This window comes from Aulonocara stuartgranti (genome assembly GCF_965226115.1).
Source record: "Aulonocara stuartgranti genome assembly, chromosome: 23".
Lineage (NCBI taxonomy): Eukaryota > Metazoa > Chordata > Actinopteri > Cichliformes > Cichlidae > Aulonocara > Aulonocara stuartgranti.
In genome coordinates this window covers 29,204,064-29,272,500 of record NC_138958.1, presented here as the reverse complement: position 1 = coordinate 29,272,500, position 68,437 = coordinate 29,204,064, and the positions used below count along the sequence as shown (strand labels likewise).

The 68,437-nt window shown below is 40.3% G+C and overlaps 5 protein-coding genes across 9 annotated transcripts in view; 2 read left to right on the top strand and 3 right to left on the bottom strand.

Annotated features, from left to right (window-relative positions):
* LOC309700908 (glycerol kinase-like) overlaps positions 1 to 6,620 on the top strand; it is a 33,405-nt gene extending 26,785 nt beyond the window's left edge. The window contains exons 20-22 of the transcript XR_014274805.1: positions 5,729 to 5,986; positions 6,419 to 6,515; positions 6,601 to 6,620. The gene's annotated coding sequence lies outside the window, so the exon portion shown is untranslated. The remainder of the gene's footprint in view (positions 1 to 5,728; positions 5,987 to 6,418; positions 6,516 to 6,600) is intronic.
* A 1,144-nt stretch (positions 6,621 to 7,764) lies between these two features.
* nfkbiz (nuclear factor of kappa light polypeptide gene enhancer in B-cells inhibitor, zeta) lies at positions 7,765 to 11,611 on the top strand. The gene is made up of 6 exons (XM_082524822.1): positions 7,765 to 8,741; positions 8,822 to 8,968; positions 10,618 to 10,681; positions 10,772 to 10,941; positions 11,095 to 11,205; positions 11,362 to 11,611. Exons 1-6 carry the CDS (start codon positions 8,697 to 8,699, stop codon positions 11,584 to 11,586), a joined length of 762 nt encoding a protein of 253 aa, XP_082380948.1. The 5' UTR covers positions 7,765 to 8,696; the 3' UTR covers positions 11,587 to 11,611.
* A 911-nt stretch (positions 11,612 to 12,522) lies between these two features.
* On the bottom strand, positions 12,523 to 15,324 carry LOC309700913 (protein jagunal homolog 1-B). Of its 2 annotated transcripts, none has more exons than XM_082524823.1 (4): positions 15,192 to 15,324; positions 14,551 to 14,648; positions 13,318 to 13,390; positions 12,523 to 13,274 (listed from the first exon to the last, which is right to left on the bottom strand). In XM_082524823.1, exons 2-4 carry the CDS (start codon positions 14,637 to 14,639, stop codon positions 12,858 to 12,860), a joined length of 579 nt encoding a protein of 192 aa, XP_082380949.1. In that variant the 5' UTR covers positions 14,640 to 14,648; positions 15,192 to 15,324; the 3' UTR covers positions 12,523 to 12,857. The 2 variants fall into 2 exon arrangements, with proteins under 2 accessions (XP_082380949.1, XP_082380950.1); XM_082524824.1 differs by having other exon boundaries at positions 12,523 to 13,247; positions 15,192 to 15,321.
* A 1,549-nt stretch (positions 15,325 to 16,873) lies between these two features.
* Positions 16,874 to 38,902, bottom strand: LOC309700064 (uncharacterized protein). The gene is made up of 3 exons (XM_082523433.1): positions 38,828 to 38,902; positions 22,156 to 22,414; positions 16,874 to 19,951 (listed from the first exon to the last, which is right to left on the bottom strand). Exons 2-3 carry the CDS (start codon positions 22,409 to 22,411, stop codon positions 18,000 to 18,002), a joined length of 2,208 nt encoding a protein of 735 aa, XP_082379559.1. The 5' UTR covers positions 22,412 to 22,414; positions 38,828 to 38,902; the 3' UTR covers positions 16,874 to 17,999.
* A 28,417-nt stretch (positions 38,903 to 67,319) lies between these two features.
* The window catches only part of LOC309699834 (uncharacterized protein), a 4,959-nt gene continuing 3,841 nt past the window's right edge, over positions 67,320 to 68,437 (bottom strand). For 3 of the 4 annotated variants that reach the window (XM_082523022.1, XM_082523021.1, XM_082523020.1), the window contains 2 exons: positions 68,125 to 68,187; positions 67,321 to 68,002 (listed from right to left, as the gene is read on the bottom strand). In XM_082523022.1, the coding sequence (XP_082379148.1) occupies positions 67,481 to 68,002; positions 68,125 to 68,187 (585 nt within the window). In that variant the 3' untranslated portion in view covers positions 67,321 to 67,480. Of the gene's footprint in view, positions 68,003 to 68,124; positions 68,188 to 68,437 lie in introns of all 4 variants that reach the window. The other variant, XM_082523023.1, reaches the window with a different exon arrangement.

Below are 68,437 nucleotides of genomic sequence, written 5' to 3'. Positions count from 1 at the left end.
GTTGTTAACTGAACACCACTCAGTCAGTCTGTTGACCTCATCTCTGTAGTCCGACTCATCCCCCCTTGAGATGAGTCCAACCACTGTGGTGTCATCCGCGAACTTTATGATGGTGTTTGAGAGATGGGTAGGGGAGCAGTCGGATGTGTAGAGCGTAAACAGGAGGGGACTCAAAACACATCCTTGTGGAGACCCGGTGCTGAGTGTGATGGTGCTGGACCGGTGGGGGCCGAGTCTGACAGACTGTGGTCTATTTGTCAGGAAGTCCTTGATCCAGAGGCAGATGGGGGTGGAGAGTCCCAGGTGAGACAGTTTCTGGACCAGGATCTCCGGGATGATATGATTGAATGCTGAGCTGAAGTCCAGAAAGAGCATTCTCACATAGCTTCCTCGGTGCTCCAGGTGACTCAGCGCAGTGTGGAGCGCTATGGTGATAGCGTCCTCGGTGGAACGATTTGTCCTGTAGGCAAATTGGTGGGGGTCCAGAGTGGGAGGCAGACCGGCCCTGATGTGCTGACAGACCAGTCTCTCAAAGCACTTCATCACTACAGGCGTAAGTGCAACAGGCCTGTAGTCATTTGGGCTGGCCACAGCTGTCTTCTTGGCGATGGGGATGATGGTGGAGGTTTTGAGGCAGGGCGGGACGGTGTTTGATGACAAGGAAAGGTTGAAGATTTTAGTGAAGACTCCGGTCAGTTCGTCAGCACATGCTCTGAGAACCTTTCCATGTATTCCATCAGGACCTGCCGCCTTCCTGGGATTCACTGACCTTAGAACACACCTCACTTGGTGCTCCCTAAGTGTTAGTGTGCCAGTGCTGGGGGCGGGTGGAAGTGGTGTGGCAGCTGAGGGCTTGGTCGTCTCAAAGCGGGCGAAGAAACGGTTTAGATCCTCAGCCAGTGAGGCATCAGTCCTAGATGTTGCCTGGTTATTGCTTCTGTAGTTGGTAATGTGATTGATCCCCTGCCACATTTTTCTGGGGTCGTTGTCAGCAAAGTGATCTTCAATCCTCCTCCTATAGGCAGCCTTAGCTTTCCTGATGCCTCTACTCAGGTCTGCCCTGGCCGCCCTATACGCAGCCCTGTCCCCTGACTTGAAGGCAGTGTTGCGGCTTTTTAGGAGGGATTGCACTTCGCTATTCATCCAGGGTTTTTGATTTGGAAACACCCTGATCCTTTTGTTGACGGTGACATTGTCAACACAGTTCCTGATGTACGAGAGTACAGTGTCCGTGTACTCCTGGAGGTTGTGGCTGGAGAATAAATCCCATACAGTTGTTGAGAAGCAGTCCTGCAGTTGAGAAAGGGCTCCTTCAGGCCAGGTTTTTATTGTCTTTGTCTGGGGCTTTGTTTTTCTCAGCAGGGGGGTGTAGGTGGGGGTGAGGGACATGCAGAGGTGGTCAGATCCAGCCAGGTGGGGGAGGGGTGTCGCTCTGAAAGCATGCCTGATGTTTGAATAGACATGGTCCAAAGTGTGTTCTCCTCTCGTAGCAAAGTCCACAAACTGGACAAATTTAGGAAGCACAGTCTTTAGGCACGCTTTGTTAAAGTCGCCGGCGACAATAAAAACCCCATCGGGGTGGGCAAGCTATTGTTTGTTTATGGTGTTGAGCAAGAGGCTGAGAGCCGTGCTAACGTTAGCATCCGGCGGTATATAAACAGCTATCACAATAACTACTGTAAACTCCCTCGGGATGTAAAAAGGTCTGCACGAGACTGCCAGAACCTCCAAATCAGGAGAACAGTGTGTGTGAATGATCCTGCTGTTACAACACCACTCGTTATGCACGTAGACACATAGCCCCCCTCCTCTGCTTTTACCTGAGTTGCTGTTTCTGTCATGCCGGTGTAGCGTGCGGCCTGCTAACTCGACTGCAGCGTCGGGAATCAGCGGGTGAAGCCACGTCTCCGTAATAAGAATAATGCTGCAGTTACGTGCAAAGCTTGTGTTGGCTATCTGTAGCTCCAATTCGTCTGGCACTGCGGGATTTGATTCCCTGCCGTTGTAGTGTGTTACTGATGGTGACCTTTGTTACTTTGGTCCCAGCTCTCTGCAGGTCATTCACCAGGTCCCCCCGTGTGGTTCTGGGATCTTTGCTCACCTTCTCATGATCATTTTGACCCCATGGGATGAGATCTTGCGTGGAGCCCCAGATCGAGGGAGATTATCAGTGGTCTTGTATGTCTTCCATTTTCTGATGATTGCTCCCACAGTTGAGTTTTTCACACCAAGCTGCTTGCCTATTGTAGATTCACTCTTCCCAGTCTGGTGCAGGTCTACAATACTTTTCCTGGTGTCCTTCGAAAGCTCTTTGGTCTTGGCCATGACGGAGTTTGGAGTCTGACTGTTTGAGGCTGTGGACAGGTGTCTTTTATACAGATGATGAGTTCAAACAGGTGCCATTCATACAGGTAACGAGTGGAGGACAGAAAAGCTTCTTACAGAAGACGTTACAGGTCTGTGAGAGCCAGAGATTTTCCTTGTTTGAGGTGACCAAATACTTATTTTCCACCCTAATTTACGAATAAATTCTTTACAAATCCTACCATGTGAATTCATGGATTTTTTTTTCACATTCTGTCTCTCACAGTTGAAGTGTACCTCTGGTGCAAATTACTGACCTCTGTCATCATTTTAAGTGGGGGAACTTGCACAATCGGTGGCTGACTAAATACTTTTTTGCCCCACTGTATGTATGTATGTATGTATGTATATATATGTATGTATATATATATGTATATGTATATATATATATATATATGTATATGTATATATGTATATGTGTATATGTATATGTGTATATGTATATATGTGTGTATATATATATATATGTGTGTGTGTATATATATATATATGTGTGTGTGTATATATATATATATATGTGTGTGTATATATATATATATATATATATATATATATATATATATATATATATATATTAGGGGTGCAACGATATTCGTATCGATATTGAACCGTTCGATACAGTGCTTTCGGTTCGGTACGCATATGTATCGAACAATACAACATTTGTAATTTATTTTATCAATTTTCCTTCTGACGATGCTGTCTGTGTTGAGCGCTCAGTGAATCTGTGTTCGACTACTCCGCCTAGGCTGCACTGTCCAGCGCAGATCCACTGAGCGCTCAACACAGACAGCATAGTCAGAAGGAAGAGCGCAGGGCAAGCTAGCGAGACAGAAGTTAAGCTCTGCTTGCAACAAGCAAATTGAACCTCATTCAGATCTGGCGTTTGGAATTATTTTGGTTTTCATGTGACGTATGACCCTGAAGGTAAGCGAGTCATGGACTAAAGTAAAACAGTATGTTGGATGTGCCATGCAATGCTCAATTACATTGGTGTGAACTAGTGTGTTAGCGCAGTTAGCTCGTTAACGTGTTGGCTGTCTAGCCCCATGCACGGAGCGATAGGCGGTAGCTCGTTAACGGAGATTTGCCGTGTTGTGGCGTTAAGGTCATTTCAACGAGATTAACCTGAAAGCACTAGTGGGAACACAACGAATATGACTGCACATTTACGCCGACATCATCCTAGTGCAAAGACAAAAACAACAAGCATGCTACTAACTTTAGCCGAGTCATTTAGACAGCTGTTAGCACATGATTCTCCTTATGCTGCTGAGAATATAGCCCAGAAGAAGCGGATAGTATAGCTTTTATTTTGGAAAGAGACATTTCTCTGTAATAAACTCTCTTTTCCAAAGATGAGTGATTCCTCAATCAGATACAGGGCTTGCAATATCGCTAGCCCGACGTCCCGGAGCTAGCGATTTTTTCAGTCGGGCTACCAAAATCTATCTCTTCCCTGCCCGTCAGGCTATTGTAGGAAGGAAAAATATATGTCAATGCTTTTGCATTCTTTCAGAAATGTAGCTGGGTAATTATGTCATTGGCATCGGTGAGCCACTGTCAATATGTGACATATTGAAATCGCGTTTGAATTTGCGCTTGTTTTTTTGCTTTCACTTTGCAAGCGTGTGTGCAAGAACTGTGTATAGAGAGCGACAGCACTGATCTGTGAGTGATGATAATTTGTGCACCAATTCCTCTGACATCGTCTTATTAATCGTTAGCTTACTATGAAAACATGACAAGTGAAATCTCCCGCAGCTTAAACATGTGAGAGGTTGATCGCGCAGAGAATCGCTGAGCTTATGTGAGTGCGTGTGTAAAAGCATTTCAGTTCTGCTGAGCCAAATAAGACAGGTCAGGGTGAAGAAGTGACAGCCAAAGAAAAGCTTACCACAAAACGGAGAAGTTATGACAAATCAGACTATAAGGCAAAAAGAAAGTGCAGCTTTATGGTTTCATGGACAAAAGAATTTCTGTGGCTGCAATATGACGAGCTAAATAACCAGGGCTGCACATAAGTGGTCCGCAGGTGCGCATTCGCTGTCAAAATAAAAAACACGCACAAGGGTTAGGGTTAAATTTAAAAACTGTACTTTTGAGTTAAAATATATATTTATAATTTTAATAAATGACAAATTAAAAATGCATGAACATTTTTTTGTATCGAAAAAATATCGAACCGTGACACCAAAGTATCGAACCGAACCGAACCGTGAATTTTGTGTATCGTTGCACCCCTAATATATATATACACACACACACACACACACACACATATATATATATATATATATATATATATATATATATATATATGTATATATATATATATATATATATATATATGTGTATATATATATATGTGTATATATATGTATATAAAACTTCAATACAACTATAGAAATACATCACAGCATCTTCTTACTCAGCTTAATAATTGTTCTTGGCACAAATGATCCCTTCCTACACCTTTTTGCTAGCTAGAGGCATGCAATCATGTTGTCCTAAGGGCATTAATTAACGGACAGCAACAACAGACCGGGCTTTTCCTTAAGACAGCCTGATGATACAGCTTCATCATTTTTTTTCCCTCCAGTTCTTACAACCCTGTTCAGTTTGCCCCTGATTACCACATTGAGATATTGGATATAAGGACACTTTCAATCAAGCTAACAAACTCTTTCCAAAAACATTGTGGCTAACGCCAAAGCCTCTTAACACCCTGATCTCTGATTAGCTTTCTTGTAAATGGAATCAATATATGTTTCCAGATTTAAAGCGAATAACAACTTGCACAGACTGACCAGGAAGTGAAACATCTTTTACGGGGCCTGGGTCATTCAAGACATGCTGTTTTGACAACATTAATCAACAAATGAGCCTTACACAATTCTTCCAGCCTGCGTACCTCAGCAACCTAGCCTAGTAAAAACAATAAAACCTACAAGTGCAGACATAGGTCACATTTTTTTGGTACGCTCTCATTTTTTCCACATTCCTTCAAAGGCATGTTTGAGTTGGTTTCGGGATTAAAGGACTCATTTTGGGTAAGTTCAGTACCTGTCGGTGATGGTTAAACGTAGAGGTGAGGTATACTCTCCACACAGAGTGGAGCAGAGCACAGTCACCACATGGGAAACATTCAAAAACTCAAATGCTATATGTATGACAAATATGACAAATGCTCATCTAAACAAGTCATCTCATCCACTTCAAACCTGCCAAATTTGAAGTGGATCAGATCAAGTGTAGTCGAAGCAGGCAAAGAACCAACAAAAAGGCAGATTTTTAAAAATATGTATTAAAAAGCTGAGCAGAAATTTGTAGTAAAAATCTGTCTGTCTGTTCTTTGTTTCAGAATAAGGACGTCCTTCTGCCATCCCATTCTGCCTTATCACGCATTTCATAACGCCCACGCAGGATCTGTTTTTTTAAATTCTAGCACAACCTGTCTCCCTCTCCCAGAGGGGAAATCCCAACAAACGATGGCTGTTACAGGGGAGTGGTTTGCTCCAACAACAAATTAAAGTCATCCAGAGCTTGAGCTTTCAGTTATATGCAGGTGTTCAGTAACAAAACACAGGTCTTCATCCTGCAGATGCGCAGAACTTGACAGGTAAGCCTCTGGAACCTAAGAGGAAGTTTTCTGTTTAATGTAGTAACAGGACATATTTAATAATAATCTGCTTTAATTGAAGAGTACTTAGTTTAAATTTGCACTGCGTTTGGGACTGAGTGGTGTTAAAAGGCAGCATTGTTCATAAGTTTGCTTATGTATTCAAACTGTAAAGTTCATTTGCATATAAACTGATCGCCGCTAATCTTTTATGTTTCTAAATAGGCTTAAATCCAACTGCTTTTAGAGCCTTTTTTCTTACTTTAATACTTTAATGTACTTTATTTGCATATAAATTTGTTTTCAGTGTTTTAATTTCGACTTTCACCTTGAGCTGCAAACATAAACTAGTAGAATTTAGGTGGCTTTAGTTGGAATAAATGTTTTGCAGTTATGCATAAAGTAAAACCTTTATTTTGAAATGCTTAACAGACACACCTCAGTAACCCTGTGTAGGAGGAAACCAGTTGCGGGGCATTTTGTGCTGCAGTTGTTCCTTGTTTCTGATCCTGCGTTAACAAGCAGAAAGGTGAGCCACCTGTACATGTTTCACTATCACACACCTGCTGTTTGTTTTTCATAAAATTTATAGTAATAGGCAGTTTACCCTCCAGGTTGTGTGTGTGGAGGGAGCAGCAGAGAAAACTGACAGAGAACGCTAGCTGAGAATCAGTGAATGACTCCGTAAACATGCTGGATTCTAGAGGGATTGAAATCTCAGGAGGCCAGACCCTGCTGGCCTCTCCTTTCGGCTCGAGTTTCAGAGGTGAGTTTGTGTAATTTCAGTAAACTGATAACACATTCACTGCTCTAAAAAGTCTGAAACTCTAACCTCACACATTGTTTTGCCTCCAAACACCTTATTCCACCTGTTTTATTTTTCGAGATTCATAGAACGAGGAAGTCAGACAGACTTGGGAATGTTAAATTAGTCGCACTGTTGACTTTGTGTGCCAGGCCTAAAGCACACCACATGACTAAATGCTTACCTAATCAACCGAGAGCTTTTATTGATAAATGAACTTTACCCCCTTACTGCATGCACTGTTTCCTATTTTTCACTGAAGAATAAATACCTGATGCTTTATGCGGTGGCACATATTTACAGTGCGTGAAAGACACAGTGTGTCTTTCATGTCCAGGCTAGTAAAACTTCTAATTTCACTACAGGGTGCTCATTCATCGATGTGAAGCCGCCACCGGTGAGAACTGTGAAGCAAATGCTAATGATGAAACGTAAAAATCTACAGGTATGGCCCTGAGTGCAAGTAGACCAGTAAAGTACAGAAAATAGAACATATAGAAGGCTTCATCTGAACTCTTTATAAAGGTGCACATGAGCGTGTAGTCTTGAGTTATGGCAGTGCTTTGAGTTCCTCCAGTATGAGGAAGAATTGGCAAAATTCAGAGCCAAGTACAAGTTGTTGAGAAAAGTCTGCATGTAAAGGCAGCCCAAATGAGTGTGTTTATTATGAATAATAACAACCCATAATAAGCCAGTTATTAATATTCCTAGTAAAAGTTGACATTGATCCTCTTGTATTAACAGAACTGCTCACAGGACAACTACAATTTGGAGCATAAACGCATGTCTCCAAAATACGAAACTTCTCCCACTGGTGTGAATCATCATCAGTTAAGCCCTCCAGTGCCTGTCAGTCAAAATACCACCACCCTGTTTCCAACTGCTGCTCCTGAAAATGCTCCAATGAAACAAGAGTTTCTCGTAAATCAACAAATGCAGCACAGCTTCGAGTATCCACCCCTGCACGAACAAAGGACCCCGTCTCCTGAAGGCAGGATGACCTTGTTTCAATGGCAAATACAGCAGGAGGCACGCAAAGTTGAAGGAATTTCCCTAGAGCAGCTGTCCATGCAGGACTCAGATGGTGACACGTATGTATACATGAACGAAAGCATTACCCTGACCAGTGGTTAGTTGAATAAAGATCAGTGTCATAGAATTAGGTGAGAAGATTAAATAGTAAACTAAAAAGTAGAGATACAATTGTATGGGCAGACAGAGCTAGGTCAAAGTAAAAAGCTACATGGGTGAAACTACTAAAAGTCAAGGCTGATCAGCTGAAACAGGTTAAAGTAACAGAACAGTGGAAGGCTAAATAGCACCCCCCCAGCAAATGTATAGCTAAATGGTTAAAAGCTAAAAGGTTCCAATATCTACAGTTATCCGGTAAAGTGACATAAATATGAAAATAAGCTAATGGATCATTGATTTTTAAACAGTTAGATAAACATATTGGGTGAAGAGTTTACAAAGACAAAAGCAAACAATTGAAACGGATCAAAATATTCAAATGGTTGGGAAAAAGATGATTAAATGGTTATAATATGCAAAGGTAATGGATAACAGGTTGGAGCGGTTGGAAAACAGGTAGAGAAGTCACACGAACACTAGGTGAAAGTTATTGTTTTTAGGGTAAACAATTAAGCAAAAAAAAAAAAAAAACCGCAGACAAAGGTGGAAATCATTGAGGAGCAAATGGAAAATAGCTCTAACAGGCCTACTTGGCTAAAAGTGCAGAATAATTATTAGAAATCACACAAATGTACAGTAAGCCTGACCCAAACACTATGAACAGCATTTCTGTGGATTTCTGCTGCAGCTGACCTTTTTACTCCTTCCACCAGATTCCTTCACATAGCAGTAGCAAAAGGTCTGCGTGCTCTGGCTTACGTGCTCTCTGCAAAAATGGCTGGAACTTGCTTTCTGGACATTAAAGAACACAATGGGCAGGTAAAGACATTCAGTGGCTTGTGATTGATGGTGGTTTTCATACATCAAGACACATTAACCTGTAAGCTGTGTTTCCACAGAGCCCTCTCCAGATCGCGGCTACCACCAATCAGTACTTAATTCTCCAAGACCTCATGGCTCATGGAGCTCAGGTCAACACGAGAGACTGCTGGGGCCGTGCTCCTTTGCATGTGTGTGCTGAGAAAGGCCACTATCTCACTCTGGGGGTAAGAAATCACTATCAGTATTTACCTACCTACCTGCATATGTATATATAGATTAAATGCTGATTAAAAGTTAAAGCATAAACTTAAAGTTGACCTCTTTAGGCTTCAAATATTCACTAATTTAATCTAAATCATTCCATTGCTAAGCAGTGTAAGATTATACTGTCTAGCAACTTTTCAGAGCATTGCTTTGGATCAACACGAAATTTTTAAGTTAGCTTTAAAAATTCTCAAACTTTAATTGGTGCTATCAAATACAAAGTGGCTATACAGTGTAGACATTTACCTAACAAACGAAATTCCCTGCACTAATCCCTTTGGGATTGCATCAGAACGGCATCTGGTGTTCTTGTTGATGCAAAATAAGAAAAATATTTGTGGTTGTTTCTATAGCAACAACAGGCTTAAACACACAAGTTTAAGATGTAAAAAAGGGTGATTGTTCAGAGTATAGTATTCCCATGATACAACAGTAGGACAAAGTAACAGATACTGTCGTATCTCCTAGCGAGATGGGAGTGGCACACCTGTCTCACTATTGCCCCAATCCAGGGCGTGAAGCTCTGCTGGCAAATGACACCTTGTGAGTAAATGAGCCACGCCCATGGAAAACGGCATTAGGTGATACCTGGGGATTGAGAAAGGCTGGCTAAACTCCAAACGCAGGATTCATTTCTTTTGTAAAACATAATTCAGCTTTCATAATAAAGTCTGAAGATTTTCACTGAAACCACAACACCAAGTCGCATAGATGACGACAGTCTTGCCACGTTTAAGCATCACAGGGCCAGAATTGGGACAGCTTTCCTCAATGGAGTGCTTACAAGTAGGGGAAACAGAACTTTCTGATTCTGAGCAGCAAAACCAGAGGGTTTAGTGTCAAAGAACTAATCAAATGTCATAACCTAAACAGGAGACAGATATCGGTGTAGGTCAGTAATCCAGTGGTCATTGTAGGCGCTGAAACTGGCAACTAGACATACTTCAGTTTTCAAAGATGATCGGAGTCCCATATTTTTTAACCCCTAGTATGGTTACTACCGTAGAGTGTGTCCTGAGAATTGCTGACCCATCCCATTCATTGTTAAGAGTTAACAAGAGTTCTGCCATAAAGACAATATTTGACGTCCTCCCCTGTACCCCTATTGACGAGTTCTGACACTTCAGTATATATCATTAAATTCAAGGGTTACTCCTAGTAAGGTTTCTAGAGGGTAAAGAGTTAAGGCTGCATGATAACAAACCCACTAAAGGTTTAACTGAAGAAGGCTCTTGGATGACAGGTCTTCTAAAACAAGAAATTGAGTAAGTCTTTAAGTCTTGTCTTGAAGACTATAAAAAAAGAGGCCTTCATCTCAAGCCCTTAAGACAACAGAGATACACAACTCATCTTGTTAATGTATAACATGCGTATTGCTGAGAGTTAATGTGAAACACGTTGCCTGCTTCCTCAAATGTACCAGAGACCTTTGTCTTATCACATGGCGCCAAAATTAATAATAAACCCGGACTCTGATCCACTTCCCCTGCAACTGTGACAAATGTAGGCCAAATAACGTTTTGTCAGAATAGAATTTAGTGTTGCAGTCATGCTTTTTTTTTCTAGTTGTATTAAGAATATTTTCTTAATCTCACTCATATTTCCGCAGGGCATCTGGAAGGCCTTAAAAGGAAATGGGGAACTGATCGATGTAGAAATGTTCAGTTACGATGGTGAGTGTGTTTTTGTGTGACTGAAAACTTTAGGATGCTTAAATGCCTTTTTTGTGATTAAATTCTGTAATTTGTTTCTGTGTCTGGAAGGTTTGACTGCTCTTCATTTGGCCGTCTTGTCTCACAACAATGTTGTGAAGGATCTGAGGAACCTGGAAAATCCCTGCACATTCATGACCGCGGAGCTGGGGCAGCGAAAGCGCTTGTACTTTGAATGTATCAAGATTCTGCTGAACATGGGCGCCTCCTGTGGGACAAAGGTAAGTATTACCACTTCAGGGGAACATTTAGCTGGCTTGGTCCTGCTCCACACCAAACTGCTCGGGTTTTCCCGTCTCTTGTGGTTTGGTTTAAGATACAGTGATCTAAATTTCCAGTCTGGTTTTCATTTGGTTTATTTTTAATCTCTCCAGGATCTGAAAAGTGGGCGGACTTCTCTCCATATGGCTTCTGAGGAGGCAAATGTGGAGCTGCTGAAGATTTTTCTTGACCAGCCAACAATGCTGTCCATTGTAAATGTTAAGGTATGCCTACTGTTTCATGACAAAGAATATGTTTAGGGTGGATTGCTGCCTTTTACAAGAAACCAGAGAGAAAGTTTCCCAGCTGTCACAGCTCCAAACTGCGCCCATAAAAACTACACAAACAGTAACATGTGGTGTCTTTTCCACTCCTTTCAGACGTTCAGTGGAAACACGGCGCTGCACATCGTCAGCTCTCTGACCAATCACAAAACTCAAGCCGAAGCGGTGAAGCTGCTTATGAGAAAGGGAGCCGATCCTGGGATTAGGAACTTAGAAAATGAGCTGCCGTCTCAGCTGGTACCTGAAGGTCCTGCTGGGGAAAAGGTAAGGGTGTCACTTCACATACATGCTGGAGGAATTGCAGATGGCACTGTTTGCTGACTGAAATCAAAATCAAATTTTTTTCCTGCAGGTGCGGCAGATCCTGAAAGGAAAACATGTTAATGCTTAAATAAAGCTGAAGAACACTGTCAGTCAGACAGTTGAGTATGATAAATATGATTTGCCAAACAAGGCAGATGGTGGTTGTTTCAGTGAAACATGTCGAGTTGTTCATTACGGTGTAATGCTTACAAAAAAAAAAAAAAAATGTACTTATGTAAAATTTTTGTTACTTTTATCAAGTAGGGTCAGTGTGATTATTCTTTACAGGTTTTAAGAGTTTGGAAAGGAATCTTGGGGTTGTTTTTTTAAATTTTTGAATATTTTAGCACCAAGTGAAATCCTTTTGTTAATGCAGTGGAAAATATTTACCCATCTCATCAAGAGATAGTACTTTGAAAGGTATCAAATGATTTCTTTTTTCCCCCGGCATATTGGGCCAAAATGTAACAACTGGTGCATCCCTCATCAAATCTACACTTAATTTTCTAAGCTTAAATCTTTGTAAGAGTTCTAATCCTAAATATCTAGGTAATGTTTTGATAATGATATGCAAAATGTGGGGAAAAAAAAATCACTGAACCAACTTTTTTCTAACTATGCAATTACACTGTGTTGTTTTTGTCTTCATGACTGTGTGTTATTGTAAAGGTAACTATTGTGATGTGTGAATTGTCTTGTTTTACATTTTTAGTTAAGTTTCAACTATATGGTTGTAAATAGGAGGGGTGATACAGAATTCTGGGACTCTGCCCAAATTTAAATCATGCCTGTTTGATTTTTTAATATGTATATGAGGCAATCACCTGTTAATGTCTTATGTGCATCTCCAACACATTGTGGAAAACCTCCAACTCCAATTTTGGAGAAATGGACGAAGTCACCTGGAGGAAAATTTGACTAATATGGTGCCGAATCCCAGAATTTTTACTACAATTTCTAATTTTCTAAACATTTTATTAATGTTACTGCATGTGATTTGCGTTTTCTCAGTACTTAAAAGTAATGAAGTACACAAAACATTTTAGGATTTGTTGCTGTTAATGATGAAATGTCAGAAATCATGTACAGAGGGGAAGGTGGTGGTTACAATCTGTCCAAGGACTGATTTTCTTCAAACAATGATGTAATCACTGTCAAATATAAATATAGAAAAAAAAAAAAACAAGCTGGACAACAATAAAGTCTCTTAGTCTTGGCAATTTGGCTCTAAGATCCTCTTTGTCCTTCAAACTAGTTGACCTTGGAGTTTAAGCATGCTTCGGCTGAATTTATTTCTTCTTCTTCTCCTGTGTGGTGGTGAACCACTGGTCCAGCAGCTTCTTACTATAGTAGATCTGCCAGCCGTGAACCTGCACGGCGATGACGATCACCAGGTACATGACTGACACGGCGCTGAAGCCGAAAATGAAACGGTATGCTTTGCCGTGGCGATAGAGCTGCTGAGCCACGGGGAACATCTCCATGCTGCCGTAGATCAGTGGCGCCACACAAAAGAGCCCGGCGCTGATCATGGAGATGACCAGGTAGCTGATGTTGTTACGGGGCAGTGCCAAGAAGCTGAAGACTGTGGGTATTATGCTCAGTAAGTAGGGGTACTCCCACTGGTATGGAGAGGCCACCACCTTGTGGGACACCAGGTTCAGCTGGCTTACCGTCACCTGAGAAAGAAATGAAAACACATTCAACTTTTACAGAACGTAAAACATGCTTCTGCACAAGAATGCTTACCTGAGCTGCCATCAACACCCAGATCAGCAGATGGACAATGTTGAGCTTACGGATTTCAGACTTCAAGGAAACACTGTGAACATAAAAGAAATAATAAAAGAAAGACCAATCAGATGTTAGATTTTAAACGACTCAAAATTTAGTGGATCAAAGTCTCCTAAATACAGAAACCTTTGCATAGCAACAAATCACTCACTCAGAAGAATCTCTTAGATATAAATTACTATATACTTATTTAAGCAGGCCGATGCTTCTGATGTCTCAGAAACAGTACTTCTCAAAAGGCTGTATTTGCTTTGGCTTGTCCATCCAGAAGGAGTATGAGCTTACGCAACTGCAAGAAGCCTGTGGGTCCATGATTCAAAAGAATCACGACTTCTCCTGCAGCATTACTCAGAATTTATTCAAGCTTACAATGATCACCTTGACCGACATTGTGCTCAAAGTCATATTTGTTGTTTTACAAATAATAACTTGTGAAACGAGATGAGATAATGACCACATCCCGTCCCAGGTCAGACAGGTTGTGCAGCGTAACTTTTCCTTTAAATGTTGATCACTAATACATACAACCACTGCAGAATCATCAGTATCTCTGTACGAGGCATGACCTGGACTTTTCCTGAAAGTTTGACGTGTATGAGCTGAACAGGAATGGAGGCAGCAGAGTCCCCATTGGAGCTTCTGCACATCACCAAATTAGATGAGGCACCACCCTAATTAGATATACTACCTTACAGACTGGCTGCAGTAAGTAGTCCATGAGATGCTGGACATGTTGACATGTTCCTGTAGCATCTCTCTCAGTAGCTCTTGAGAATAGTCTCTCCAGCTGATAGTTGTGACGCCAAATGAGATACTACTGACATTCTGGTTTTAGAACAGCTGTACTGCTCTTTTTAGCTTTTCAAATTAGTAGTTTAATACTTAAGAACAGTGAAGCTTGTTTTATTATTTGATTTGAATGATCAGGACTGTACACTGATGAAAGAAAGCCTTGAATGAACTGAGGTATACATTTTTATACTGTCATCTATATCAGTTTAGTTAACAGGGCCCTAGTTAACACTTAGCAGCTTTTAAACAAATTAAAACTAAAGTGATTCCAGATAAACACTACTAATGTTTAATTACTTGGGCACTTAAGTTAAAATATTAAAAAAATAAAATAAATATAATTCCTTAAGAGTTGAATTTGGGGATTATTGCTCATTTAATGACAAATAAATGAACCTCATCTGGTAGTGAGAGGCGACCCGCTCCCGGTGCTGGTAGTCACTGCCATCTGTGCCCGCTGCTCTTGGACCAGCCCGAGAAGCCATGATGGATATCTGAAGGCAAAACATGTCAGGTTTAACATCATCTAATGTCTAATTACACATCAGTAAGCCAGTCATTTCCAGCAATGAGCTGACTGCTCAGTCAGTCATGCAATACCGTTACTCTTATATTTTACACTTTAAAAGCTTCACGTTTGCGTTTGTAAAAGTGACAAAGCTCTAAAACGAGGGTGGAAGGGGACTTTGCTCTTATTAAATCACGGCATACAGGTGTTTAATTCATTAGTTATCTGCTAATGCTGCTAATGTGGCACGGGGAGCGTTTAAGAGTACGCTCCTGTTTCCCACTCTGCATGTCAGCTTAAATGTTTCAGAAGATACTTCATTTTTACTTCAGCTGCCATGACTTATGTCGATAAGTTGAGTTACAAATTGTTTGGGAATGGCTAGGCTAGCAAGCTAATGCCTGTGAGTGATTCACTGCTACTGTAAGTCAAACAAAAGTAGTGTTAGCGAGAGATAAATACGAGTCAGACCACCGGCAATGGCATTATGTCGTCTGTTGAGACATCTGATATATACAACGGCACTTACCTTTTATTTTCTGCTACAGAATAAAAGCATTTAACCGTTAAAAACCTGGTTAACAACGGCTACAGAGCAGCTAGCTGGCCAGCTTCATACAAGGAAAGAGGGATGACAGACAGAATGTATGACGTGTCAAACCCTGATTGGTCTCTATCTTCTTGCTTTCCTGTGACTGTCATATGTTAACCATTTAATTCCTCTGATAAGCAGATTGCATTTCTCTGGATGATCTGATGACAACACACTGACACTGCTGCAGTCATAGGCTATTTTATTTTAAACATAAACTCACTGGCCACTTTATTAGGTGCTCCTGTTCTATTGCTCTTTACTGAAACATGTAATCAGACAAATAATTAATGTATTTAGGCATGTATACAGTCAAGATGACCTGTTAAAGCTCAATGCGAGTGTCAGAATATTGAATAAAGGTGATTTCAGTGCCAGACAAGCTGAACATTTCAGAAACTGATGATTTACTGGGATTTTTCCACAAATGAAAAATTGTGGAGATCAGAGGAGAATGGTCAAATCAAATCAAATCAAATCACTTTTTTTTATTGTCACATCACATGTGCAGGCACACTGGCACAGCACATGCGAGTGAAATTCTTGTGTGCGAGCCCCACAAGCAACAGAGATGTGCAAACACAACAACACAAACGAGCAAAATACAAGAATGGCCAACCTGAAACTAATAAATATATGTACAATATATAATAGTGTATGCATTTCTGGATGTGTATACTAAATATTTTCCTACGTGTGTGTGTGTGTGTGTGTGTGTGTGTGTGTGTGTATACACATTTTTACAAATTAAATAGTAAAAAAATAAAATAAAATAATAATAATAATAATAATAATAATAAAATATATAAAATATACAGAGTTGAATATGTGCAAAACAAGTGGCATTTATATACAGTGTGGAGTGCATAATGTTGGTCAGACTGCACTGAGCTAATAGGAGGGCAACAGTAACTCAGACAACCACTCTGAATGCACAAGATGCCAAATGTTGGCCTACAGATAAGCTGCGGCAGCAGACGACCTCACCAGGTGCCGCTCTTCTCAGTGAAAATTAGACAATAGAAAATTGCCTGGTCTGATTTCTGCTGTGATATTTGGATTGTTTAAATGTCACAGCTTGCCTGAGTATTATTGTTGACCATGTCCAGTCCATCCCACATGACCCCTTATGACCTATCTTCTGATGGGGGCTTACAGCAGAATAATGTGCAATTTCACAAAGCTCAGATCATCTTTAAACTGGTTTCTTGAGCATGTTAATAAGTTCACAGTAGTCATCAGATCTCAATCCAGTAGAGCATCTTCGAGATGTGGCAGAACATTTTGAGATTAACATTTTGGATGTGCAGTTCACATATCTGCGGCAATTGTGTGATGCTGCCATGTCAATATGGTCCAAAATCTCTGAGGAATGTTTCCAGCACTTTGTTGAATCTATACCACAAAGAATCAAGTCCAGACATGGTCCAGTTCAATTTTGCTGTGTTGATTAAGGTCTTGGCTACATGTTTTTCATTCTTGTTGATTGTTATTGGTGTAGGAATCTATAAAGCACAATGTTTTTGCTTTGCAAAGCACAAACATCATCTTAAAAATTAGGTCAAGACGAAATTTTATTTATTTTTTAATTTTTTTTTATTTTTTATTAAACCATCATATTGCCAAGAAAAAACAACAAAGATCAAAATTCACGTATTTACAGCACAGTTTTTGTCTGAAAATAAAGGAATATTAGGAAAAGTACTTTTAAAGAATGTCATACCAAAATGGCTTATCCTCAGTTTGGAAAAAACAAACAAACAAACAAAAAAAAAAACCACCCAAACAACCAAAGAAAAAAAGTGGCACAGTCATATGAATGGGTACTGCTATTTTATGTGTCCTGCATTTTGGAATGAATTCTCTATTTAGTGTTCAACACACAAGACAAATCCAAGTAATCAGTAGTCAGACAAATAAATTACAGAGAATACTGACAAACTCACACATACCTTTCAGTTTATATTTATTACAAAAAAACAACAAAAAACTAAGGACATCAAAGGGAAAATTCAAACTACTGTGGACAAAACAAACATGTATATTTTTTTGCTGTTCTGTTTTGGACTGTGTGGACTGGTGTGAAATTTAATAAAATAGCCAATGGTTATGTTATTGTTAAGTGAATAAGTGTGGTAAAATGCATATGAATATCTTTTCATATTAAAAAGCTCAACAATACAAAAAACAAAAAAAGTCTAACAATAATTTAATAATTACATGATGAACCCTAATACATAACCCAACTGTAATTTATAACTAAGAAAAATAAAGTGATAGGTTCTTACATGCCCAGTATGCGGTTTATAATTGTAGAACAGAAACTGCTGTCCTGTCAAGTGAATAAAAAGAAGATATACTGTAAATCTGCACTGTATGAGGAGTTATCAGAATCCATGATATACTCTCTGTAGATGAATATAATAATATATGTGTAATTAAGACAATGGAATGGCTAAAAGCCAAGTGATTTATCATAACATTTATATACAAATTTTGGCCATGGTTTTATAACTTCCCTTTCTGATATTTCTTTGTAAGTAAATAGAGTTGTGGTACATACAGTGTTGTTATAATAATAATAATAATAATAATAATAATAACTACAGTAAGAACTAAAGAAGATCTTCCCAATTCTCGATGTAACCCGTTTAACTTGACCTACATTGTACCTTGTGACTTAAGTAGTTTTATTTACATTATGGTCAGATCTGTGCTATTATTCTCACCTTTTTTTATATTTTATTACATAATGTACAGTAGGTATCCAGAAAACGTGGAGTGGACATACTGACCAGCATAAAGTCCTGCTGCCTGCTCCGATGGTAGCTGTATATGCACAGTGTCTCCTTTTCTTAATGGGAGTACAGCACTCCCTGAAGCCTGATCTAGCAATCCCTTTTTATACTCATCATAAGTGTACATAACTGGCTCATTATTCTTCATCAGTGCCACCCACACATTACTTCCTTTGCAGTGTACGTTGTAAGAAAAGTAGTAGATCCCTGGTATGCTACAGGTAAAAACACCATTCTGAGGACTGTAGTCCTGATTGCCATTGTGCAAGAGTTTGTCAAAGATGACAGGGGAACCCACAGGGGGGAATGGATTTGTGAGTTTAGCTGTGAATGCAGGCAGCTCAGGGCCATTTCCACCAATCTCACCTCCATTTGGGTTCTTGTAACCTTGTTTTTGGCCACTGTATGGGCCAGTCATAGGAAGGATCTGTCCAAGGTCAGGAAATGTAGCAGGTTGTCCAGGAGGTCCAGGGGGTCCAGGTTGTCCCGGTTGCCCTGGAAATCCAGGAGGACCACTGGGACCGGGGTTACCTTGTGGACCAACAAGACCTGTGGGTCCTGGGGCTCCCTCACCAGGATAGCCAGGTTTACCTGTTAAGCCTGCATCGCCTTTTCGTCCAGGAAGCCCAGGGGGTCCAATTGGGCCCCCTGGTCCTGCAAGCCCTGGAATACCTTGTGGTCCCTGGGGGCCTTTCTCTCCAGCCTGTCCTCCTTCTCCTCTTGTTCCTGTTAATCCTGCAGCACCAGGGGCACCAGGTAAACCCCTAACACCAGCTTCTCCTTTTGGGCCAGTGGACCCTTGTAAGCCTCTTGGTCCTGGTTGCCCACCCTCTCCTGATCTACCAGGCTGTCCGGGAATCCCTGGAGGACCTGTCTGACCCTTTATTCCTGGATTTCCTCTTGGTCCTATGACACCATCATCTCCTTTTAATCCTGGGAAGCCAAGACTACCAGGAAGGCCTATTGGACCTGGTGGGCCAGGTATTCCACTTGAACCAGTGGGACCAATGACACCTGTGAGACCTGGGTGACCTTTATCACCTTTTGGACCTGGTGCTCCAGGAAGACCAGCATGTCCCTTATGACCCTTAGGTCCTGGAAACCCTGGTTTACCATAACCTGGCAAGCCTGGGTTCCCTGGTAAACCAGGGAGACCTGGTTCCCCCTTCCCTCCAGATACCCCCGGGTGCCCACTGAAACCATCTTTTCCTGGTTTTCCAATTCCTGGTACACCTGGTACGCCTGGTTGGCCTCTTTCACCAGGTGCCCCTGCCAGTCCTGGTTCTCCAGGAGAACCAGGCTTTCCTGGTATTCCTGGATGTCCAGGAAGACCATTCATACCAGGTTTACCAATGCCAGCAATGCCCACCTGTCCAGGTGGACCTGGTGGCCCACCAGGGCCTTTCAAGCCTGGAAAACCAGGTATACCAAGTCCTTTGTCTCCTTTGGGGCCTGGAGGACCAGGAAGCCCAGGCAGACCTTTTTGGCCAGGCTCCCCTAGAGGACCTCGCTGTCCTGGAAGTCCCTGATCTCCTGCTTTTGGAATCCCAGGGAGTCCTGAGGGACCTGGAAGTCCTGGAGGCCCAGGAGGTCCAGTTACGCCTACATCACCATTAGGACCAAGATCACCTTTTGATCCTGGTAATCCAGGTCCTCCAGGTTTTCCTGGCAATCCTGGCATACCAGGTTTTCCAACTCCTGGGTAGCCAGAAGGACCAGGAGGGCCTGGCTTTCCTGGTAAACCTGGCAATCCCTGTCCTGGAAGCCCAGGAGGGCCTTGTGGTCCTGGTGGTCCTGTTGGCCCTGGGGTACCTTGAATTCCTTGCAGTCCCTTTGGGAGACCTTTTACCCCTGGAACAGGAGGGCGTGGACCTTTAGCTCCTCTGGGAAAGGTTTGTCCTGTCAAGGAAAATACTAAAAGAGGTAAGTGTTGACCCACTAAATAATGATCTGACATGATCAGTTATCAGCAGTGTTGGGAAGATTACAGAATACATGCCCCAAAATGTATTTTGTAACATATTCCGTTACGTTACTCAATGAGAGTAACGTATTCTGAATACTTTGGATTACTTAATATATTATCATGCTTTTTTACAACTACATGAATGTCCTATTGCTTTTTGCGACATTACTATTACTATTATGGTTACTCGCCATACCAATAGCAACTAGATTTTTAAATCTTAATATAAAATGAGTAACAGTAGGGTGGACATTTGGTACGGCTGAACTTTTTGCAGTCATCTCGTATAGAAAACTATTCGGTGCGTATATAAAACAGGTCCGTGGCTCTGAACCATAGTAAAGGGACCTGTGGCTAATATGTCGGGTTCCGTGTCGGGCTCGTAGCCGAAAACTAGCTTTACTTTGTTGTCTGGGTCAGCTTTGCTAGCGAGAGACAGAGAGGCGTTGAAAGGCTGCTCCAATGGAACTTATTGTTTCGGAGGAAAACACGAACACAGTGTACAGTGGAGTCTTAATAACGTACTTACAACTGAGCTCGTCAGGCACTCTTTTTGGCTGCAGTTGTTATTATTATATTTACATGCAGTTTCTGCTCACAGAGCAGAAACTGTTTAGATGTTTCTGCTCTGTGACAACTTGTACTTTTCCACTCACCTTTTTCTCCCTCCCTCGCTCACAGACACATAACGGGTATGGCAGCTCATTCTCCCTGCAGCACAGACTACACTGCCCATGAGGCTACATTCTTTAGGGCTATGCCTTTAATACTCTGGCCTATTGCCTTCATATCAAATCATTTTTAAAAATATTTCTTCACGTCATTATGAGACGCGAGATTGAGACACAGGCATTTGAGCCTCTTAATGTGTGTTTTGTTTGGGTTTCCACTGGTGTGGAATTACCAAAAATAGAGAGGGGATAGCCTAACATATGAAACAGGAAAAGAACGCCGTGTAATCCCTTTATTTCAACAAAGTAACTGTATTCTGAATACCACCTTTTTAAACAGTAACTGTAACGTAATACAGTTACTCATATTTTGTATTTTAAATACGTAACGGCGATACATATTCCGTTACTCCCCAACACTGGTTATCAGTAGTTAGTGATCGATGTTAACTAAAAAGATTTTAATACAGTTACTACTCACTGCATCTGAAAATGGATGACCCCTTATTAGGTCATTTGATTATAAATAAATGAACTAATAATGAACTAAAATAATTATTTACAGTGCTGTTGAAATAATGAAAACAGACATAATGAATCTATTGTAAAGTAAGTCGCAAAAGCACAGGAGGAAAGAAAACCAAGAAAAAAAAAGAAAGAAAGAAAATTCAAAACCAGGGAGCGCTCCATGTAAATAATTAATTTATTGTAGCAGTGCACTTAAGTTAATATCTTGTCAGTTTTACGCCATCTCCCCTGTATTTATAATGGAATTTGAAGGCAGTTTTTAGTAAAAAGGTGTTAGTTAGTCAATGCAAAAAAGCTAAGAATTTAGTTCATGTCATATGTTGGAATATACAGATAAATATGTCGATGTCGATCTTACGTGCTGCACAATAATTTTTAATATTTAGTATTTACTGTTATATTCCCATAGATCATCGTAATGATGTTGTTTATTATATTGCTCTCTTTTTTTCTGCTTGTTTTCTCTTTTTTCTTTCTCAACAGGTGATCCAGGTGATTGATATATGTATTTTTTGTCTGCTTATTTTGTTGGTTTTTGTTTTTTTGCCCTTTATCACCATTCCTCTTCCCCTCTGTTTTTCTTTCCCTCTTTCTTTCTCCCCTTTCTTTTCCCCAGTCAAGTCTGTCCTTTATTTAGCAGGTTAAAATAAAATAAACAATAAAAGGCGAATCAAATAGACCAATACGGCAAGGCTGGGTTGGTCGATTTGGTAAAGTAAATCCGTTGGGCATCTTTCTTTGCCTTTAGACAATAATTCTGATGGCAAAAGAGCCAAACGGGACAGGCAAAAAAACCCAAAAGAATATATAGATAAATATGTAAAAAGGACCCATTGACGTATTTGATCTGTTTTACAGCAGGTTGTTAGTTTATTAATTATGGTATTAGAAAAGATGCAGGAGCTAAAAGTAATTTTTCACAAACATATTGAACTCACCTTTGCCATCTGTCAGTGGTCTCTCTTTACCCATGTGCAATGGCGGTTGAGGAAACTCTTGTCCATACTGAGGAAGTATTGGCATCTCATTCTCCAGAAACTGTTGCTGTGGATATGCATCATATTGTGGCAATGGCTGGGGCTGTTGGGGTGGCTGTTTATGTCCATAATACACCCCACCATGAGCAAGGTATAGTAAACATAGCTGTAACACTGTGATGAGAAGATAGAAAGAATGGAGGGATACAGCCACCATTTTCTGCAATTGAGAAACAAAAAGTGGAACTATAAGACAGATATAAAGATTTCAGTGAAATTAAATGAAAGCATCTACACACATGAAAAATCTTCGTATCTATCTTCATATCATATCTATATATCTCGTTAGCGGTATCCTTGAGGGTATCTTGAAGGTATCTTGATTCTTTAGATGAATATCAATTAATTTCCAAAACCACTACACATCTTCCCATAAAATACAGAAAATGCTGTTTTGTAAAAGCAAATAAACTTCACAATTTGTATCACAAGTAAACAGCTTTATTGGTTGACATTGATACATATATTTGTATAATGAATGTATTATTTACTTCTAGGTAATTTACTTAATTAATGTGAATAGAGTTTGGTCATTTAGGGTGTCTTGTGCTACTCATCAATGGGATAAATGCTGTGCAAACAGCATTTAATTATTTAGAGAAGAAAATAATAATAATTAAGCCTATTAATGGTTTATGGCCATGCTCTTAAACCATACTGGTACATAGATGAATTCAAATGCCAGGTTTCAAGAGCTTACAAAATTCACTTGTCAAACCAAAGAAATCACCCAAACCCTCCACTGCACATATGTGACCTAGCTTAGATATCTTTTCAGAAACACTGTGTAAAAGCCTCCCACATCCTTGAAGTGATTCACACATACATATTATAATTAAGAGGCCCCACAGGGGATGTGGCCAGTTTTGAACATAATCTTTAATTCTTTAAACATGTCTGCGCTAAGGAGATCAGCTAAGCACTGCCAAAAGCACTGTGTGAAAATAAACACTGATGGGTGAATGCATGTTTTCCTCAGCTGCAGTGTTTGTGTGTCCTGAAACCGAACCAAAGAGATCAAACATTTTGGAAAGCTGCAATAACTGAAGGCTTGCTTACATTTTTTAGAGCAATTATTCTAAAAAGAAAGCTTAGGCTACGTTCACACTGCAGGTCTTAATGCTCAATTCCGATTTTTTGATCAAATCCGATTTTTTTGTCTGCTCGTTCACACTACAAATAAAATGCGACAGCAAACGCTCTCTAGTGTGAACGCTCAAAGCGGCCCGCATGCGCAAAAGAAGATGTCACACACAACGCGCTCTGTTTAGACCCAGAGCAACAGTATTGTTTGACTGATGGCCCTTAATATAAAGACTTCGGTCTTCACGTTTCCCAATTTTTGCTTTAAGTTATTTTGTTATTTACATAATAATGTAAATAACCTAATAATGATCCTTATTGCCGTTTAAGAGAGGAGCGGTGCTTCAAAGGATAGCTGCAGATTTCTGTCAGAATCTGCAGATTATACAGTACAAATAAAATGTTTACGTTGTCTTCCCAACAGTTTCACTGACATCCGCACTGGATGGCCAGGAAGCGTTCGCGATGTCTTCTCGGGCGCTTCTCTGGCGCTGATAATTGGCTTCAGTCTTGTGTCGGTGACGTAAAAGGCGGATTTAATGCGACTTGACCGTTCAAACAGCAGTCGCTTTCTAAAACATCGGATATGTATCGGATTCAGTACCACATACGAAAGTGACCCAGATCGGATTTGAAAATATCGGATTTGCGCCGTTCACACTGTCATAGCATGATCGGATATGGGTCGCATAGGGTCAAAAAATCGGATTTGATGCGCTTTCGCCTGCAGTGTGAACGTAGCCTAAGTTGTGTTGACTGGATGTTTCCAGGGGATTATTTTTAGAATGGAAATACTTATGTGTCTAGTTTCTCTGCAAAATCAGCATGTTAGAGATGTTAGGGTTGATTTGAATATGTTGCAGTAGCTATTGCACAGGTTGCCATCTACTGCATGGTTAACATTGAGATGTGGACACCCATTCAGATATGCACACTTACAGCCAGTTTGGAATCTTTGTACTGTGGGAGGGAACCCACACAGGAACAGGGGGAACAGGCAAGCTCTACACAGAGAGGCCCCAGCTGACTAGTGGACATAAACCCAGGACCCACTTACAGTGAAGTGACTGCACTTCTCATCTAACTATATACATATTTCAATATCAAATAATTAACTGCTAGAGAAAACTACCAGCAGAAGCTTTCAGAATCTTCTCTCCACCATTTTCTAAAAGCCTCATAATGTTATTGAACAATATCTACATATTTCAAGGTTATAAGTTTGATCCTGAGATAAGCCAAGAGGCAACATAATAGCTTAGCATGTAAAAAGTCTTCAGTAAAGTCTTTAGAGTTCAAGTTCGAGTCTGTGTGAGTGTCGATCTCCAGTAATTGAAAAAACTACTAAAAAGCACTCAAAGACAGAAAGAGTCTTGGATGTGCTTCAGACGATTTTGACATTGTGCATTCAACATTCAAACTACTGTGCTTACAAAATACCAACACACATAACACAGCACCTTTTGCAGTTTGGTGCCTAAAAGTCTAAAAAACCTCAAAAAACCTAATCTTGATTCCTCTGTCCTTGCAAATTTTAGACCTATTTCTAAGGTCTCGTTTCTGTCATTTCAGTGTCCCGATAAAGTCAAGACTTGAATGGCGTAAATGTTCTTAATCTTAACAAGGAAAAAAAAGTGATCATCTTTGGACCAAGCTGTAATTCCAGTACCCCAGATCTTGACCTGCGCAGTTTAGTACCTTTTGCTAAACCGCATGCAAAAAATTTGGGGGTTATACTGGATAATAAGTTTACCTTTAAGAAACAAATGAACTCTGTTGTACAGCGGTCCTTTTTAAAATTGAGGCTCTTATCCAAGGTGAGATCATTCTTATCTTTTATCTTTGATGTCATTTGTTACTGTGTAATTTTTATCTTTGTACAGCACTTTGGTCAACATTTTGTTGTTATTAAATGTGCTATATAAATAAAAAAATAAAGTAAAGTAAAAGGCTAATTAAAAAACTTTAAAAGGGGGAGTTACTGTTTGAGGACTGCTTGTCAGTTTGGACAGTCAAAAGCTTAACTGTCAGTTTGGAGAAATTTGGAGGTTCTAAGTTCAGGCGTTCACTGAGTTTTTGAAGGATAACAGTGAGAGTAAACAGTGAAAAGCTCTATGAATGAACACCTCAAGTGTAGCCTGGAAGTACTAAAGCTAAAGCTTACTGAAGCTGGGTTTGATTCTTATCAGAATTTGGTAATTTATGATGTCTTGGATCTAAATGCTTCAAGAAAACCAGTTTAAATATGTGATTAAACAGCACATATAGACTAGAGATTAATTTTGAAAGGAAAGAGTGAAACTCTAGTCCGGTCAAATAGGTCAGACTGCTTGAAGCTGTGGAGTCTGTTCTTATGAGAGCTGTTATAGTTTGAAGCACAATACCAACAATGAAATGTTCAGAGAAAAACCTAAATGCCATAAAACTCACAGTTAACTGAAAGTTAATTAAAAAAACAACAACATTAAGAATAAAAAAGATCACACTTAAGCACTGCAACACTGATTCACAACCACTCCTGAAGTGAACTTTTGCTTCAGAACTGATATGATCATAACTGAATGACAAATTGTAATGAATTCTGTATCACCTTTTTGTTTTTCAAAGAAGAACATGGCCTTTAATATCACTGACTGTAACTAACTGTCAGAACTAGCAAAACATTTGGGATGAAAATGTCTGTTTAGGTTTGTTTGCCTCCCCTGTTTGTGGAGGATCAGTTCACTCATTATTTCTTTGCCTTTTGTGGATTAAACCTCAGAGGGAAGCAACAACAAACACACCTAATTTATGAAACTTTTTCAGACTTATGGTTTGTGCTTGAACCCCAAATATTTAACAAGGTAAAATACAGCTATATACGCAAACTGCCCCTAATCTAACTATTTCTTTATGTTTAAAGTTCATAGTGGTCACAGGAAGACCAAGGTAATAGGAAAGCCTGTAAGGAAGATTGTTAGAAGACTGGTTGGTGGTTCTATATATTTGGTGCAATTTTTAGATTCAACACCTGAAGTAAAAAATTGAAGAACAACTGAAAGTGCCATGTGTGTATAGCTGTTGGAAAGCATTACTATGAAGCAGTTGCTGCTGCTACTACCCTAATGTAACCCATCAACACTGACCGATATCAGTTATCAGTTATTTATGCCATATGGGTAATAACCCATCCATCCATTCGCTTCTGCTTATCCTTTTTCAGGGTCGCGGGGGGCGCTGGAGCCTATCCCAGCTGTCATAGGGCGAGAGGCGGGGTACACCCTGGACAGGTCGCCAGTCTGTCGCAGGGCCAACATACAGGGACAGACAACCATTCGCACTCACTTTCATTCACACATTCACACCTAGTGACAATTTGGGTTATCCAATTAACCTATCCCCACTAAGTGCATGTCTTTGGACGGTGGGAGGAAGCCGGAGTACCCGGAGGGAACCCACGCAAACACGGGGAGAACATGCAAACTCCACACAGAAAGACCCCGGCCTGATGTTGGAATTGAACTCAGGACCTTCTTGCTGTGCGGCAACAGTGCTAACCACCGTGCCACCGTGCTGCCATATGGGTAATAACCCATATGGCATAAATAACTGATAACTGATATCGTTAATATTTAAGTAAACTTCCTCAGCATTCAAACTTTGTGTTTCTTTCATGTCAGTGCACTCACATATATTTGTTACCCAAATGCTCTGTTGTTTGGCTAAAGCTAACTTGGGCAAAGATATACGTAAATACATGGAAATCTATGGGTAAGGTCTATGACAAGTTACAGAGATATCACCCCAATTAGAGAAACCACCTGAGTCAAAACATGGGGAAGCACCCGTTACATTTGTGCAGCTGGTTCATGGAGGAAAGAGACGTAGGTCATAATGTGGAACAAAGTGTTAAATACAGTGAAAGTGGGACCACTGCAGCCATTATGCATGCCTTTTTATATTTGTTCATGCATCTTCCTTGTCGTGAGCAAATGTTTCTACCAGTGCACTACTGGGCTGTTTTTGGAGGACTGCACACAAACAGTTCTGTGTTGGTTGCATACCCATAGTCCTTTCCTCTGTGTACTCAAAGACCTATGCAATGGTTCCATAAATCCACCCTTAGGCACAAAATATTTGAAAACTCACTGTTGGAACATTTAATTTAAATAGTCATTAAAATTCCAGAGTTTCAGCTGCTGTTTTACATTTTTAATGAATTTCTTCCAGAGGAAAAAAGAACAGACCGCTTCAATAAAAAACGATTTGCCAACTGACTGAATTTCAGTCATGTCAGCGTTTTAATGTCACATTTTAGGCGAGACAATCTTTTGCTTTTCGTGCATCTCCAAACATTCAATCTTGGAGCAAAATCACTTGTTTAATCTTTTTCAGCTATAAAGCCAGCAGGAGACTGATCCTCAAATATTGAGCTTCTAAGCAGAACATGGTTTCACACGTTGGGAATTCGCTCTGCAGACAAAAAAGGAACACATGTTTGGCAAGGAAATAACAAAGAGGACCTCCAAGGATATGCCACTCTTCATGGCTCAGAGACATAAAGCATACAAAAACATACCCAGTTTTAACGGGTTGGTTTGCTGCAAAGCAAACAACCCAAGTACATGTTATGCTCGGCTAAGTTCTTTATTATTATTTTTCTTCCTTGGCATTGCCTCCCCACACCATTTGTCATAGTGAGCAAAAATTAGCTGTGAGGCGACTGATTCTATGCAGTTTTAGTTTAGGTTTTACCGTTTTCAAACAGTTAATTAACAATTTGTTGCAAAAACATCATAAAAATTCCTTCCTATTCTCCCCATTGGGTACACCTGTGGCTAAACACTATTGGGTACACTTAGCAGACCATATCAGTAAGTACACCTGTCACTGGCCGGCCACTTTTTAGGCACATCTGTATACACACTACGACTGTTTTGTATAAAGTATACACATGTCTAGCCAAATTTTGAAGAGGTGGCAACAGACAATATTTGGTAGGACATGTTGTGGCAGATCTTTTATACAATATATATAATTTATTTATCCAGATAAAAGGTATTATTGAGATTAAAAATGGCTTTTCCAAGTGGCAAGTATAGTATAACAAATTATGGAAATGAACACAACTGACATTCAATACAGGCAAGTGCACACAAACATCCGAATCAAAACGCAAGCACGGTCCACTCTACACCAGTGTTGTGGTGCTGTGATACAGTTGAAGAGTTTATTGAAGCTTATTAACTTATTGTGTCACGCTGTCAGGGTAGCTGCCCTTAATTATACAGCTAGCCTTTATTTACAGACGGTCGATATCATCAGTCATTTTTTGGTTTACAGACGGTTTAATGGGAAAGCAATTGGAGCGTCTAGACCACAGACTAAATTGCAATAAGTATTGAATTCTAATGACATTGCACTATGTGTTTAGCTTTGATACTTGAGTACCTTGCGTGGCAAACATTATAACACAACAAATAAAGAAACCTGAATCATTTTGTTCTGGGTTATTACACTTTTCCCATCACAACGGCTGCAGTAAAATTCTCATGTATTTGCTTTCCACCTTCGTTTTAAGATTTAAGAGGAACAGCTTCTCCCGGCACAACGAAAGGTTTGCAATTCTTTATCAAGAAGCATGTAGTTATGAGCAGTGTTGGTCAAGTTACTTGAAAAAAGTAATCAGTAACTAATTACTGATTACTTCCCCAAAAAAGTAATCCCGTTACTTTACTGATTACTTATTTTCAAAAGTAATTAATTACTTAGTTACTTAGTTACTTAGTTACTTTTTAAAAACACGATTTACAACCTGAAGAGGTGATAAAGCGATAGATCTTTCAGCCCAATTCTACTTTTTCTACATAATCCATCATACAAAATGTAATCAAATGGAAAAGTCTCTTTTTTAACTTGTTTTATCATTTTTAATCTTTTAACTTTATGCATCAAGCAAAAATTTAATTATATGCAACATTCTCTGACTTGAATAAATGAGTTTAACATTTAAACCTATTTTCTGCACATTCCAGCACATAAAATAAAATAATTTTTTGTGTTTACACTCACTCTTTCAAATAGATGCAAGTAAAACACAGCAGAACATAAATAAAGTCAAAGACTCAGCGGTCCTGTTGCTCTATTTTCACCTGTAAAGCAGGACTGCAGTAGGCGGAGGTTTACCCTGGTGCAGGTGTGTAGCGGTCAGTGGAAGGATACGGCAGTGTCTCTGTGAGTTTCCCATTACGTCGTTGCGCTCTTGGTGCTTCCTTGGAAGTTTAGGGGTTTTTTTCGCTGTAAAAAGAAGTTTTCTTCCCACGCACGATGGACGCTAATGTTTTTGTCACTTTTTATGGAATCAAACTCAAAGTAAGGTCAGTACTTCCACGCTTTAAACGCTGCATGCTCATACTCTCTCCCGCACTCGATATGTGATCCATTGTTGATCTGCACACAGCTGTTGTCACTAACGGCGCACTCGCTTACGTCACTGTCGTGAGACATTCTCGCAAAAAATCACGGTTTTAGTAACGCAGTAACGCAGCGTTCCTTTGGGAAAGTAACGGTAATCTAATTACCGATTTTGCAATAGTAATCCCTTACTTTACTCGTTACTCGAAAAAAGTAATCAGATTACAGTAACGCGTTACAAGTAACGCGTTACTGCCCATCTCTGGTTATGAGGTGCTTAAAGTAAAAGCACACGCTCTAATAATGACACTTTCACGACACAATCATTGTTTCTGACAAAATTATTGGACAGAGTTTAGTCTAGTCAGGAAACTAGGCATGACCATTATGCATTCACAATTATGTTTCACAGTGAACCTGACAAAAGCTGCAGATGAAAAACAACTACTCTCAAACATCTTTTTTCAACACAATATGGTCTTGCTGTGTCCCTGAACGAATAGCTTGACAATAAATATTTCCTCTCTGCAACAACAACCAAATAGAATCCACTTAGAATCCCTTCTATGATTTAAACTTTCACCTTGTGCATGACCTCAGCTTTGATGAAATCTCTTCAGACACCTCCACACCCGGCACTCGATGACAATCTCATGCAACAAAGACTACTCGGCCCACTGTGGTTCCTGGTTCCTCTCAGCCTCTTTGCCAATACATACAACCGCAGCTGGCTTTGCCTGGTGATGAGCCACCAGTCTTTTATCACCTCTAGATTGGCTTTGGAAATAATCACATTTCCATTTCTCCTCTGGGTTCCTCTCCTGACTTATTCCAGATGTGGGGAATCTATTGCTTGATAAACAAACGGTGAGGAACAGAGGCATGTCATTGCTTATAGACACGGGTGCCAGTCTTAATTGCCTGTGGTCGGGCTTGGCTTTTGTACTTTAAACAGAGGGTCCTTCTTTTCCAATAAGAGTGGGAAACTAACTGTGCTGCAGGATATAAAGCAAACTTTTGAAATTTCAACACCAATGATGCATACTGATCATTGACAGAGAAGCCTTTGTGTGCAAGTGTCAAGGCTACAAATTAATGCTGAATGGCTGAGACCATTGTTAGTGAACAAATCCAAATGCAAGAGAAAAACTTCAGAATTCTAAAACAATTTCAAAACAATATCCAGAAGCTAACTGAGCAGGATTTATACTGGCATAATGGACATATTGTCATTTTGGCTGTAAGATTAAAAAAACAATTGTCATCTTTCAGGAACCATTGGAATTTTTCTCTCGAGCCTAAAATGGTTGAGGAGTACAGTAATGTGAAGCGGTAACAACTAGGCAGAGCTTTTTTCTGTCCATGTTCAGATATCAGTACCTTGTGAATGCCTTGTACAACCATGATACTTAAAATATTTATACATTTATAAATAAAGTGTTAAGCTCTATTAAAGCTAAACAATATGTACTGAGCCCTGCGACAGACTGGCGACCTGTCCAGGGTGTACCCCGCCTCTCTCCCCATGACAGCTGGGATAGGCTCCAGCACCCCCCGTGACCCTGAAAAGGATAAGCAGAAGCAAATGAATGGAATATGTACTGAGGTTTTCCAGACATCCTCTGACAGTGTGGTGTTAAGTTATCCAACATTTTGGATGCATGGCAATCATGGTCACAATGTAGGATCAAGTGGATGAAGTGAACAAGGCCCCATTACACCTAGAGACCTAGAGACCATTAAGCCTAGAGACTGGTCTGCAACCATCTGGCAACCATCTGGTACTCCCCAACCATTTGGGGAGTACACTAATAGCAATAGTCCAATATGGTGGACAACGTTCAAGCATTGTGCACATGATGTCACGTGAGAAAATTAGTCCAGACATATTTTTACATTTCTAGGAAGACATTGCTATCTTCAGCAAAACAATGCCAAACTTCACTGTGCATCATTTCCAAGAGCATGACTAAACATAAGTAAAGAAAGTACTATGCAGTAATACTGATGGGTTAGGAAGCTCTTAGTGTCACAAAGGTTCCTCTCTTTTTATCTGGACAGGTCACCATAGAAACTTTGACTAGGTCAAAGTGAATTTAGGATTGTTGAATGTGTCTTTTGTCCTGTCTTCCTCTTTTCATCCCCAACTGGTCACGGCAAATGGCTGCCCCTCCCCGAGACTGGCTCTGTCTGGGGTTTCTTCCTGTTAAAAGGGAGTTTTTCCTTCCCACTGTCACCAGGTGCTTGCTCAAAGGAGTCATTTAATTGTTAGGGTATGACTCTATTATTGTAGGGTCTTTACAATGCAATGTAAAACACTTTGAGGCAGGCTACTGTTATTGTGATTTGGTGCTATATAAATAAAATTGAATTGAATTGAAGTTAACATAAAGAAAGCATGAAATGATCTGGCTCATGATTCAGGCTTCAGCATCATGCTTTATTTCATTTCAACAACCCTGCCATGGGGATTTCACTACCTGAGCTCCAGCAGACCCAAGAACAATACAGATGTTGTTCTCTTCAACTGACCTTTTTTTTTTTTTTAAATAGACTGAGTCAAAACACACTAAAATATGAACATCGCTTTTGGACGGTCAAAACAAACCCATCTGACCTCGTAAGACACAATATTCTCATACAATAATGTGTGTAACAATTCTGTCAGTGTAATGTGGAAACGCTTTTCAGCTCCTACACACAAACACAAAGGAATGCAACAATCAGCTGACAGGAACACGAGCGCCAAGACGACATCTGGGGAATGTACCTGAGTATACGTGCGACCCACTGCATGAATTTATGTGAGCTGATGCTAACCTTTATAAGAAAAACACACCACCGCTACAGTCTCAGTCTGGAGTACTCACACTGTGGGTATGCTTGGAGTTTCTGCAGACAAGGACAACAACACACACCTGAAGCCAAAAACAACTAACTCACTGTATCCAGAACCATGATAGGAAAATAAAGTCAAAACAGCTCTACTAATAATGATATCTATCAGACAGGACCTGTAGTGAGGCAAGTGGCTCAATAGAGGGTGCCAAACTACATTACTACTCAGATTTTCAGTTCATCAATACAGTCTATTTTGTTTACTTGCCTTTTTCACAGGCTGGGTGGATACTGGCTGTAGCTCAGGTGGCAGAGCAGGTCAGCCACTAATCTGAAGGTTGGTGGTTTGATCCCAGGCTGCCTCCTGGCGGCATGCCAAATATCCTTGGGCAAGATACTAACCCCGTGTTTGCCTACTGGTGGTGGTCAGAGGGCCCGGTGGCGCCAGTGTCCGGCAGCCTCGCCTCTGTCAGTGCGCCCCAGGGCAGCTGTGGCTACAATGTAGCTTACCATCACCAGTGTGTGAATGAGTGAATGACTGAATGTAGTGCGAAGCGCTTTGGGGTCCTTAGGGACTAGAAAAGCGCTATACAAATGCAGGCCATTAGTCCAGTGGGGGAAAAAGATATCCTGGCAAAGGCTGCTTTTTAATAATAAGATTTATTTTTGTTGTTTATCATAATTTATACTAAGTTTTGTGCATCATCATCATCCCCATTTTCCTCCTTGTTATTCTCCAAGCCTGTGCTGCTTTTCTCTTTTGTTTTCACTCTAAGCAGCTGATTCATCTCAGCTCAATCATCATGTAACTTTTTGATCATTTCTCCCTCTTCCTGCTCATCTTCATAGTGAGAATATTAACTTTCCCCCCTAAGCAGTGAGTTAAAAAATGAAGAAAAATGGGTGTGAACGCTTCCCCAGCTCAGCTTCCTATCTCTCCATCTTTGCTAACTTTGCTTTCTTATATATATATCTTTCAGCTTTTGCCATTGATGTCACATCTACACACAGCCTCAAATCCCACAATGCATGGATGTAGCACCTGGATGCATTTTTAATTGCTCACCGCTCACTCTATCCTTTGAAAAGCCTTGCACATACACCCACGCAGTCCACCCGACCTCATCACCCATCTCACTGACATATTTTTCCCTCTCCTGCAGTTGTAGGAACCACAAGTCACAGAGTGCCTGCCCACAATTTTCATTTCAGGGCAAAAACTGGAGTGGGAGGAGAATTATTTTCCTATTAGCTTTTGAGTTCTGTCAAAACAGAGTATCTGATGTCAGTGGACAGCAACTAATAGCAACCCAGACCGAAGAGGCACTTTAGGTTGTTTCCATGTTTAAAGAAAAAGAAATTCAATGAGAAGAAAGGATGAGAACGTTTATGTTTGGATCTTATCGAATTTGATTTAAATAGGGAAGATTTATAGGTACAGCAACAAAGAAATGCTTGCATCAGATTTAGACTTCTCCCTTGAACTTTGTGCGGTCTCTGCCGCAATCTTTCTTGGTCTCCCTCGTATTTAGCTGGTGCTAAAAATGGACCCGTGAAAGAATATTTTTAAAAGTAATAACAATGTTTGGCTAATAATCAGATCTGATCAGTAATACTGTGCTAAAACCACAGACTCCACTGGAGAATTCTGCAGCTGCATAAATAGATTTCCAGTTATGAGCAAATCAGGGAACAGCACACCCTGTGTTGCCTCTGTTTTTCCAATTCCCAATCAGATACTATATTTACTCAAGCGCTAATGTTTGTGCTTTTCTACTTACTATTTCACTGGGAAATATCGTCCAGTGTAGAAGAACAGAAGTTCAGCTGTCACATTTCAGATGTCCACAGTAAACTTTCCATCCAGATGTAGTGCATATTTGGAAAAAAAAAACTGGAGTTTTTCCACTCGCTTTGTTTTTAAAATGCAAATTTTAAACATGCGCGAAACAGGTGGTTGGAAAGTTGATAGCACCAAATGGTGATTTCCCCTCACACATGTTTTCATTTAAATACTGTGGAAAGCAAATGAGGTCAAATATAACATTTCACAAAAAAAAACCCCAACTCAACAATAAAAATCTTAAAAATAATATAGACGTGACATATATATTATTTTAACCCTTTGGATGCATTTTGTTCTTTTTTGTAAAAGCATGGAGAGGCCTGACTCTTAAAAAAATGGATCAAACGGCTACAAAAGCAAAAGGTTACTTGCACACTGATTTTATAGCTTGTAGCACCTTTAGTTGCAATAACTAACTAAATAAATAAAGTAATAAAGTAACAGTTTTCTTTTTGACTTAAACAGTCTGTCACATCATTGTGGGCCAATTCTAGACCCCTCTTTTTTTTTACAAAGTTTGTTCAGGATATTGAGATTTGGAAGCATTCATGTATGCACAGCTCTCTTAAGGTCCTACCACAGCATGCCTGCACTTTGACTGACCCATTGTGACACCTTAATTGTTTTTTTTTTTTTATCAGCCATTCTGTTATAATTTTGCTGCTGTGCTTGGGATCATTGCCCTTTTTTATGCCTGAATTTGGACTAAGCTTTAGCTGTCCAAAGACAGATGGTCTCACATTTAAGTCCATACAGAGAAGTTCATGGTCGTCTTAATGACTGCAAGGTGCCGAATTCCTGTGGCTGCAAAACGAACCCAAATCATCACTTGGCCACCACTGTGATGCGTTTGATATTAAGTGTTCGTGTTGATATGCTTTGTTTGCTTTTGTGCATTAGGGATTATGCCAAACATCTCCATCCATTAGGTTTACAACACCAGAAGTGTTTTTTTTAGAGAGAAGACACTTTCTCCTGGAAACCCTACTAAACAATTCACACTTGTTTAATTTTTTTCTAATCGTGTTATCATGAACTTTAACATTTAACATGCTAACTGAGGCCTGTAGAGTCTGTATTTCTTGTGTTTGTTGTAGTTTCTTTAAGAGTTGTGTGGTCTGACCTTAGGATGAATTTGCTGAGAAGACTGTCTTTGAGTTGACAAAAACGGAATGCTCCAGACCAGCAAACAATTTTTGAGATACTTACCTTTGTAATTCCTACAAGAGCAGTAAGTTTACTGCATAGAGAACTGTAAAAACTCTTTTTCACATGCTTGTTAATGTTCAAGTCATGCTTATGGCAAGAACATCAGACTCTAATTTCTGTCAAGCCTTCATAATGTAAATTCATAACTTTTACTATGTTTTATTGGTGTTTCTACTTAAATACACCTCTGAAAATGTGCTGGTAAAGACCCAAACATGCCAAGTTCTGTCCTCAAACTGACGTCAAAAACCACTGAAGGTTTCCAACATGTTAAGATGAATGGTTTTGCAATATAGTACTGAGGATATTAAAATCACGAGCACGATTCGGTATATGATCCCTTCCAGAGGAGTAGTAATTGCTGTAGTTTGGAGGTTGGGAGCAGTCTAATATTTAAAAATGACTGGGTGGTGATTATATGTTGCTTTGAGAAGGGTTGTATTTGGGTTTTATCACCAGCAATTTCATTTTGATGGTTTCCTCTACCTCTACAGTTGATCAATCATTGAATGCACTCATATCAATTTTACTGCAATCATAAAGTGGGCTGGGGAGCATTTACGGCTTGATGTGACATGCATACATCGCCTGTACTGGTGACATGACAACAGCCAAGGGAAGCTTAATGTGTTATACAGTCACACCATAAAATATGCCACTCAGGGAAAAAATATGTTCCTCCCTTTTCCTACTTCCAGATGTTTTCGCAGCACACTATTTATGAGGGATTATAAGAACTAGGACTCCTTCTACTTAGGAGTTTAGATAAGAGTCACTTTGTAATAAATCTGCAAAATTTAAAGCTGGAACTACAAAGTGGTGTTTTGAAACAGAGCTACCACCTGTGGCTTTGAAAGAAAGTAAAGCGTGTCAGGACAGCAGCTAATGTGGAACCATTAACAGTATCTGTATTTGATTAACACTGTAAGATTGCCATAAAGTGAACCTGATTTCATCATTTGAGACATTTCTATGGCTGCAGTACTCTGCACAGTAGCACGAGACCATTTGGACACATGGCCTGAAATCACAGAGGCTGCAGCTGTGGGATCAAGAGGCACATTCCCTCAGAGCTGCATAAACACTTCCTGTTTGGTAGGTGAGAACTGCAAAGGAGTCAGACTCGGAGAGGAGAGCTGTCAAGAGACATTAACAGAGTAATAAATATGTGAAATCACAGCATGCTCACAGATACTCCTAGCAAACAAGATGAAGTATCCCTTAAATAGTGGAATAATTTGACCTAAAATACAGCCAAATAGCTGATAAATAGCTTGATTTCTGTTCACTGTAAGAAATGGTTACAGAAATATTTCACCATTTTGGGAAATATTGTGATTTTTGATGAAAGTTTGATGCAAACACTGAGAGTAAAGTAAATATGAAAGCTAGCAAGAGCATTAGCTTAGTACAAAGACAAGAGGGGGCAGCTAGCTTGGTTATGTTCAAAGATTAAAAAAAAAAAATCTCCATATTTTAAAATCTTACTACAGCAATTTTTAAAGGAACTTTGTCACATTGCATACACATTGTTGCTTACAGACACATATAAAGGGTTTTTTAAATATATGTTTTCAGTCTTTTTTCCAAACTACGCTAATAGCTGCTTCAGATTTAGCATTTAGCATAGAGTTGCGACTCTTCATCAAAAAGCCACCAAAATACATTTTCTTTACTATTTGGCAGCATGTTGTAACAGTTTTAAATGGCAAAGCTTTTCTGGGGCCAAAAAACTCAAGTGCTCACTTGAGCAGATACAGCGACATCCTGGCCCTTGGACGCAAACACTAACCCTCCCAAAAAAACCCAAACTGACCACATTTGCGAGGCTTCAAACAGTCTCATTCTCAAAATCCAAACTTTTTAAGTAACTTAAAACTGATCTGCAGATTGAGTTGAACTTTATTACAAATTTCCTCTTCTGACAACATAACAAATGCAGTCCTAGAAAAACAATGAAAAACACATGCAAGCTTCTTGGATGTCTGTTAGGTCCAGACATGTTATTGCTAAGGAAAAATGGTTGATCATCTTATCTTGATGTGAGCTGTCTGGACCTCTTTATATCCACAGCTTATTAAATTACCAAAACCCATATTAACAGTTGTAGTTTATTAATATAAATATATAACCCTAGATACGGGTGCTGCTTTTAAAGAATGGTACATGAATTTAGAGAAAAAAAAGATATTTCACATCTCCCACTTACAAAACTTATCGCCTCAGTCATCACACAAGTCTGTATAGCTCATTACATGTGCGGCTCTGCTGGCACCAAATTAATCTGCTTTAATGCCACTTTTGCAGTGTAAAATTTTTTGAATGAACCCAAACAACTTCATCTTTGACATATTTAACATGATCATAACATGGACACATGATTTCTTTACGCTTTACGGACAGGTGCACATTGAGATTTAATGTCCTTAAACTATGCTGAGAGGATAAAGATACAATAAGTCTGATCGCTTTGCATCGTGTCATTTTGAACCACCACATCAGAAAATTTATTTTAAAGTCTGGCTTGCAGTATGAAACTCTGAAAACCTTCACTTCTGCATGACAGTGAAGAAGAAGACAACGAAGAAGCAGAAGAGGTTTTCTAAAAGAAAATTTAATGAAGCATAAAAATTTCTGTCTCCAGCCCGCAGCACCAGTGTTCTGCTGAGGAGACTTTTTTCTTAAATCCTGTTTCCTCTTATTTATGCGGGACAGATTACTGCTCAAAAGCTCTTAACACCTAAATCTTCTTATCCATAAACACAGGAGGAAAAAGTGCATGTTTTTCTTGTCCTGAAAAACATGCACCTAAACTTTCTAAAATGTCAAGGCATTCCACTAACTGGTGCTAAATCCTGCCGAGACGCTGCACTGTGCATTTATTTTAACAAGCTTAAGCCCAGGTTATTCTTCCCAGGTGTCTCTTTTGGATTTTCTTTTCTTTCTCCCTCTTTCTCTGCATTGGGAAAAATGTCAGATGTGATCTGCGGAGACATCTCAGCCCATTCTTCACAGCTGTGAAGTAGGATGTCTTATGATACATTTACTTGCTTCTCAGTTTCCATGTTCCTTTGCATGTGCAATCCCAAAAGGCAAAAAAGGAAAATGATCCAATCTCTGCCTTGCAATCAGACGACCATGCCAAAGCAAAACCAAATCAAAATGAACACATTTAACTATAAGACTTGATGATGCATCACTTACCTTTGTGTGTGCTGCTGCTGCTGCTGTGGTATCACTGAGCTTTTAAGGAGTTTGTGACAGACGCTGAACAGCAGCACTGGTGAGGGTTTGGCTTTTATCTACAGGTGGGTGGAGCTGCACAGGCTGAGAGCACAGAGGAGCTGGATCTGTGCACGAGGAGAGACGGGGGGAAGAAAACAGGATCTGTGTGAGAGAGAAACCACTACTTGAACTCCATGTTTGCAGCATTAAGAGGTTATTATACACAGAAACAAAGTGAGGGGAAAGAAGAAACCCAATCAGCTGCACGAGGAGGAAGATTCTCGTTTGACTTGGACCTCTCAGTGCATTCTTTGCATGGAGAAAGATTTAAGGGCAGGGTCTTACTCTGGTTAGTCAATGCTAGCTGAGGTTAGGCTCTAGCTAAGTGGGGAGGTTTTTGTGGCAACCAAAGTGCACACACAGTAGTTGATAAAACAACCTTACCACAAAGGACTATTTAGAAACTGGTCAAATTGTTCACATTTCTACTTTTTAAGGACTTTTGAGACAACATAAGAGAGGATATGAAGCTACTTAACATTGGAATTGTGTTTTCTTATTTAAAATAAAAGTAATAATCAAACAGATCTATTAGTATAAAACTCCTACTCATAACTGAGCAGCGGTACATCACAAATTTGACCTAAATGCTAGCTACTAGCATTCTTTGCTCACAATGAGAGCGGTAACAAGCCTTAAGTTACTGCAAATACCATGCTTATGTGCTCCTGACGTGTATTTCAGGACATTTATACATATAAGTACAGCTAAATAATGACACGGTGAATGATTTTGCATCGTAACTGTGAAAAAGTTGCGTGTGCAAGCCTGAATACTTCTCATCCTCAGTGGTCACCATCTTACTTTTGTACTCAGCCAAATTCCAGCCTGTAGGTGGAGGATTAATGTTGGTGCCAACACCAGTGGCTTAAAAGAGTTTGTGTTGATGTTCAGTGTTTATCTGTGTTTAAATGTTCTATTAAATGTAAGAGAATTTAATGAGTTCTGCTGTCAAAGTCTCATCAAGTGTCAAAAGTTTACAAAATACAGCAGTTACAGTGTAAGTCGGTTATTGCGAGTGCTTTTTTCTCACAAAGAGAGCTTGTGGTTGTCTAAATTGTATATAACATTCTTTCTTACGGGCAGCAGGGGGCAACTCTTATGATTTGAAAAGGAAGATCACTTGTATTGAGATTTATAGGAAAACAGCCCTTTGGCTTCCTCAATCTATGACCTCAGTGAACTTTTTCCTGGAGAAGTCAATGTCTTAATCACTAGTTTCATGTCTTACTGAGTACGAATTTCTTTTCTTAAAAATGTAAATAATGTTCTAATATTTTCCTCTAATCTTTTTCTCAATCAGTGATCCAAACTCAAACCGCCTTTCTACACAGTTTAATCAGTTCTAATTGGATCTCATCTCTCCAGAACATTTTCGTCTCATTTTTATTCGCTGACAAAAGTGCCAATACATTTAACCATATAGTTTTTGTGCTAATAGGAGCCAAGCTAAGTTGAGCTAAACTAAGGCTGTGCAGACCTGCATCGGGCGCCCATGCAGCTCCTCTCCACAGCTTTTACATTGAAAAGTTGACAGTGTTTAGCTTTAGTCCAAAGTCCACCAAACAGAGACGGCATGGGGTGATCATGGACCTTCTGAACAGCTGTTTCAAATCTGAGAATTATTCTTTGAGCTTTTGTTTGTGTTACTATTTTACTTCTTTAGTTCTTGTGTTGTCATGCAGGGGTTGCTTTTAAAGAAAACATTTTGGTTCCCCCCTCTGTCAGCTTTTTTGCGTCTCAGTCTCACAGCAATAATTTGTGTTCATTACAGCAATTTGCAAGCAGCCATGACTTCACTTACTGTTTACTACTAATTAATGTGGACAGAAAAATGAAGTCCAGGCATATTTATGAAAACAATGTGTATTTTTTGAAAGTTTGGATAGATAAACCTAATCTTCATTTTTCACAATTTTTCTTGCGAAGCCAACTCAAAGACCAAACAGCAGAAATTGGTTTTCCCAGCACACCAGAGAACAAGAAGCAGTCAGCTGCATGGAAATACTGACATCATACCTGTCTGCATGCAGAATTGCTGTTCATTAGCCTGCCACTTAGATCCCGAGGCCAAGTCGCTCCAGCAACATGAAAAGCTCAGACAACCCCGACGAAGTTTCTTATTACTTGCTGTTTTTCTGTTCCTCGGTCAACCTCCTTTCATCTTGGTTAGTCAGCTCCTAGTCATGTATAATACTAACAAGTGGAGCTGTGATTTGTATCTGCTCCATTCTTCTTGTTTCTCTGAAAACTTGGGAAATAGGATTAATGCTTTCCAGTGGACATGACTTTCAAAACCCGAAGCATATCCGTGTCAAACAATCCCACTGTTTCCCTGAAAAGATGCTGAAGGAGCTATAAAAGTGGTTCCATATGATTGACTGAAATGTGATTTATCCAGTCACCATCAGCATAATTTACTGGCTGGCATGTATTTTGCCTACCATTTGGCAAAAGCTTGATATATGATGTGCTCCAAAACTAACAAGACTGAAATGAAGTGTGTGTGTGTGTGTGTGTGTGTGTGTGTGTGTGTGTGTGGGGGGGGGGGTGTCAACCAGTCACAAGAATCAGCTTTTTTTTGGACTCCCTCTCTGTTGCGATCACTTGAGGGCAAATTGAATGTAGTAACAACACTCCACAGTGGATTTTGTGGCCAAGTAATTGTAACTTGCCTTTTGAAAAGATGCCAGCTTGGTCTTTGTGGTCTTTGTGGGTGAGACTGATGGGCACTGAAAAAATGCTAGGGGCTAAGCTGGTGAGACTGACAAAATAACGTGTACGGCAGTGTGATTATTGAAAAAAGGAAGAAGGAATTCGTGAGAAAACAGAAATTTGTGGTGCTTTTGTTTCATTATAGCCCACCTGAATACAGGCTAGACGGGCGCGTCACTGCAACTCCCCCTGGCTTCTGCTCCGCGGCTGCTGAGTGAGCCCTCATCTGGGACTCTCCTCAGCTCTTTCTGGGACAGTGGCGCGGCTGCCCCTCTGTTGGTCTTCCTTGGTCTCTTGTGTTCTGGGGGCCTCTGGATGTCTGGAGTTTTGATCTCCTCCATACCTGCTTCATGTCCTGGAGGATGGAGCTGTGGCCCCCCCACACCCTCTAGCAGATCATTACATGAAGGAACCTTTTAAAAAAAAAACCAAAAAAAAACCAAACGTGTTCATGCTCACAGGTGTACACACTGGTGATCACACCCACAAACTACACCCTTTTTGGCTCCTACCTCAAAGCACACTGTGTTCTGTTGATCTTATGTGCTGCACAATAATGTTTAATATTTAGTATTTACTGTCATATTCCCATATATCATTGTGATGTTGTTTATTCTATTACTCTTGTTCTCTTCTGCTTGTTTTCTTTTTTCTTTCTCAGCAGGTGATCCAGGTGATTGATATATGCATTTTTTTTTCTGCTCATTCTGTTGGTTTTTGTCTTTTGCCCTTCTCCCCCGTCCCTCTTCTCAGCTGTTTCTCTTTCCCTCTTTCTTTCTCCCCTTCTTTCCCCCAGTCAAGTCTGTCCCGTATTCAGTAAGTGAAAATAAAATAAACAATAAAAGGTGAATCAAATGGACCATTATGGCAAGGCTGGGATGGTCAATTTGGTAAAGTAAATCTGTTGGGCATCTTTGTTTGCCTTTAGACAACAATTCTGATGGCAAAAGAGCCAAACGGGACAGGCAAAAGAAAAAAAAAGAAAAAAAAAAAAGAATACAGGCTAGACACGACTGAAGCTCAAAATATATTTGGGCTGTGTAAAATAGGTCTAACTTTTTCTAATCTAACATAATTTAAGAAAAGAAAAAATAGAAGAATAGAAATGAAGTTTTTGGGTTTTTTCTCTCCTCTTGTTAGAGATTTTACTTTTGCAAATAATGACAATGATATTTCTTGAGGGTATATGACATAACTCTGTACCACACATGACATGTCAAAAATAAAAGTGCTGATCAGGCATGAATGTCTGGTGCTATGCCTGAATATGACTGAACCACCAACACCTCCACCAGTGGCTCAGGGTCTGACCGATGTTCCAAATAAGCATAATATACTTATTGTTATCTTCACAATTTGTTAATCCTTCATCTTGTCGTTGCTTTTGTTTGAGGTGAAGGAACCATCCTCAAGAGCTGGAAAATGGAGGAAATGTAGAAGAGATAAAAACTGCAGTTCCTCGAGTCGCCACTTAAAAGTCAGTCCCATTGACTCCCAACATTAAAAAGCATGTTTACAGCCTGGTACAAAAAAAATGTACTGCCTTTGCTAGCCCTCCTACTTCTTATTAGATGCAAATTGTATAAATGTGAAAATCTTAATTGACTTCCTTCTTATCATATTCGCAAAATTTTCAGAAAATTTGACCAACAAATTAACTTTGAGGTCAAGTTCAACAATATTTAAACTCGTCTAAGAAAATTCTTGAAAATCCTGTGTCTGTCCCCTTCTGGCTGCCTCTGCCTCAATTTTATCCCACAACTTAGACATTCACATTATTCACACTCTCATTACACATACATATAGGATCTTGGGGGTGGGCACAATCACGGAGTCCAAATTACCATCAGGGTGTACACCTCACCCCTGGCGTCGTTGCCCACCTCTCAATTTTAAATACACTTAGACATTGAGGGCTATCAGGAGGGACTATGCACTTACCTGCTGCTCCTTGGCAGGTAGCTCCAAGCCCTCCTGGGTTTTAAATGCACCTTAGAACACACATGCATCAACACTACAATGAGCGGGTGGAGGGAGGTTTGGAGTCTTCTCCCACCCCCATTCTCTGCGGCCTGCTGGAGCAGGGGGGCTAGGAGGAGTTGGCCGTCCGACTGCGGTCTGGAGTGTGGGGCCTCCCTGCTGCTACGGAGTCGAGGTGGTCTGCCTCTCCCCACCGCAGGGAAAAGGGTAACACCACCTGGGTCTGGGTGCAGTTCCCCCCTCCAGGGGCAAGGGTACCTAGACCCGGTTTGTAGAGTACGCTTGGGGAGTGTGATCGTGTGTACAGCGTCTCTTTATGTCTGTCTCCACGTTGGTTGAGTGTGGAGTAAGTGCATATGAGAGCATGAGGGGGGGAATGGATGTTTGTGTCTGTGTGTGCCTGTATGTCTGTGTCTATATGTCAGGTTGGGTATCAGACGCCACCTCTCTGGGGACACCTCAGGCCCTCCAAGGTTTGGAGGCCCATCTCCACCCACCACCACTTCCCCTGCCAGTGGCGGACTCCCTCAGGTGTCGGTGCGTTGGTGGTTCTTTGTGTCTGGGGATGGGCGTCCAGGTACACACCGGCTCACTCCTTGGCGGCTGCTTATCGGGGCCTGGAGCCTGGGGCTCGCTCGGGCCCCTTCGGAGGTGGGGTGCCCCCGGCCTCTCGGCCTGGGGCTCGGTCACTCAGGCACAGCTGGCGGCCGGCGGAGCTCATGGGCGCGTCACTGCAACTCCCCCTGGCTTCTGCTCCGCGGCTGCTGAGTGAACCCTCATCTGGGACTCTCCTCAGCTCTTACTGGAACAGTGGCGCGGCTGCCCCTCTGTTGGTCTTCCATGGTCTCTTGTGTTCTGGGGGCCTCTGGATGTCTGGAGTTTTGATCTCCTCCATACCTGCTTCACACCCTGGAGGACGGGGCTGTGGCCCCCCCACACTCCCTAGCAGATCGTTACATGGAGAAACCTTTGGAATACAAGCGCGCTGATCCACACAGGTATGCACACGGGTGTTCACTGCTCGTAGACCCAAATTACACCTTTCTTGGCTGCTACTTCGAAGCACATCTGTCCTGCGTGCTGCACAACAACATTGAATATTTAGTATTTACTGCTGTTTACACTTAGCTAGATTAACGCGATGGTGTTGTGTTTAGTATGTTGCTTTGTTTTGTTTTTTTTTGTCTTTTTTGCTTGTTTTCTATTCTTCTCTCAACAGGTCATCCAGGAGATCTTTATTTTTTTTCTCCCCCCCCCCTTTCTCACTGTCCCTCTCCCCTTCTGTTTTTCCTTTCCTTCCTCTTTCTTTCTCCCTTTCCTATCCCTCACTCATGTCTGTCCCGTCTGTAACATCTGAAAATAAAATATAATAAATAATAAAAACAAAGATCGACCAAATGGACCAATACAGCAATGCCACGATGATCCATTTGGCAAAGTAAATCCATTGGGTATCCTTGTTGGTCTTCAGACAACAATTCTGATGGCTAAAGAACCAAATGGGACAGGCAAAAAAAAAAAAAAAAGAAAATCCTGTGTCACCTAATTGTCATGTTAACAGTGTTGGCTGTCCATTCTGCCCATGCGCCCGGCTGGTGTTGTGGCTATCCCTCTATAAGAACTGAGGGTGGTTTTTTTTTTATTACTCATCCATCTGGAGTTAGGGGAGTGGTGACGTTGACTGAAAAGTCCTTTAATTAGTGCCATCAGGTCTCATCCTCTACTTGAGGTTATCAAACTTCAGTGCATGTGCATTTTTTCATGGATTATCTGACTAATATGCTGGCTTGCTGTGTGCTTACATACCATCCCAGAAGTCTGCCCTTCAGTTTGGGTGAGCAAAATTCTAGTAGTTTACTGATCTTTAAGTTTCTCTGTACTGCATTTTTACATTTTATGAAAGGAGCTTGCTAACCAGGCTTGCTAACACTGGGTGATATCTTAGCACCAAACTAAAACTAATCAGATAAGAGCAAAACCATTCTGGAAACTCAGTGAAACTAAAGTGAAGACAAAAATTCAAAATTAATTAGAATAAAAAGCACTTATAAATTACAAAACACTAACAACTGTAATAGAGACATACCAGCTGATCACACCTGATCAGACACACTTGATCCTCAGCTATTTCTGAATTTTCTGCTTTGATTTAAAAAACAAACAAACAGATGCATTCTGCATTTCTACACGGCTTATACTTTGCCTCTTGCCAGTATACCCAGCCACAAACATTTTCTTTTTTTTTTTTTTTTTCACAAACATTTTCACTGGGAGTGACAAGGATGGACAAGAGTTGAAATGAGTACATCAGAGGGACAGCTCAGGTTGAACAGCTTGAAGACAAAGTAAGAGTGGTAAGTGCAGACAAGGGCTGGTGGAGAAGATATAGTGGATATGTTGGACAAAGGAAGTTGGAGCTGCCAGGCATTAGGACAAGAGGAAGACCTCAGGGGAAGTTCATGGATTAAAACGAAGGAGGAAATGCAGAAGGTTGGTGTAACAGAAGAGGATGCTAGAGATATGCTGAGATGGGTCCACTTTAGTGACCTTCAAAGGGATCAACTGAATGAAGAAGATAAAGAAAGTTGTATTGTACAAGACTGTAATACTCAACATACTGTTGAGTTGCCCTGACTCCCCAGTTGTGGAAGCGCAAGAGTTGACAATACTATCCAACCTCCACATAAGGAAGTCACGACTTGTCCTGTTTGCCACTCTTCAAAAGCAAAAATTATTCCTAACATTCACTTTTTGTTTGCTCTGTGTTTGCCAAAATGTCAAAGGCAGAAAAAAGGTCCTGTGAGGCAGTCTCGGTTATATCTGAGAAACTCAAAAGAAGAAATATCTAGGTAGACGTATATACTGTACCACTAGCTCTGAGTATATAGCGGGTCAGCTTTCTGTACTTGTAGACTGCACTTTTAAGATTGGGGCTGATGAAAGATTTTAGTTATATGATGTCATTACATGAAACAATGCAATCTAAGTGCCAGTTACAGCTGTGGGATAAGTAGGATAAAGGTACTAACGTGATGGAGTGGAACTGTGTATACGTTCCCAGTGACAACATACATATGGTGTACATAGTATAGGTTATAGATCAGTCAACGCTGCCTGAAGTACTTCCTCACAGTGAAACAAGCAAACCCACTGATTCCTGTTGGAACCAGTTTCTTAATGTGGTGACGAGCTATTTGCTCTCTCATGACCACCTCTGAATTTTTCTGTCTGGCTGTTGATCCCGTCGTCTCAGAGCCTGCTTTGAGTTGGGCCTGCAACTCGAATGTTTTTCTCCATCTTTGGAGGACAGTTTGAGAGTTTGGCAATGAGGCTATGAGCAGAGCAAGGAAAGGAATCTACAAAAGCCTGGAGAAGACATTCTTGACTTTATCCCTTCATTAAAACTAAGAGATGGTGTGAAAGGCAGAAGATCTGGTACAGATTTGTCAAGAAATCATTTAAATTTCCCACTTTGAGGAGTGTGTTTGTAGTTGAATTTAATAGCAAATACGTAAGTTGTTCAATTAACTGTCAAAGTAAAACTTAGTCATTAGACTTGACCTTCTCAGAACAATGCAAGAAAAAAATAATTTTTCAGTTGAAAACTGAATTTGAAGTAAAGTTGTTTTTCTGAAGTAAAACAGTAAGAAAAAGGAGCCCTCACAAATACCAGAACTATGTTTTCAAAATAATGTAAATGGCTAAAGAAGTAAAGTATTGTAATTAGCACTGTATGCCGCTCAAATCATTTACTGTAGCATGCCATGTGGCACGGCCTGTGAAAAAACAATAAAAAATACTGGTTGAGCCACTTTTTGGGTTGGAGAAGCATTCGAATACAGTTAATTCAGTTTGTCACAGCATGTTTTCTTTTAGTGAAGTCAGACCAATTACCCAGCAACCCAAAGCATGCCAGTTCCACGTGATAGCACAGGAAAAAGATCGTTAGCTGCTAACCGCCTTTACCAACATTTGCTGTGGTCATTAAGTCTGTATGGCGAGGAAAGAAACAAGAGGGATTTGTATGGGGAGGATAAAAAAGCCTCCAGTTAGTGCTTTAAGCACCCTTTCTTGCGTTGTCTGTTAGTGTAGTGTTAATACATCAGCATGTTGAATGTGAATGGACAACAGTGGGACCTGAAGCTGACGTGTAGATCTCTCCCTGTTTGAAGTGTGATGCAATCGTCTAGGTTCTCAGACCTATTCATTATTTTTTTTTACCAGACTTTAGTTCAGGACACATTTATGTACTGGTGTGCTGTTAGACACTGATTGAGATGTAAAATGATTCCAGATGTGTTGTTATTATGCACTGGTGCACTCATTCTCCCGAGACCTACATAGGTGCTGATTTCCTAGATATGCTTGAATGACAGTCGCACAAAGAATTGTTTTGCTTTCAATCAAGCCAGTATAAAACCATGAATAATTAGCCAGCTCTGTGGTGGTGACCTTAATACAACATGCTCTTCTGGCTGCATTCAGCCTTGTCCTTAAATGACCCAGTAAGCTCAGCCTCCTAATTATCGTTATTGCGAGTGAAGAAACCCACCATGTTGGTAAACTGGTTAGCCTCAGACTAGTGGTTTCCTGCTTTGGTGCATTGGTGTTGGTTAAAAGGACGATCAACTCATCACCAAGCAGACAATAAAACAGCTGGGAGGAATTACTTAAGTGCGGCATGCGGAAAATCTGATAATCTAGCTCATCTAATCTATCGCCTAACTACTGCAGTTTAACATTCCTCAATAGAGTGAACTTTTTCCCAGCCTTTTGCTTTCTCTGTAGAGACCTAAACAACAAGGTGGAATGCAGTGCATTTATTAATACCAAAAGTATATTAGTATATAAAAATAGCCACCTATTTCAGGATCAGATGCTAAGGCTGGATGCTGCCATACCTTTGTAGTGCTTCTAACACATGAAGTAATAAATAATAATAATGATCTTTTGCCCTATAGTAATTCTAAATCGTATGGAAGGCGCTGTTGCAAAGACACAAGTGTTGTACCATAAAAAACAAACATTCCGATGCAGTGCTTGTGATATATGAATGGCACGATTTTGCTAAGTGGCAAAACAAATCCTATTTTTCCATGCTTTTCCAGTTTTAATACTGGACCCTCCTGCTCAGTAAAAATTTTCAGCTAAAAATGTTAAGCTGAGATAACCCAGATGACATCATCATAGTTAATTTCTCAGACATGGAAAAAAACTCCTCCAGAGCCACACAAGACATTAAATGACTGTTTTCACAAGCTGAAAAAAAATCTATCAATAGAGCTACTGTGAACAGCTTTTCTGCTCAGGAGTATAATGTTACCTTTAACAGTATTGGAGTAATTACATTTATGAAAAATGGTGACTATAATCTATAACTGTTTACTTTTTCTGAATTTCTGCAGTCTGTTAGTCAACTCCTACATGAGGCCTGGCTGAGGTCTGAGGTCTGTATTGCACTTACAAACACCTGAAGATAACTGTGATTGGACTACATTTAAAATATCAGAAAACATGTCAGTATTAGCTTTGTGCATCCTTACGGCGCTCTAAAATAATTTCATCCATGTGTGCTAGTGTGTTTACTGCACATGATGATATTACAACAATGATGACTTAAATAGTCTATATATGTAATGGGTATATCTAATGTAATGAGTGCTTACAGTTAGGTTCATAGAAGTATTCAAACAACTGTTCACACTATCACTTTAAAATAAAAAAAGTCAAGAGTGGACTGAAGTGCAGAGTTTCAGTTTTAATTCAAGGAGTTTAACTAAAGTATTAAGAATTACAGTAATTTTCATACATAGTCTCAGAGCCTTAAAAGTTATTGGACAGTTGTCTGAAAAGCCGTTATGCAAAAACTGTAGGTGTGTTGATTGCACTGGATAGCCCACCATCACCAAAAGGCCTGAAACATGGAAGAAGATAATAAAAACGCACGATGACAGAATTATTTCCATTTTTAAGAAAAACAATGCCACAACATCTTAACCTAGTCAAGAACACTCCCAAGGTGGTGGGTATATCACTGTCATGCAATCATGACAGATGCAAGTATGCAATCATGAGATGTCTTCATGAACGTAAACAGAGTTTACAACAAGGTAAAAAGCACTGATTTATATTCAAAAACAAGAAGGAGAGATTCAAGTTTTCCTGAAAACATCTAAAACAGCCGGCATGGTTCTGGAAAAAAATCTTTGGACTTATGAAACCAGAATGATGGGGAAAATATGGAGAAGAAAAGAAACAGACCAGGATCCAAAGGATACCACATGATCTGTCAAACATGCTGGAGACAGTGTTATGCATGGTCATGTATAGCTGCCAGGGGAACTGAGCCACTCGTGTTTATTGATGATGTGACCACTGTTAGAAGTAGCAGGTTCACCCAGATGATGACAAACTAATCAGACGTTGCTTCATGGCGCAAATGAATGATGACACAAAGGATACTGGAAAAGAGCTTCTCAAAGCAAATAACAGAGGTTATTCTTCAGTGGCCACCCAATAGAACAGGTTCTCCATTACTAAATGCCAAACAATAGTTACATTTAACAGTGTTACGTCCCTCTGAAGCCCCTAATCATCTCAATGTTTTCAGCTGGTGCTAATTGGCCACACCTAGTCAGGTGTGGATAAAAGTATACCTGAGGCAAGCTTCCCAGGAGCTCACTTGTCTTTACCTTGGTGGCATCAGCCATTTCACCCAGCCTGCTATGCCATTTTAAGATAAAACCTCGTCTGACTAACACTCTGGTATCCGTCTCCTTTTTTTTTAATGTTGCGGCTTTTGAGCCGGGTTGTAACAAACAGTAACTAGTTTGTCCAGTTATTAGTATCTGAAAATGTGTGCAACAATTCAGAAATATAAAAGAATCTTGAACAGATGATATGAACACTTTTGCCAAACTCTTTGAATTAAAGTTGAAAGTCTGCACTTCAGTTACATGTTGACAGTTTGATTTAAAGTCTGCTGTGGTGCTGTAAAAAGGCTGAATTACAAGAACTGTATCAATATCCAAATATGGACCTAGCTGTGTGTTTAACTCTGTTTTTTATATTTGGAAATAAATGAGGCACTATATTAAATATGTACTCTGATATTAAACTGCTAGAGTTTCCATGGCTTATAGACCCACATACAGTGTTCTCCACTTTTATCCACTTTATCATCTCGCTCACTTTATCAACTTTCAATATAATTGCTGCATATCAAGATTACTACACATGTATGAAAAAAAAAAAACAGGACTTTAGGAGAGGCTTCCTATCAAATGTTTTATTTATTTGCCATAAGCTTTGGTTTTCACTTCATTCCTCTGTTGGCCTTGGAACAAGGGCCAAGAAGACTGGAAACCCCTGGAGTTTAATGGTGGGAAGTACATTAAAGAGTTTTAGGTGATCCAGAAGAAAAAGAAAAAAAATGGATCTTTTTGCTTTCTTGCTGCTGAGTCATTGTCTGTTAATCTAACTTTGTGTCTGGTCAAAGGCAGATCCCATTCTTTTTGTGCCAAACTTTTGAGTTTGCCCTTTAAGCTCAAAGTGTCACAGAACTGTTGAACTGCCATAAATATTAGGGCTGTGGCATGGTTATTGGTGCCAGACATGCTGGTCTGATTATTTCAGAAACTGCTGATATACTGGGATTTTACCCCACAATCATCTCTTGGGTTTACAGAGAATGGTCCAAAAAACGAGAAAATATCCTGTGAATTGCAGTTCTCTGTGATGTTGATGCCAAAGGTCAGAGGACAAAGACCAGACTGCTTTGAGCTGATCTGAAGGCAACCATAATTCAAATAATCATTTGTTACAACCAATATATCCAGAATAGCATCACTGATAAGGTCATAATTTGGTGTCAAAAACATGAAAGCATGGATCCATACTGTCTTATTTCACCAGTTCAGACTAGCGTTGTGATAGTGTGGGGATAGTTTATTGGCCTATAGTCCCCTTAATACCAGCTGAGCACCATTTAAACACCACAGCCTACTTGAGTATTGTTTCTGACCATGTCCATCCCTTTATCATGATAGTGTACCATCATCTGATGGATTGTTCCAGCTGGATAACACACCATGTCACAAAGCTCAGATTATCTCTGGTTTCTTGAACATGACAATGAGTTCTCTGTAGAAACTCAGTTCACTGTAACAAAATACAGTAAGTTCCAACACAAAGATGTTACTCTTTCATTTGTGAACCTGTAGTTCTTCTGCAGTCGAGCTATAAATTGATCCAGGCTATGAAAAAGAACACAAATGAGTGATAAAATTAAGCAAACAGCAGTTCATTTGGTAGGAGTAGTATTGCAGCATGGATTCAGGAATCTGGTTGTAACAAGAGGGGACCAAATAAATATTGGCTTTGAACACTGTACAAGTGTTAAATCTCTGTATTCACACATTCAAATGACATTAATATAGCTAAAAATAATATTAACAGCATGCACATTTAAGTATATTTGTACTTCTATAGCACATGTAGTATATTCTGGACAAGGGTATATTTCCAAAATTAAGCAGAACAACTTTAGTCACTGTAGTCATATTCTGAAAAAAGAGAGCTGAAATGCACTCCTTTGTGCACCCCCTGGTCTTTCTCTTTTTTAAATATTTTGCTTTGTTATGTTAGATCCAGTGGATAAGTGTCTTAAATGGTCGCCCCATGGTCGCCCCATGATCGGAAGGTCGGCGGTTCGAATCCACTTAACGGCTACCCTGAGGTACCCCTGAGCAAGGTACCGTCCCTACACACTGCTCCCCGGGCGCCTGCTTAGTGGGCTGCCCACTGCTTCACTGAGTGAATGGGTCAAATGCAGAGAAAAACAAGTAATTTCCCCATGGGGATCAATAAAGTATCCATTATTATTATTATTAAATCTGAATTCTATCTTAAGGCCACCAGGTGGCGATAGCTGTGGTTCCATGAAGATTTTCCGTTCTCTAGAAGTCTATGGGAAGATGGCTTCAAGGAAGCAATGTCCATTTTTTTATACCGTCCATGATGTGTGTGTATAATTGGTCAGTTACCTTAGTATCTGCAAAATTATTTAACCACCTAGCATGATACTCTGGACATAAAATGGCATTTAAGCCAAGAAAAAAAGATCTATTCTGTGTGCAAATTGTATTAAAAATGCAGCTTTTTTTTTTACAGTGTGTCTGATGTCTCATAGATATTGTTATCACAAACTAATAATAATGTAAACACAAAACCATTTTTCTTCCCTTAAAATTTCAAATGATCACATCAGTGGTTAGTGCTAATTAGCTAACGGTAGCTAACTATTATCATGGTGTGCCACTTGTTAATTTTAGGGTTTAAATGTTATACAACTTTAGTCAAACCAAAAATTGTTACCAATATCAGAATAACAGACCAATCACTGAGCTGTGTAAACCAGGGGTAGGCAATTGATTTGCCCAAGGGTCACAGTTAGTGCCTAATTGTAACACTGACTCTTCCCAGTTAAAGTTTATTAAGAGATAAAATCAGCATTAAGGACTAGCTAAATCTGGTACAAAGCCTCTTTCCATTCTTTATGTGTATAATCTATTTTGCGCACAGTCCCTGAAATTCACAAAATTGAAAAATGAGTAGAATTGAGTTCAGGTTATTGATGCGGCCCTCCATTTTGTTACTGTTAGAACAGGAACAAATCTAGAAGTTTCCGTCTGAATTTGTAGATAGCTACAGATTTACAGTTTATATAGTTAATTGATATATTCTCAGAAATAGATTGCATGTCATTGCCAGCTTGACCCCATTCAGTCACAAACCTATAGCACACTGATTGCCATTTTATTGTTGTCTTGGTGCACCAAAGTCACTTTGAAGCAACTGACCGTGATTAGTTATGGGAACTGGTGGATTTCAAAGGCAACAGGATGGCATGTTCATCCTACACAGTTATAATAATTTTGGTCATACTGTGGTCTCCAATCACTTTTTTCCGTAGCGTGACTGTAATATTAGTATCTCTGTTTTGAATTTAGGCTAAACCTTATAAAAATAACTGACAGGCAGAGGAAGAGGAGGCCAAATTTACTCTCCAGGTGGATGTTCCAAAGTAGAAATGTGACTTCATTTATAAACTATGAATAAATAATCCAAATGCCAATTCTTGATATCACAAGCAAGGCTGTGCACAACCAACACGAGCCACTGCAGATATTTTCTTTACATTTTAGGGGTAAAACAAGCATTCATTGTTGTATCCTGCAGTATTTCTAACGCTGAGAAAATGTGGACGTGCACTCATTTTCTAATGTGAATAAGTTCATGTTATTCCAAAGTCAGGAATGGAAGCTGTCTGACATTCATTTGACTGGAAATTGAGCTATTGCCTAAAAAACTAGACAGTGAGTCAAAATCGTGTCTCAGTTCCGTGAAACAAGGCCGTCAAAGCCGTCCAGAGGAATTAAAGGATGAATTTTTATATGACTGTAACTGACAGATTCCTTTTCTTGCACCTATTCATGCAGGTCAGGTAGCAGTAGGTCAGTGAGAATTTACAGCCACCCCCCTCCCTGGGTAATTTGCAGCTTACATTACACACTTTGAACTATGAAAAGTGCCAAACCACAGGTATTTCAGCCCCATGTTGTGAAATGGTCAAAGGACTCGGTCTTGTAATGTGTTTTTAGGAATGTTTGTCAAACGAGGGAGTGTGATGTTGAACAGAAAAACCATGTGACCACTGCAAAAAGTTGAATTCCTTCCTGCTTGTGCGTTCGATGAAGCCACAAAGCCCTGTTTTATTTCTGTGCTTGGCTTAATATTTGGATTAATATCTTTAAAACAGGCTTGCTTCGACACTTCGCCAACCAGACCAGGATGCTGCATTTGCCAACATCAGAAACTGAATATTGATCCCAGATTCTGTCTATTACTGGTTTAAAAGCACACTCTCAGACACAATACAGGAACAAACACACACCAGCTTTACTCCTATCCAGTGTTTCTCAGAAACTATTAACACAAACAGGCTCCAGCCATAACACCAAAACCCACTGTACTCTTTACAAGGTACAACATAAAACACTGATGCGCACATTTCTTGACAGGCAAGAAAAATGATTTTATGGATGTGTGTTTGTGTGCACATCCAAAAACAGCAAATCTGAGCCAGCCAGAAGTAAAGGCTGTATAAAAGGCCAGCAGCTGAAGCAGACAGTGCAAACAATTCCCAGAATTCCTCTGAGGAGCAGAATAAACTGACCCTGGCCTTCTTCTGCCACACAGGCTGAGACACTGACGCCTCGGCATTGTTGGGTCTAGCCTGTTATTACCGAGCATGGAGATGTGCCTGAATTTACTCACAGTCTTGCATTAACTTGTCAGTCTTTCACTTTTAGGTGGTGCAGACAGAGCATGTGCAGGGTTTTTTTTCTCCTCTACATGCTGTGAGTTTCTACTCCTTACAGTAGAGTCAATTCACAGATACTTCACCCTGAGACATAATTAAAGGCTGAAGTAAATCTGCACAGCTGGCGGTACATGCACACTGTTAACCCCGGAGCATCAATTTTTGCTGTTTTACTCACAAGGTGCTTTTTGGTTTTTGTGCCACGACACACCAGCTTAAAGTGAAAAGGATTCGACACTCCTACCTCAACAAATAGGGTACTGTTGTGAAAGAGTGTGCTTTAAGTAGTCATTTGTAACCAGAACTAGTACATACAATTTCTCTCAATACTAAAATTCCAAAACTAGGGGCACCGGTGTAGTTCCCTGGATTTAATAGGCCATTGACTTTTGAATCTGCCCCAGGCCATTCACTACACCTCTACCCCCTCCTCTCTCATGCTAAAATGGTTTATTTTATTATCTTTACCCATACAGTTGGAACAGAATTGGCTGAATTGAATGAAATCATTGAAAACAATGAAAGCCAAGGTCAAATGGTTAGCCAGCCTAAGTACTCGTGTGTCCCCCAAGGCATAGTATATTGTTGTCAAGTTTGAAGACAATCCTGCCCTGGTTCTCGGCTTATAGGCTCCAGTCCCTCTGAGACCCTAATAAGGACAAGCAGAAGAGCATGAAAGCTGCACTACTGTACTGGGTATTGAGAAGTGTTTGAGCAAGTTGTTACTCATAGGGTTGCTCTGATTGTTGGGGTTCACTATATTATTGTAGGGTATTTACTTTACAATAATACAGAGAAAGGTACCTTAAATCACCTTGAGGTGAACTGAACTTGTATTGCTATTGGTAGCAACTACATCTGGAATTGTGATAGCCTAGTTTTAGTGCAACCTATGAACTTTTCCTAAACTAACTTAAGCTCTTTCAGTGCCCAAACCTAAAAAAAGAACAAAACAAAAACAATCCAAACTAAAATGGTAAATGGCCTGTATTTATATAGCGCTTTACTAGTCCCTAAGGACCCCAAAGCACTTTACATATCCAGTCATTCACACACTGGTGATGGCAAGCTACATTGTAGCCACAGCTGCCCTGGGGCGCACTGACAGAGGTGAGGCTGCCGGACACTGGCGCCACCGGGCCCTCTGACCACCACCAGTAGGCAACGGGTGAAGTGTCTTGCCCAAGGACACAACGACCGAGACTGTCCAAGCCGGGGCTCCAACCGGCAACCTTCCGATTACAAGGCAAACGCCCAACTCTTGAGCCACAATCACCCTAGAAACTAGAACTGAGACATACCATAACTCCTCTGTGTTGTGTGCAGTGATTATTTTTTCTTTTAGGCCCACCTGGAACTGACAGACACAGACAATAGGCTCTGTGGTGAATAAAATATGATGATCTGCTCATCAAGAAAATATCATCCTCAAGTGATGTGACTTAAATGATCTTCAAAGTGTTACCACCATTGAAATCCTGTCACTGTGATGTTGGATGCTTGCAACAATGTCTGTGGTCTCATTTAGCTTCTGCCTACTGAAAAAAACCTTCCCTGTGGAAGATGTAATTGCTTCAGAATTCACAATTAGGGTATTTAATCGCGTATTTCATCTTTTTAATGGAATGTGTAAATGCATATAATTCAATTAGTTTCTATTTTTTAAAGTTACAAGGCTTATGGTCAAATTTCAGCCAATAAATCATTGAGTTAGCCATGAAGACCTTGGTGCATGGAAGCCTAATTTTAATGACTTGCAAACATGACCCGAGTCTACGTTTAATCAGAATCTATTCAAAACCTTTCAAGCAATAATGTTAACAGATAAATGACACGCACGAAAGCAAACGTTCTATATTAACTGTTGCTTGCCTATTGTGCAAGCAGTTGGAACAAGATTTTGCTACTAACCCTAAAGCAACTATGACTAAACACTATTATTTGTGTTGTAACTGATTTTCCAGTTTTTACATTTTGTCACTAACAGGGTGCTATATTTCAACAAGACGTCACTAGTTGAGGGGCTGTGTTCATCTGCTGTGTAGTACTGATGCTGTCATTTAACTATCACAATGGACAACTAATGTCCTTTACATACATAAAGACATGTATCAACAAAGGATACGGTGACATTCAAGTTCTACTTATCCAGTGAAATGACTTCCAGACAAAGCTTCAGCTGACGTCGACCATCACTTGAACACTTTATTAACTTCACTAGGGCCCACACCTCAGCACATCAGTGTTTTAATAATAATTTCGACTGACCTTAGAGATGCGACTGGAGAAAGTGTGAGAGAGTTTAAACAGAGACAGAATAATAATAAGAACATGGCCAGGCCAGAAAAGGAAAATGAATGGCAAAGAAGGCTACTGTTGGTGCTAGCAGAGGGTCTGTGCCTCCTCAGCAGCTCGGCTCTGTCTGGACCCTGTTTGTCCAGCTTTGGCGGACTCTCTTTTCATGTGCCAGGAGAACAAGTTTTTATTGGCTCACGTGCAGAGAGCATGCACACACAAAGTACTGACTGAGAAGTTATTGAAGCCATGATAGAGGCTCGCTGAAGTCTACAGATATTTAATCCAAAGAGCAGCAAGTTCGTCTACCTGCCTTAGCACCTTGAGCCACTGCTTCCTTAGTATATACGCACACATATATATTATCTCAAGATAAAGCACAACTTGTTAGTCGGAACATGGAAAGCTATCCAACACTTATTTTGGGACCCCTTCCTGACCCCCACTGTAGGAACCACAGTTATAAACACAAAAGGGTATTGCAAAACATATACTTGCTGAAATGTTCAAAAACCTGTATCTGCATATCAGGTTAAAATGGATTCTAAAGCTGCTCCATGCATGGTGAGCTGATTAAAGTTCAGCAAAATTCAGCAGGCAGAGAGACTAACTGGGTGCAGGTGTGTGTGTGGAAGCAGTCTGGCTACTGGCATTTATAGCATTTCTGACATGAACTTTTCAAAAAGAGCTTGCTGGCCAACTGTGGACATGTTAATATCGCTCATGAGACGACCAAAAAGTTATGTTTACAGATATGCTTTAGCTGATGTGTCATTTGCCAGATATGTTCAGTTAGTGAGAAACTGCTGCATGTAGCATCACAACCAGCAGGGATTAGATCAGATTCCAGGAGCACAAATACTGGTTGCCATCATAAATCTTATTTAGATAGCACCCTAGTCTATACATTGCATAGTATCTACAAACACTGCACCATTACATCTGCATGATTCTGCATTTTGCTCTACATTCTCAAGGGTTTGCACTATGTTATAAAGAACCTTTGACGGAGCTGTGATATTGCCTTACCTTAAAATGTATTTAAGAGTAAGAAGACAAGTTCTGTTTCAAAGTTGTCATTCTTAGCATTTAACACCATACTTGTCTTTATAAGTTTTTTAAGGGTCAAATGAATAAGGACACAGTTATATTTAGGGATGGGTATCGTTTAGGTTTTATCCGATACCGGTGCCAAATCGGTACTTTTGAAACGGTGCCGGTGCTCAAACGGTGCTCGAACCGGTGCTCGAACCGGTGCTTAAAGAATGGAGAACACAAAATTGGTCCAAAAACCTCTCATGTTCAGCTGTTTTTTGTAAAAAGATAACAATGTTAGCCTTTTCTGCAGCTATGGGGCATATATGGTATCACTCTTGGCTGGAAGCAGTGCTTAAACAATGGAAAAAACACAAACTTTGTCCTAAACCTCTCATGTTTAAGTGTTTTCCACTTTTTCTTTGGTCTTTTTAGCCTTTTTGGCCAGGGTGAAGGGAGTATCTGCCATCAAACAAGAAGACAGCTGCATGTAGCTATGATGATGTTTGCTAGTTCACCTTACATGCATTAATGTAATAATGTGGTTAGCCTACTCAATGTAAATTACACACGAACAACATTAAGCTACTCACGCAGAGAAGAACGGCTGCTGCTGCATCATCATCCGTCATCATTTCTGCTACACTGGCAGGGCTAGGGGCCAGGACTCTCCTCTTCGTGTTTTTGGGGGATGTTGCATAACAGGCAACCCACCCGCAGTAGATGCGCTCGGTGTGAGGTCTCGCAGCAAGCTATCAAATACGGCGCATTTCTCAGCTTTTAAAAAAAAACGCTATGCGTCGCCAGGTGTTTCATCGGATTTGAGGAGTTACCTCCTTTGACAGTATCACAGTATCAGCTTAAAGCACTTGTTGCAGGCTGCTGAGTTTGCATATTTTGCTATGAAGTACAGCCAGACTTTTGACCGCTTCGCCTTGGACATTTTTAATCTGTAGCTCTGCTCTAAAAGAACGTACGTACCTGGCCTGCCTACTATCCTCGGAAACGTAAAATGATTGGCTAGAAGTGTATCACAGCTCAGGAAAAAAAAGCACCGAAATAAAGCACCGAAATGTGCGCTGCTTTTCGGTCTGGTTACTACCGTGTCAGAACGGACACCGGTACCCATCCCTAGTTATATTAGAGACCTAGAGATCAGTCCATAACTACAATGCCAATTCATAACAACAGTTGCCTCAAGGCACTTTGGTAAAGACCCTAAACTAATACAGAGAAAAACCAACAGTCAAATGATTCCCTATGAGCAAGCACTTGACAACTGTGGGAAAGAAGGCAAACGAACTCAACAACTTCTTCAACAGGTTTGACCAGCCCACAACCCCCCCACCCTCACCCTCACCTTTACTACAGAGTCCTCTCCCCACTCTTCTACCTCCCTCGCTTCCCCCCTTCCTGACACTATGACACCCCCCTCCTCCAATCCCTCTCTCAGCAGCAAGACATCTCCCCCCCCCTCCCCCCCTTCCCAAACATCTCCCAGTGTCACAGTGGATCAGGTCAGGAGACAACTGAGGAAGCTTCGCCCCAGAAAGGCAGCAGGCCCAGACAAGGTGTGTCCTAGGGTGCTAAAGGCATGTGCTGCTGAACTTGGGGAGCCGCTACAACGAGTCTTCAATCTCAGTCTGCGACTGGGGAGAGTGCCCGCCCTATGGAAGACATCCTGCATCATCCCGGTCCCCAAAAGGAACCGGCCCAATGAGCTGAATGACTTCCGACACTGACGTCACATCTTATGAAGACTCTAGAGTGGCTCTTCCTCAACCTCCTCCGACCACAGGTACAACATGCCCAGGACCCACTACAGTTTGCATACAAGGCGGATGTCGGAGTGGAGGATGGCATCCTGTACCTCCTGCATAGAGCCCACTCACACCTGGATGGGGGAAAAGGCACGGTCAATGGTCGGCATGAAGCTGAACACTCTGGTGACAGTGGCAGAGAAAAGGACACTAAAAAAACTGCTGGACATTATGAACAATGCTGGGCATCCTCTGCACACGGCCATTAACAACCAGAAGAGTCTGTTCAGTGACAGGTTGCTTCTCCCCAAGACAAGAACTAACAGACTTAAAAACTCCTTTGTCCCACACGCCATCAAACTGTTTAACTCCTCTCTGGAGGGGAGAGGGAGGGGAAACAGGTGGACAAAGGAGGGGGGAACAACTAAGCTGTAGTGCCTCTTCACCTCACTGTGCAATACTTTTGTTAATAGTCAACGGTGCAATAGACTCCATACTTGAAATGTGCAATTCACTTGTATTTTTATTCCTATTTATTCTATTTATCCCCTTCGTATATTTTATTTATATATGTAATAATAATGTACACTTTTATTGATCCCCGTGGGGAAATTCTTCTCTGCATTTGACCCATTCACTCAGTGAAGCAGTGGGCAGCCACCAGTGTAGCGCCCGGGGAGCAGCGTGTAGGGATGGTACCTTGCTCAAGGGTACCTCAGGGTAGCCGTTCAGGGGATTCGAACCCCTGACCTTCCGATCATGGGGCAACCGCTCTACCTACTGAGCTATCCCTGCCCTTGTGTGTGTGTGTGTGTGTGTATATATATATAATATTCTGTAACTGTAACTTCTGTCCGTGCTGTGCTTTTGGAAACCGAATTTCTCAGAGGAACCCACCCGAGGGATTAATAAAGTTTTATCTTATCTTATCTTATCTTATCTTATCTTATCTTATCTTATCTTAAGAAAAGCTCCCTTTGTACAGGAAGAAATCTCTGGCAGAAACAGGCTCAGAGTGGAGCAGCCATCTGCTGCAACTGGTTCCATGACTGCAAACACCTTTTACTTTAAAAACATCACACTTTTGAAGTGTTTCTACCAGTGGGCTAGCAGTTAGTAATGCTTCTTTCCTGATGGGTCTGCAACTCATTTCTGGAGGTTGAGGCCGAAGCTAGTGGAAATTGGTCACAAAGAGTATGCTTCACTAAAAACATCCTTACGATTGCTTTAGCAGATTTCTGCGGTTGTCTGTAGTTTGCACGGAAGACGATGACTTATCTTCAAACATTAACTACTTTATTTATTTATTTATTAACCTTTATTTAACCAGGAAGATCCCATTGAGATTAAAAACCTCTTTTTCAAGGGAGACCTGGCCAAGATAGGCAGCAGCAGATGTCTCACAGTTACAGAAATTACTCAAACACAGGCAGCAACAACACACATGCAACAATAAGTGAAAGAATACAAATAAAATAAAAATAAAATTCAATAAAATTCAAATAAAATAAAAAGTCAGTTAAAATGACAATCAATCTAATTGAAACAGTTGCATGTTATGGACTTGCTTGAGTGGTAGGAATACTTGAGAAAGTGATAGGTAAACCAGGAATGCAGGTTGATTGAAAGTCAAAGTTGGGCCTCAGCACTACAGCTAACAGATTTAAAAAGGAGCAACTTTTATTTTGAAGGTGAATGGTCTCCTTTTCCGCTTTGGACTTGTTACGACTGTTGTCGTAATTTTGTGTAATATGTCAATCTGAGTGTGCAGGTGCCTCTCCGTGATTGTTCAATCCAGGGGACGGATCATAAGGATTGGCTAATGGCCAGGAGACACATAAGTATTTGGTGCTGCATGGTGTGACTTCCAGTTGTTTCGGACTCTTTAGTTTTCTCTTATATATTATGAAAACTAATATCCTACTTCTGTTAAAAATACTTCCTTTAATGCCATGTGACAAACTAATACAGTTCTTGTCTTCTCAGCCTCGTTCTGGAGATCAGTACAGTGTTCCTGCTGCGGGTGGAGATATGTTATGGGTAGATGATTGATGGACAAAAGCATTTAGGGCCTTTAGAAAGTTCTCCTCAGTGTCCACAGAGCTGCCTGTGCATTTGCAAGCATTGTCCAAATATTTAGTCTAATGAATTGTTATTTTTCATTTTGGATTCTGAACACCTACAAGGCGACACCCTTCCTTCCTGTCTTTTCCTTTCCACGCAACGAGCAAAATAACTTCAGCTCTTCTGCATATCAGCTCCCACAGATTGCTCAGATTTACATGTAGTTATAGGTTTCTACTTTTACCAAAGTTCTTTTATACACAAAGATGATGTGGTTGAGATTCTTTGCACTAATGATTAAACAAAAGCTTTGTGGTAATCTTAGACATTTCCAAACCCACGTTAAATGGGCACATCCTCTTGTGAAGTGCTCTCTCTCACAGTTTGGGATTTCAGTGCAACTGGCGCAAGACTGAAGCCGCAGGATTCACACTTTGCTTCCCCAGAGATTTGGATACAAATATGTCTTCCTGCCTTGCCAGACTTGGCAAGACCACTCGTACATGTGTCACAGGCCTCACCTCCTCTGGTCTCAGGCATCGTTCTCACCAATATATTTTTACAGTGGTTTTTTTTTTTTGGCAGGGGAGAGGGGTCCATCCTGCCTTGGTGTCCAAACTAAACAGAGAAGCATTCGGGATTGCAAAGAGGAATCTAAATAATTTTGTCACACCAAAGATAGTCTAGACACTCGACACTAGTTAGCTCTCTATTGCCTTGATCACACATCATCCATTTTTGACAGCATCTTCTAATAAAGGATCATTACCCTCATCTATACATGTGCATAAACTCAGAAACAGTAATGGCAAAAAAGGGCCAGTATGTGGCGAAAGCAAATAACATGTAGATAGTGTCATGCTTTTAAAAATATACCCAGGATTAGTATTCACTTCTGAGTTCTTACTCACTGTAAACAACAAACATTAATTGGACTCCATTTAGCTTTTAGCTAGTCCTGGTAAAAAAAATGTACAACTTCTTTCAAAAGTAATGTTTTACATATTAGGATATAATAAAAAATATCTAATCCTTATCAGATCTTAAAATTATCGGTTGAACAACAACACGTGGCATAATACAGTATATAATACATAATGCAGTATTAGTATTTATTCTGTAGAAATTGCAAAGCAGGGTGTGAAAAACTAAGTACATGACCTTATAAAATCACCTCGATCATCAGTAACTTGAAGCAGTTAATATCTGTATGACTTAATCATTCTCTCACATTATTGTGTAGGAATGCTGAGGTCTGGACTTGGACTGGACCAATACAACACCTTGATTGTTTTCTTTTTTGCTATTTTGTAGATTTGCTGCTGTGCTTGTGATCATAGTGGCGACCGTGGTTCAGGGGGTTGGAAAGCTCATCTTGTAACCGGAAGGTTGCCGGTTCAGCCCCTGCTCCATCTATCTTGGTCGTTGTGGCCTTGGGCAAGACACTTGCTGGGATTTGCTAGTCTTGAATATCCACATTTATAAATAATCTGTCTCAATGAATTTTGAATTGTTTGGAAATAACCTTGTAACCCTTCCCAGATTGATGGGCAGCAACAATTACTTCTCTAAGATAATTGCTGTTGTCTTTTCTAGTTGGCATTGTGTTAACATGCACCTGCATGCTGCAGTCCAGGAAACTGCCAAAACTTAAAAGCACTCACTCACATTTGCTGATGATCAGCTAATTAAGTGCATTTGATTAGCAGCATCTGGCTGCTACTTACTCCGGTGCAATATGTCACACTTTTTAGTACATTTGAGGTTATATTCATCTTTTAAACTGTCCTGATAGGTGTATCTGATATCACTGTGTTGTTGTTGTTCCTGCATCATAAAAACATTGGTCTAGGATTAATATTGCAATTGACCAATCACATTCTGGTGATGCCATAGCTTTGAAATGTGGTAGAAAAAAAATTTGCCTTTGTTTATATAAAACTCACTTGTAACTTCCATATCAAATGTTTTCTTCTTCTTCTTTTTTTTTTTTTTAAATTTACACAGTATAACAGATATATTATCAAGTTAGGTTAGCTGTTATCCAGATTTAGGTCACTCATGTTGGTTGTGTATTAACCATGGTTAATACACTAACCGCTTTGGCTAATGCTAACTAAATACACAGATAACATGACTGGCTGATGTTGATCCTGGACTAAAATTGTTATGATGATGTAGGAATATCCCCAACACTGGGATATCAGTTTATCAGATCCTGACATGTAAAACCTCAGAATTTAAAGACAGTGTCCTTTCTTTTTACTATGTCTGTAATGTTGCTACCCGAAATAAAAGCTAGACGGCTAAACCTAGTTTTCAAAAGTTGTCATTGTGGTATCTAATTGTGTTTTGACACAGGTTTTTGGTTTTGTTGTCCTTATGGGAAGTTTGTATTGGAGTGTTAAGGAGGTGGTTTGCTGTAATAATTGACCAGTGGCCTTAAATCGTGAGCTACTGTTAACCAGTGTTGCTCACTGTTGATGATGGAAGCCAACCCAGTATCACAGCAAAGCACGTAATAGACCTGCTGGCTTATTATGTGGATGAGCCACGCTTTACCTCTCCTTAGGAGTGAAATGGACACACCTGGTTAAGTTGCATTACTTTGCTGTAATATCGGGTTGTAGAAGTAGAAGAGAGTCACTGATATTTGTGCTGAGAGAGTCAGGAAGGGTCTCCTTTATTAATTACAGTACATTCACACATTTGCAAAATTCACCCAACACACATTTAAATAAAAGTCTATCTTAAGAATTTTAAACAAAGTACTTCTTACCAATGCTTTCTTTGCCCATCTAATAGTCCCAAAACATAATTATTAAAAAACAAGGAGAAATTTAACATAGATATTTACAGAAGTGCAGGTATGAGAGTCAAAAAATAATAAGAGAGTTCTATTCCTGCAAGGCACTGGCTTGTAGATAGCACTGCCCTCTACTGGAGGCTAATAGCAAATTCATCCATTTAAAACTATTATTGACAGTCTGCTCCTAATGCAAAAAGATGACTGAAATAAATGGAAAATAATTGTGCTAGTTTTGTAACACCTTTTGGTCATTATGATGCACTTCAAAGCATTAAACTGAAAAACAAAAAAACAAAAACCATACAGTGAGGTTGTAGCACCAGTGCTGCATATTTTGTAAATAGAGGTCATTTCATAAGTGCCTAAATACAGAGGGAAGTTTATCCAGCCACAAGGCAAAACACATGAGCAATTTGTATGCAATGCATGACCCACAGCGCCCGAGGCCAGGATCCTGACTGTCTGCTTGGTCTCCGTCCGTAAACAAGATCTGATTTCTAAAATTGACGTATTTGAGGTAACATTCCCATGCCTTAATTCTTAAAAGCAGTTCAAGGTTCCAGGTTTGGCAAACACATGCAAGCAACACAGAGGAACATGAGCAGGAACGTTTAAAAAAAAAAAAAAAAAAGTTAAAATGTCCACAGTAAAAACTAAACCCATTTTAGAGAAAACTCTTGCTCACAACATACTGGAGGAGGATGAATTTATTGATATTAGAGTATTAAATTTAATAACAGGATATGGAGCCTTTCTTCCCACCCTATACTTGTATTACTTTGGTCTTGGCTGGGTCGCTGCTATTGACCTCTGGATGAAAATTTCACCAGTTGTGCTTGTGTAAGTTTGAGTGTGTATGGATAGCCGTTAGAACGAAAAGAAAAAGAAAAAAAAAAAAAGGGGGGGGGGAAAATCCCTCATCACATTCTGAGGATTACAGTCAGACTGAAAGCAAGCCTCCCAGACAGCTGGGAAAGACAAGGATCAAGACCCAAGGTGGAAAAATAACAAGTCTAGTTGGTCAGATAGACGTTACTTCGGCTGTTAAGACCACAGCAGTTCATGAAGCGGATCGTGGCAAAGGAGTGAAAGCCAACTGTCAGATCAAACTTTATTTGTAACTCAAGAAGGTGCCATGAAACATTCCTACTGTCAGCACATTTTCCCATGTTAGCGCAGGGTGTTTTTCTTCCATCCTAATGCAAGATTAACGATGGCAGCCTGCATCCAAATTGAAGTTTAGCCTCCTAAGAGTTATTAGAGAGGAAATTACAGTGAATCCCCAGTGCTTGTGACCGATTTCCAACTGTGACAGTGGAAGAGAGATGAGGTGTGATAAAACATCAACCCACACCTACAAAAAGGGCTACAGAAACCTCTCATTCAAAATATTTGCTACATTAACATGTGCCGATCAGTCCATCTAGGTTTACAGCTCAGTTCTCCCTTCGAGGTTAAACGGTCCGTAAAAATTGCACGGGCATATTCAATTCAGTTATTAAAACAACAAATTAAACATCACTTATAATTTGGTTTGTCATGAGGGTTCGGGCTTCAGGCCCCAGTGCTGGCAAGCATTCACTCTCCTAAAGGTGTTTGAGGGAACATGGAAACCACAAGTCAGCTTTAATGCTCCTGCTCTGCAGCCGACCAGCCTTTAACCTCCCTGAGACTGTTACATTTGACAAATCTCTCAACATTAACTCTCAGGCCAGCGGTTTTCTCGTAAGAACAATTCATTTCATGTTTTTCCTTTTTTTTTTGTAATTTTACATACACATTTAGGGGGAACAACTTCATTTCACCCTGCACTGATTAACACTCAGAAATAGTCCAGCTTGTAATCCAGCCATGGGGCATCCACAGTTCAATTAAAGTCAATGTAGTTTTATTTATATAGCACCAAATCAACAACAACTGTCTCAAGGCACTTCTTATGGTAAAAACACTACAATTTAAAAAAAAAAAAAAAAAAAAAACCCAACAATGATATGAACCCCTATAAGCAACTTCTTTGGTGACAGTGGGAAGGAAATACTCCCTTTTAACAGGAAGAAACCTCCAGCAGAACCAGGGTTTAGGGAGGGGCCGTCTGCTGCGACGGGAGGAAGGAAGACAGGACAAAGACATGCTCTGGAAGAGATCCGGAATTTAATAATAACTAAATGCAGAGACACACACACACACACACACACACGAGCAAATGTAGCCCTTAATGCTAGTCCCAAACCTGGATAATGGATGGCGTGGGTTTCATTGCGAAGGTCCATATGGGTTGGTCAGCAGCTTGGTTAACAACAACTGCTTCCAGTGCTGAAGCCTGTACTATTAAGCGAGAGAGGCCGCTGAATTATTAGAGGAAAAACACAAGTCTACCTTTGAGAAAGTTCCACTTTATTTTTTATAGGAAAAAAGCAAATTTATGATTAAAATGACAAACTGATAAAACAATACATTTTTGAACTTTGAAATAAAAGTGTTTGTAATTAGGTTATAATGATAATTTGATAAGGCTAAAAATGTGCACCTCCTCACTTCTTGCTGGCGATCCTCTTGGATCGTCTCAGACCTTCGTTTTGTGCCTCCTCTCCAGCATTATCTGCAGTGGTGGCAGCAGCTCTCCTGCCACGAGAGGGCACCTCAGGTTCTCCAGTTTTCACTTTACTTTGACTTTTCTGTTGGGAAACTGTGGTCTGAGCAGTTCCAGCAGGCTTTCTTCGTCCTCTCACAGGTTGTACTGACTCTCGGGAATTTAAGTCCTGCCCTTCAGCTTCCTCATTTTCCCCTCTGCTTGCTTTAACCTTCTTTTTCTGTTGCTCTCCTGGAGCTCCAGACCGGGTTGGCTCTTCGGCTGAGGTTTTCAGAGTGTCCCTGTTTCTACTCCTTGTTGATTTACTTGTGTTTGTTGCGTCTTGCAACATTTCAGTAGATTTAACAGCTTTCTTTTGTCTCTTTCTTGGCAGCTTCATTTGGCTTTTAATGGCATCTAAATCTTCTTTGATTTCTGGTGCTTCCGTGATGTTCACCTGCATTTCCAGAGACGTGCAGGCCTCCTTTGAAACCACATAAATGGAAAAATAGTAAGCCTTTTGTTAATGTGTGGATACAGGCACCAAACCTCAAGTTTAAAAAGATAAATGAAGTGGTGTAAGATGAGACTAAATCAGGTCCTCACCTCTCGCTGTGCAAGTTCAGCTTTCAAATCAGACAACTGCCTCATCAAACCTTGTATCCTCAGCTGAAACGGATACAAATAGTCAATAAATGTAGACTTTCACGCTGGAGCCTCTCTTTTATGGCAGTCAAAAAACGGCCAAATTAACCCCCAACAGCTCAGTTCTATTTCTGTTTTTCTGACAGACTGCCATCTTCTTTACTGCTCTTGAATTTAACTACCACCAAGAAGTTGACTTCATGAAGGACTGAGTGACAGCCCCCTGCTGACTATTCAAAAATTGGAGGGGAGCAAACCAAAACAAAAAACCAGT

Coding starts and splice junctions, on each gene's coding strand:
- LOC309700064 (XM_082523433.1), bottom strand. CDS start 22,411: ATGGTGGCTGTATCCCTCCATTCTTTCTATCTTCTCATCACAGTGTTA. Junction 19,952..22,155: donor ACCACTGACAGATGGCAAAG/GTGAGTTCAATA, acceptor TTTCCTTGACAG/GACAAACCTTTCCCAGAGGA.
- LOC309700913 (XM_082524823.1), bottom strand. CDS start 14,639: ATGGCTTCTCGGGCTGGTCCAAGAGCAGCGGGCACAGATGGCAGTGAC. Junction 13,391..14,550: donor GCCTCTCACTACCAGATGAG/GTTCATTTATTT, acceptor TTATGTTCACAG/TGTTTCCTTGAAGTCTGAAA. Junction 13,275..13,317: donor GGGTGTTGATGGCAGCTCAG/GTAAGCATTCTT, acceptor GTTCTGTAAAAG/TTGAATGTGTTTTCATTTCT.
- nfkbiz (XM_082524822.1), top strand. CDS start 8,697: ATGGCTGGAACTTGCTTTCTGGACATTAAAGAACACAATGGGCAG. Junction 8,969..10,617: donor GCCACTATCTCACTCTGGGG/GTAAGAAATCAC, acceptor ATATTTCCGCAG/GGCATCTGGAAGGCCTTAAA. Junction 10,682..10,771: donor AGAAATGTTCAGTTACGATG/GTGAGTGTGTTT, acceptor TGTGTCTGGAAG/GTTTGACTGCTCTTCATTTG.